Genomic DNA, 72,089 nt, shown 5'->3' with positions numbered 1-72,089 from the left:
CTTTCACCTATATCATGCTCTAAGCATAATTTTAGTGTGATAGACAATTTGAAAACTTGCTGGGATAGCTGATGAACTTGTGGAGTGGAATTACTGATTTTAACATGGAAAATTGACTATTGATATTCTATACTATTGGTATTTCTGCTCTATAATATTTATTACAACATAGTGGTAAAGTTACTGGACATGTTTGGTTACTGCAAATAACTTCTAGGGTAGGTGAGTGATAGGAGAATCAAGGTGGAGTTGCTGAGCATGTGAGAGAGAATGGATTGCAGGGAAGAGTGGAGAAATGCAATTAATAGGATTTCTCTGAGAGCTGGTATAGACAATGGACCAAATGGCCTCCTTCCAGTCATTAGGAAATATGAGATTATGAGAGCTTGAAACCCCACCATGGCAGCTGGGAAAATTAAATTAATGTAATTAAATTATGAATCTGCTTTAAAAGGTTACTGTTGGTAATGGCAACCATAAAACTACTGGATTGTTGAAAGAACACCTCTGATTCACTATTGTCATAGAAATAAGGAAATCTGCTCTCTTTATCTAGTCTAGACCCATTGCTGTGGGTGACTCTCATCTGCTCTCTGAAATAACCTGGAAGACAATAAGGAATGGAAAGTGGAAAGGAAGTCCTAATTCAAGAAGAAAGATGACTTGACTTTTCTAGGGAATCACAAGAGGTATGGTTCATTCAAAATGCAAAAAGGGAAGAAAATTTCAGGGTATGATCTTTTGAATGTGAAGGTTTTTGGAGTAGGCAAGGACAGGAGAAACCTTATCCTCGTTCTGGTTGGGAGGATTGAAGGTGAGAGCAGATTTAAGAAAAATTGAGGAGAAATTGTTGACTGTCTTATCAACTATGGTAGAGGGGAGGCCATGGTTGAGAAAAGAAAGACTTGTCAGAGGCACTGTTGTTGGCACTTCACTTCTTTCTTGAACAGAGGCCCAACCAGTCCCATTCAACACCACATCTATTAACTAGGTAAACAATTTCTTACAATAAAATACACTCACTTTTTCCAAATCAGATGTGTGTAATAATGGGAACTCCCATGGGTCCAAGCTATCCATCTTTGTGGGATACATGGAACTGTCCTTGTTTCACTTCCACTCTGGCAACTTCCTTCAACAATTTTTCTGGTACATGGATGACTGTATTGGTACTGCTTCCTGTTGTCAAACAGATGTTAAAAATGTCATTACTTCTGCTGCCAATTCTCACCCTGCTCTCAACTTCACATGGTAAATATCTGACTCTTTCTTGACCTCTTTATCTCCAACTCAGGAGATGGGTTAGTGACCAATATCCATTACAAGCCCACAGGTTTTGCTAGCTATTTTAACTACACCTCCTCCCACCATGCTTCCTGTAAGGACTCCATTCCATTCTTCCAGGTTTTCCATTTCCATCACATTCATTCCGATGACAAGACTTCCCATACTGAGGAGGTGTAGCATTAATAAACTATAAATGTATTCATATCTTAAGACAGATGCGAATTATGGCTGCTCGAAATATTGATTTAAAAAGTGTCCTTCAGGCCAGAACAGCCACACCACTGCTTACCTGGGCTGGGTGCTGTGTGGTAATTGCTGTGTCTGAAACTTAACTGGATTACCATTATGCTTGACTATGGAGATAATGGGAAATGGGAAGGCTGTCTCAAACAATGAAGGTGATACCTGCCTTTGTCTCACCCGATTGCAAAACGATTAGCTGAACCTGTGGTGTGAGGCTGCTCTTTGTCCATCTGCAGTAGCCCTTTGTCCGTTTCCTGCTCAACCAAGAACTCCGGCACCTGACTCAATAAAGTGTGCGTGACAATACCTGTATAAATCTCTGTCTACCCCTTTGTACTGAGAGAGCTCGGGAAGCGACTCTTAGTGAGTGCTGATGAGAATTCTCCTAGCGGTGCACTGTTAATAAAGGTATTTGTTCAAATCGACCTCGTGGCACTGTGTTACTTACAGCGGACAGAAGGGGAAAATTAATTTCAGGACGACAATTTGGCGAGCCAGCCAAGAGTCCAAGACGAGGTTTCGGAAGCAGCGTGAGCGACCGACTGGGATAACGGCCACCTGAGACGGAAAGACCCACAAGGTATGATTCACCTTGATCCCTCTCAGGGAGTCGGACACCAGATCGATCCCTTCGCTTACCGAAAATCCTCTGACGGACTCCTCGCGAACCTGTCCGAGTGCCACAGGTAAGGAGGGGTTCGAGTCCCCAGTTAAGTTAAGTTCTGTTCGGGGTTCGAGTCCCCAGTTTCGGGTTCGGGGTTTTAAGTTTGTGAATTTCAAGGTTTTGAGCTCTAAGTTCTGAGATCGGTTCTCTGGTACTACCACCCTGCCTTAGACTGGTTCTTAAGAGGGGAAATCCCCCACGGGAAGGTCAGGAACCTGAAGTGGGTGAAGGAAAGAGACGGATCTTATAGGTAATTGCAGCGATTCGTACCGTCCGATCAGGCAGAATACAAAATGGGACAAACTCTCGATAGGTCTGGGTCCAATACCCCACTATCTAAGTTATGTAAAGACGATCCGAAGAACGAGAGTAACTTCCGTAAATTATCAGCATGCCTCAATAAGAAATTGGGAAATGAAATATGGCCACTGGGGGGAACTTGGGACGTAGATAAATGCCTAAAGGCAGAAAAGGCAACTTGGGAGTGGAATACGGGGGAAAAATGGAAAATATTAATGTCCACTTGGAGAAAAATGGCTGAAGACCTAACAGATAAATCTAAGCAGGCTAGCTGGGAACATAATGCACGCAGAAGGGGAATTAGTGTGTGTGATGAACAGGGAAATCCTAAGAGTTGGGAAGTCCTGAAGTCTCAGTGCGGAGACCACGATGCTGAAAGGAGCAGAAGAGAGAGAGAAGAGGTAAATGAGGTGTGTAAGGAGAAACGCAGAAATAAAAATAAAAGTAGTAAGGATAAAGTGGAGGTACCTCCCGACATGTCTGGCGTGCCCCTGTTGTTCCAAAGTAATGATACAGACGAAGAGGAGGAGGATTGGATGGTCCAACCCACAGCCCCTACCTACCCCCGCCCCCGTTTCATTGCCGCCCCCCATATAATGCGGCTAGCCTGCCAGCCGTCCAGCCCTTACCACCAGCGACTGCTAGCCAAGTCCCGCACCCCGGGACAAGCCCATGGCCCTATTGCGTCCCGAACCAGGATGCAGCTTAGACGAAGGGAAAGCCCACAGACGGGTGGCTCTAAGGCCACAGACAAGCGACGAAACTTTTTGGCAGGGGGCAGTCCTTCAATAGATTCTCATACGGACACTGACTCTGATTCTACCACTGATTATGGTGACCCAGCAGATCCCAGCCCACCACCCATGTTGAACGGGGTTAAGGGAGCCAAGGTTAAGAAACAATTCCCCAACAGGAGTGTTCCCAATCCCGATCCAGCCCAAGCCAGCGCTAATCCTACAATCCAAATTTACACCCCTTGGAAGCCTCAGGAGATGTGCTTACTTAACGCGCTCCACTCTTGGGGATATGTAATACCTCCACAGAAAAGTAAAACGAACCCAGCGCCAGGTGAAATTTCTGGGCACCCTCTTAAGTGCTACCGAGAGGCGGCTCACTCCAGAACGTATTGCACCCATCATTGCCACCCCACCACCCGCTACCCGAAAGGGTATGCGCGCCTTCTTAGGTTTAGTAAATTTCTGCAGGCAGTGGCTACCTAACGTGGCACTCCTTACTAAGCACCTCACAAAGCTGGCCTCAAGCCAGTCTGTGGGACCCTTTGAACTTATGAAGGAACAAAGGGAGGCCTTTGATAGCCTCAAACAGGCCCTTTCCAGCGCCCCAGCCCTGGGAGGCCCTTTGTATGATCGCCCATTTCAGCTCTTCGTGAATGTCCTAGAGGACTGCACTACAGCCGTCCTTACTCAATCCCATGGGGATAGGAAAAGACCGGTGGCATACTACTCCACTCGGCTGGACCCAGTTGCAAGGGGACTTCCACCATGCTCACAAATGCTTCCAGCCAATTATTCCCTAGTAACAGCAGCCTCCAATATAACCCTGCAACAGGCAGTGGTGGTTTATTCCTCCCATACCGTAACGGCACTCTTAACCTCTCACCAGACGCAACACCTTACCCAGGCCCGCTTAAACAGATACGAGGTAGCACTCCTGAATAACCCACTCCTCACTTTTGCCTACTGTACGACCATTAATCCTGCCACCTTCCTAGAGGCCCCACCTGAGGATCTTGCGGACCCACCTCATGACTGTCTAATGCGTAACCACTTTTTAACTGCACCCCGTCCAGACCTTTCAGATAAGGCCATCCAGTCAGCCGACTTAAACCTGTATGTTGACGGTAGTTCCTACATTTCTGAACAGGGCACCCGCCTTAGTGGCTATGCCGTGGTAAACGACTCCCAGAATGTGGAATCTTCATCTCTGCAGCCCCCAGTCTCTGCCCAAAAAGCAGAACACTTTGCCCTGACCCAAGCTTGCATTTTAGCCAAGGACTAAATAGCTAACATCTTCACTGACTCCCGCTATGCTTTTGGAGTTGCCCATGATTTTGGCCAACTCTGATCACACAAGGGATTTCTGACCTCTACAGGTAGCCCCATACAGAATGCGGCTTATGTAGAGAACCTCCTCCAAGCCATCCTCCTCCCAAACAAATTGGCCATCATTAAATGCTCCGCTCACCTTTCAGATGCCTCCCAGGGCAATAACAGGGCATATACAGAAGCGAAATTGGCAGCACGCCAGGGGTCTAAAATCATTTCCACTGTGGAAAAACAAGCAGTTGTTTGCAAGCCAAAGATAGCAACGCTGGGCACCCCAGACATGGTCACTGTGCGGCACTTACAGGGGGATGCCCCTGACTCAGAAAAACAAATGTGGAAGGCGCACGGGTGTACGCACTCTGCGCCACATGGCCTCTGGGTTACTCCAGTCGGTCAAGTATGTATACCTGATTCTTTGTTACCGATGCTTATTGACTGTCTACATTCTGACACCCACCTTGGAAAGGAGGGAATGAGTAACATTTTATTACGTACCTGGTGGCACCCCAGATTGGAGGAAGCAGCACAGGGCAAAATACGATCGTGTTTGATATGCCAACAAACCAACACTGGGAAAGGGGTGAAGTGCACCCCAGGCAAAACCCCCTTGCCAGGTGGTCCTTTTGAACGTATACAACTCGACTTTATTGAATTACCATGTGCACATCGTTACAAGTACTGTCTCGTTATTGTTGATGTATTTAGTAGATGGATTGAAGCTTTTCCAACCACCAACAATAAGGCCTCAACGGTGGTAAAGTTATTGCTTACAGAGGTTATACCAAGGTTTGGGGTACCCCGACGGATAAGTTCTGACAATGGCCTCCACTTCACAGGGAAAATAAATAAGGAATTGTGCGAGGCACTGCATGTCGAACAGCAGTTCCACTGCACCTACCACCCTCAATCAGCAGGTGTAGTAGAGAGAGCTAACAGCACCCTTAAGAATAAACTAACCAAATTAGAGTCAGAGACAGGTCTAAACTGGTTCCCCCCTTAGCATTATACCATATGAGAATCACCCCCCACTCAGCCACTGGGGTATCGGCTGCCGAAATCATCTATGGGCGTCCGGGAAGAACCCCATGGGATGCCGACACCCAACCCCCCACACAGGTTGACCTTAATATCATGGGGGATGAACTACAAAGGTATTTCAGACAACTTACGTCCTCTTTAAAGTTTCTTCATTCACAGGTGGAGAGTGCCTTTAAATCACCTGAAGGGCAGAAGACGGAATTGCCTGACCTGGAAATCGGAGACTCGGTACTGATACAGGATTGGGAGCGCCCTAAACTGGGACCTTGGTGGAAAGGCCCCTCCAGATACTACTCCAAACACCGACAGCCGTGAAAGTAAAAGGCCAGGAACGCTGGATTCATCTGAGCGACTGTAAACGATGGCCACCGGAGGAAAGATAATACTTTTTAAATTCGGACTCCTCACCATCACCAGTACTCTTGTGTGGGCGTTAGAGGATAATTTGTTTTCCAAAATACATATGCAGCTACATGGGAATCGCACCGTTTGTTACCCCTTGGTAGAGTCAGTGGAAGGCCTTTTTGTAGCCACACCAAGCTGGAGCCCCAGGGCCCTCTTAAGTATGAATTTTCAAAAACAAAGTGTGTTGGACAGACGGGAACTTACAGGAGGGTGTGCTGCCGGGTAAATGCTTGCAAGGAACAGTAGCAGGATCCGAGTAGTACAGCCCACCACCAGTCCTTCTCCACTGTTTCACCGGCACAGGGTGGGGTTGTGGGCTAGCGATTGTACACCATACGATAGCATGTGCCTACCACTACCTGTACAGAGAGGAATTTGCGGGTTTAAAGGGGGATGGTTTAGCTGTGAGTGGCGCTGCCACTAGGTGTGTTACGTTACTTGCAGGAGAGCGATGGGTTTGTGGGGAAGGGAACGGGACCCACGTGAGATTGTCTGATGCCTCTTTAGAATGGCTAACCAGGGAGAATTACCTGAGGGAGCATGGGAGAAATGTTGCTGGGATCTCTTGGTATTCTCAAATGCCCAGTCCACGGTAATCGGGTAATGTAACCTGCTACTGGGCTAAGGAAGGGTATGTGTTCCTCTTTAATGGCACTTACACCACCGCCACCCCCACTCTGCCAGCCTGGCTTGCAATGGGAACGATTGGGCTGGTCACGGTCCCCTGCCCCCAGAAGGCTCATGTCCGATGAAGACTTGTGGTGTGGTCAGTTAGTGAGGAGTTCTGTGAGGATTGGAGGGATCCTATGTCATTGGGATCTCTGTTAGCATCGTTAGGCTATGGATTCCTGAGTACTCTCTCTCTGGGGGGTTCGGCAGGAACTATAGCCGCAAAAAACTGGAACTACCTTATTTGTGGACTGGCTGCACTGGGAAACAGCACTATGGAGGGCCTGAAGGCAGTGAACCGGGAACTGGGGGAGCTTCGACTTTATGCCCAGCAGACCCGGTATGCGGTGGACTACCAGTTGGCTCAGCAAGGAAGAGTATGTGCCATAGTTGGGGACAAATGTGTCACCAATGTGAGAGATGATTCCTACAACATCTCCCATGCCATTCAGGACATTCAGAAGCAAGTAGATAGCTTTAGGCAGGGATTTACAGGAGGGACAAGTTGGTTGGGGTGACTACTAGGAGGGTCATGGGCATCATACCTGCTGCATGGAGCCGTGGGACTAATCGTGATTATAATAGTATGCTGTGTGGTGCTGGCCTGTCTAAGTACTTGTTGCAAGGTCCTTATTAATAAACTCTTGGCCCCGTTCTCAGCGCCGTTCTAGTTTATCATGAAATGATAAAAAGGGGGGAATGAGGAGGTTAGGATTAATAAACTATAACTGTATTTCATATCTTAAGACGGATTGAGAATTATGGCTGCTCGAAATACTGATTTAAAAAGTGTCCTTCAGGCCAGAACAGCCACACCATTGCTTACCTGGGCTGGGTGCTGTGTGGTAATTGCTGTGTCTGAAACTTAACTGGATTACCATTATGCTTGACTATGGAGATGATGGGAAATGGGAAGGCTGTCTCAAACAATGAAGGTGATACCTGCCTTTGTCTCACCCGATTGCAAAACGATTAGCTGAACCTGTGGTGTGAGGCTGCTCTTGACCATCTGCAATAGCCCTTTGTCCGTTTCCTGCTCAACCAAGAACTCCGGCACCTGACTCATTAAAGTGTGCGTGACAATACCTGTATAAATCTCTGTCTACCCCTTTGTACTGAGAGAGCTCGGGAAGCGACTCTTAGTGAGTGCTGAAGTGAATTCTCCTAGCAGTGCACTGCTAATAAAGGTATTTGTTCAAATCGACCTCGTGGCACTGTGTTACTTACAGCGGACAGAAGGGGAAAATTAATTTCAGGACGACAATACCAGTGCCTCCAAACTGTCTTCCTTCTTCCTTAACTGTGTCTTCCACTCCACATAGTTGACAGGACTCTCAACCCATGCCACTTCTATTTCCTGCACATCTGCACTCACCCCTCTCATCCAGGCCAGAGCAAGGATAGAGTTTCACCTTGTCCTCACTCTCCTGCCTTTCCTATTTGGGGCAAAATTATCCAGTTCTGAGGTAAGGTCATTGATCTGTAATATTAATGCAATTTTCCCCTGCCCACAAATGCTCCCCAATCTGCTGGTGTCTCCAGTGTCAATTTTGTTTAAATTTCCAGAAACTGCCATGTTTCTGCATCTCACAGTTCCAGGGTGTTTCTTTTGATATCCCACCCTGGACATTTTGTCTTCTCCCCCTCCCATCGGGCAGAAGATACAAAAGCCTGAAAGCTCATACCACCAGGCTCAAGGACAGCTTCTATCCTGCTGTTATAAGACTATTGAACAGACCTCTTGTATGATAAGATGGACTCTTGACCTTACAATCTACATCGTCATGGCCTTGCACCTTATTGCCTGCCTGCAGTACACTTTCTCTGTGACTGTAACACTATATTCTGCATTCTGTTATTGCTTTTCCCTTGTACTACCTTGATGTACTGATGTGATGAAATGATCTATATGGATGGCATGCAAAACAATGTTTTTCACTGTACCTCAGTACATGTGACAATAATCAACCAATTACCAATTTCTCTCCAACTGCTATTATTTGTATATTAACTAGATGGCTCTGAAAGCATTGTGTCACCTTGACAACCTTGGTCTCCACCCTATCACAGACAAAATCTTTGTTCTCTCCATTCCTCTACCCTAGCTGGACATTTCCTATACCTCAGCATTCCACAGATTTTTCATGTTCCTTTCTTTGTCTTATCTCTCTCTCTGACATTCCTCATTAAGCTAACAACCTGATAGCCTTATGGACAGCTTCCTACCACAGTGACTTTAGCCTCATGCTTTGTACATCCATCCCTTCTCTACCCTCTCTGCAACTTGAAACTAACTTGTTTTCTCACTTTTCCAGTTTTGATGAAGGGTCTTCAACCTGAAATGTTAACTCTATTTCTCTTTCCAGCATTTAATGTTTACATTGTACTGATGATTGCTGCACAGGTCACTGGAGTGAATACTGATGCAAAATAATCATCAAAACCTCAACATCCTGGGAATTTGCCAGTTTGCCTTACAGAGTCTCCTTGTTTATATTCTGAGTCCAAATACATTTAGAAAGATTGTGTTACTGCTATCAAAGTTATTCACTATGTATTTCTCGATAAAAACTTTGACTAATCCAATGACTGTTTTTTGGCACATTTTTGGGGAAGCCCAGTCACCCTGTCTGTTCTCCTGAGTTATTTTCTTTTAATTTATGAAAATAGAGGGTTTTTTAAGGTCTTATCAGACATTGTCATGATCGGTTAGCTGTCTGTTTTATTTTGTGCTATTCTTTTGGTCCAGGTTTTTTTTTGCTTAAGTGGTATTAAAGAGTTTCCATTTTTCATATGTGTCTTCGAGGATTGCAAGTCGACTTCTTTCAAACTCTCTGTCTTTTTAAAAGTTTGCCTTGTTAAAATCCAGAAAAAGCATAAAATTGACAGTAAGTGTTCTTTTGATTGATCTTAAGTAATCTGGTGTGATCCAGATGTTCCCATTCTGAATATGGGTGCTTGCAAAAAAATCAAAATCAGGTAATCATCTGTCACTGATTTCCTTTCTACCATGTACGCATTTTTCTTGAGATACATGTTATCAAGCAAACCAGGGACAGTCTCAACTAATCTATTGGCTGAGTTGTGCTCTGCACTGGTGGTTTAGGAGTCTAGACCAGGGAGATGGAGAATGTATGAGCAGGCAGACAATGAGTCAAGACTAAAGCAGATGGAACTAGCTAAACCAAACTAACGATAAAGGTCAAAAGACAGTCTATACAAGTCAATGATTATTGAAGACCAGGGCAGAGACTTGGCAATATTTAGATAAAACTGTGGTATTATCTGTGATTCACATAGTCCTTTCCATTTATAATCCCACCGGAAAAATGTGATCTGAAACTTGTGTTTAAGGTCAAGCAAGTGTCTCTATTTTCTATATTGGTAAGATTAATGTATATAAAATGAAATATTGCTCATAACTCTAAATATTTGCCCTGAATTTGTGGTTGTATTCTTTAAAACCAATAGCAACATTATACAACACAGAAATCCAGAAGATAATCCCAGTTACATCCAACATTGTTGCAGTCTTAGTCAAGGGAGTCAACACATAATCAATGTACTAAATGTCACTGAAAATGCTGAGCCTTGTTGAATGAGATTTAAAGAGCATCAATCATACTACCATTAGAATAGCTACAGAAAATATTATGGATCTCTATAAGTTTTGATAGTCCTATGGAGAAGGACCAACTTCAATGGGGTGAAAACAAATCTGGCCCAAATATCTGAATCAAAGATTAGCAAACAACAACAGGCAGCCATTAGCGAAGAGAAGGTTCAGATACAGTATAGATGCATTTCCACAAGAGCTCCTTGGATGACCAAACAAGTAGAAAGTAAAATAATGCAGAAAACAAGGATTTACAATAGATGTCCAGTTGATAGTGCAACTGAGAACCAGGCTAATTATAGAAATTTCAGAAGGGAAGTGAAAAAAGGAAATAAGAGGGGCAAAGGAAAGTCTTAACAGAAGACCGATAGCAAACAAAAGAATCCAAGAATTTTCTATAAGTATGTAAACAGTAGATGGAAAATAATAGAAGAGGTGGGGCTAATCAAAAAGAAAGCTACTCATGAGGGGTATTGTCAAGATACCAGACAAGTGTCTTACATCACTTATCAAGTCAGGGCATTGAGTATAGGAGTTGGGACATTATGTTGCAGTTGTATAAGTTGTTGGTGAGGCTGCAATTGGAGTACTGCATACAGTTTGGGTCACCCTGCTATAGGAAAGACGTGGTTAAACTGGAAAGAGTGCAGAAAAGACTTACGAGGATGTTGCCAGGACTAGAGGGCCTGAGAGGTTGCCGGGCTAGGTCTTTATTCCTTGGAAGGTAGGAGAATGAGGGGTGATCTTATAGAGGTTTAGCGGGCATGGATAAGGTGGATGGTAACAGTCTTTTGCCAGGGTAGGGGAGCCCAAAGCTAGGGGGCATAGATTTAGGGTGAGAGGGGCAACTTTTTCATGCAGAGGATGGTAAGTATATGGAACAAGCTGCCAGAGGAAGTGGTTGAGGCAGGTACAATAGTATCATTTAAGAAGCACTTGGATAGGTTCATGAAGGGGCGGGACTTAGAGGGATGTGGGCTGATCGCAGGAAATAGGGACTAGATGGGGGGGAACCATGGGCGGCATGGACTCATTGGGTTGAAGGGCCTGTATCTGTGCTGTACTGCTCTATGACTCTATGACTAAGGAGTCTCAGCAGCAAAGGAATTAGTAAATAATACAGAAACAGGCTGTGAGCTTCTGCATGTACTTAAAAAGCAAGACAGTAGCTAGGGCAAATGTTGGTCTCTTCAATGATGAGAGTGGGGAATTAATAATGGGAAATAGAGAAGTGGCAGAGATTCTAAATATTTTGTGTCAGTCTTCACAGTAGAAGGCACTAATGACAATAGGTAATCAAAGGACTTTAAGCAGCGAGGAACTTAAAAAGAACAATCTCTATCACCAGAAAAAAGGTATTAGTCAAAGTACTGGGGCTAAAGGTTGACAAATCCCCTGGATCTGATGACCTGTATCCTCTTGCTTAAAGGAAATGGCTACAGAAATAGCAGGTGCATTGTTGAAATCTACCAAAGTTCCCTGGATTATGGAACGGTCCCAGAGGAATCAAACAAGGCAAATGTAACACTACTACCAAAAAAGGAGATGAACAGAAAGCAGCAAGCTATAGACCAATGGGGGCAGGTTGGTTGAGAACCTTTATCTTGCAGATCCTCTTATATGCTTGTGAAGCAATCAGCGATGGCATCATTAACTCATTCACAGAAGCATCAGCCCACTAGAGGGGCTTGAACAATAGGATCACAATATCATTGTCTTTTAAAGTCATTCTCGGGATAATACAGTTATATTTCAGTAATAAGAACAAGAAGCTGTAATCTAAACTAGAGGGCACAATTCTAAAAGGGGCACAGGAACAAAGAGATCTAGGGATATGTGTGTAAATGGCAGAGCAAGTGGAGAAAACAGTTAAACACCATACAGGATTCTGGGCTAATAAATGGAGGAATAGAATACAAGAGTTAGGATATGATTATAAAACTTTATGAGGGGCAGGTTTGGTCACAATTGGAGTATTGTGTCCAATTCTGGGTGCCATACTTTGGGAAAGATGAAAAAGTCTTAAAGAGGGTGCAGAAGAGACTTACTAGAATAAATCTAGGGATGAGAGACTTTAGTGATGGGGACAGACTGGAGAAGCTGGGGTTGGTCTCCTTGCAACAGTGGAGAATAAGAGGGGATCTGATATAGGAAGTTAAAATCGTGAAGGGTAATAGATAATTTAGAGAGAAGCTGTTTCCAAGGGCAGAAGGATCAAAAACGTACAATCAAGGTGATTGGTAAAAGAACGAAAAGTGACGATGAAAAAAATGTCTTATACAGTGATGAGTTAAAATCTGGAATGGACTTCTTGGGGGGCACAGTGGAGATGGTTTCAACCATTGCATTCAAAAGAGAACTGATTAAGTACTCTTTTGATTGTAGGTCTGTGGGAGAGGATGGAAGTGTGATGAGATGGACTGTTGTTGCATAAAGGCAGCATGGACACGATGAGCTAAATGGCTTCCTTCTGTGCTGTAAATTTCTATGATTTTGTCATACTAAATTATAGCTGCTACTGTTTAACTTCTCTGGGTCTGAAAGATCTTCAGGATTGAAATTTCTAACTAAAAACAAAATCGAACGTTTGGGTTATCTTAATCCCATGCGTAGGATCCAATTCATATTTCATTTTCTCTGAATGAAGATAAAGTTATAAAATTAGCAGCTTTCCTGGTATTCTAAGATATTAAGATATTAATTTATTAGTCACATGTACATTGAAACACACATTGCTACGTTGCTAAGAATGTGCTGGGGGCAGCCCGCAAGTGTCACCACTCTTCCAGTGTCAACATAGCATGCCCACAACTCCTAACCCGTACGTCTTTGGAACATGGGAGGAAACCGGACCACCCGGTCTGTCTGTGAGCATTCGTCAAGCTGATTAGCTGCTAGCCAGCTTGATAACGTCACTGTTGCTAAGATACCAGAGAGACCCCTAGATCCCACCAGTATACGTGTCACATCAGAAAAGGGGAAATTTACACCAAGGAGCTAGTTTACTCCTTTTGGACACATTCTTTGAAGGATAGCAGTGACATTATTCCTCCAGTACTGAACCTATACCCAGGGCCAATAATGTTAGCAGACTTTATATTATTACTATTCTATGAACCTTAACTGCTCAGAATTTTTTCCATTTAATTCAATAAACTACAAACAATTTTTTATTTTGTAAACTTCAAATTGATATCTGTAATGTTTAATGAAAATGTTACACTTCTATAATGTGGCAAGCAAGCTTTTTTGTTGAAAAATATTCTAAAAATTTTTAGACTTGAAATGATATACCAAATAATTGTTTAGAAAAATATTTATTGTCCTGTGGAAAAAGGCAGGAATCCATTTTAACCAACATGACATTAAACCTTGTAGGAACATACTGCAGACAAAATTCCATTTGCAAACGTAATTGGTCTTGTATTTATGTTAGTCTGAATGATAAGTTATTGCAAGGGCAAACTTTAGCCTTTTTATCTGGGTTAGTGGAATTTGTATGAGACTCAAGGTAACGTTGTTGCAGCTGAGATGAAATTACCACTTGTCTCTTTTCTTTTTTGGTTCCTTTCCTTGACTGTTTCTGTTTTGATTCCACTCTTTTCCCTTTTACTTTCCAGGAGGCAGGAATAGGCTATTATGCTGAGGAATGTTAAATACAGAATACATTTACCAGAGCCTGTTGCAAGCAAACACAGTCCTCTACATTTCCCTTTCCTTCCATTCCTATCACTTATCTTCATATTGCTGCGCCTTTTCCTCACTTTTTGCTATTGTAATATATTTCTTCCCTCCCTGAAACAATTTATTTGAATAAAATGACAGTCATGACCCAACAATAGCTCTGATCTCTGAATTGCCAGAAGGTTGTGGGTTCAAGTCCCATTCCACAGAATGGACACAACTGACATTTTATCATGTACCAAGGAAGTGCTTTGCTGTCAAAAGAGTTGCTAAACTAGGGTTTCGTTTGTATCATCAGTTGGTTGCTAAGAATCTCAAATCACTTTTTAAAGGGCTTTGGGTCATCTCCTGGGTAATGTTAAGATTCTCAACCAATATTTTTAAAACAGATTTTCTGGTCAGTTATTATATTGCTGTTTGTAGGGCTTTGTTGAATGCATTTTGCTGCTGAGTTGCCCTTCACTTTCCTATACAGTATCAGTGAACAGACTTCAAAAACACTTTTGAGTGCAAAGGACTCAAGGACCACTTTGGTAAATCAGACCACCAGGCTGTGCTCCTTCTCCCTGCATACAAACAGAAACTGAAACGGGAGGATCCAGTACAGAAAGTCATACAGTGCTGGTCTGAAGAAATCAATTAGCTTCCACACAACTGCTTTGAGTCCACGTTCAAAGACTCAGCTGCCAGCCTAGATGAGTATGTCACCACCATCACGGACTTTATTAGCAAGTGTGTTGAGGACTGTGTACCAAAGAGGACAATCCAGGTGTTCCCAAACTGGAAACCATGGATGAACTGGGAGATCCACTCTCTACTGAAGTCTAGTACTGCAGCATTCAGATCAGGTGACCCTGACCTATACAAGAAATCAATATACAACTTCCGTAAAGCTACCAAACTGTAAAGCTATGTCTTTCAAACTCTTGCATAAGGCTGCACTGTTGGATATGATGGAGACTAAATTAACAATCCAAAATCCTGTCTTGAGCAGATATAAAGAATCCCTCAGTGCTGCTTCAAAAAATAACATGCGAGTTCCTTCTGGTGTCACGCCCAATATTTATCTCTCAATCAACATCTCTGAAACACATTCTGATGATTATCACATTGCTGTTTACGGGACCATGTTGGGCAAGAATTGAATGACACACTTCTTACGTTACAGCCACTGATGAAATCTTAAAAGCATGTAATTGGTTGTAAAACACTTGAGGATATCCTGAGTATTTTTAAAGAACTGTGTCAATAAGTACGAGTCTTTCTTTCATTTAGCACTCTCTTTCCATCATGGAAAGCTGAGATCATTAGCACCTCTTCATGGGACTCACCACCACCTTCTCCATGGTGACCCCACAAAATAATATTGAGTCAAGTTAATTGGAGCGAAATCCCTTGGGGTTCAGAGCCTCTCAATCATTTGTCATGATTGCCAAGAAATGGGTGGGAAAGGAAAGCCTAATGGATGTCTCAGTGTTGTACAGAGGTCAATTCCAGTCAGCTGTGTGTCGGTAAATTGCCCCACTTGTATTTCATGCAATTCTCTACAAAAGGTGCGGAGGAGTATCCAGACTATTCCTATCTCCCTGAATGCCTCTTTGCTCTTGCCCTCCATCTTGTGAACACATCAATTAGAAATGATACATTTTCTGACTATCAACAAATCACAGATGAAAGAACAAATGAATTGTCTTGCTCTTAAGTTAAAATTTTGTTTAAAAGGATTTAACTTAAGTTAGGACGAGGGAAGATAACAAATCTCATTGTTTATGAAATCACACACTCATCTTATAATGGATGTATGACTAGTACATTATCTTTCCTTTTTCTTATACAAACACACTTACAGAATCCAACAGGTAATTTTAATCTAACTCACCCAGCAAGGACATGGTGGGTTCTTGTTCTTACACTAGGGAAATGTATTGATGTCAACGAAGCACGATATTAGACATTGTATAACCCAGGCGACTTAACCAAACCCACTCTTACCCTCTGGAAGCAATATGATGAAACAAAATTGAGTGTTGACATTACAGAAAACAACAGAGCTGGAGCTATTAATACTGAAGAAAACTATGAGATTATTTCAGTTGTTGTCCTGATTTTAAGTTCCCACTCCTGTCTGCTGCAAAGTAACACAGTGCCACGACTAATTCTGTTAAAACGCGTTTATTAGCAGTATACTGCGGGAGAATTCTCCTCAAACTCTCATGCAGCGTCTTTGTCGGAGGTCTCCACAGTCCAAAGGAGCAGACAGAAATTTATACAGATATTGTCACGTACACTTAATGAATTCGGCTCCACGAGTTTCGGTCAGGCCTCAGAGATCCAGAGACGGACATCACACCTATTGTCCAGCATAATTGAGTTATAATCAAGAGATTCAAAGACAGGTATCACCCTCATTATTTTGGACAAGCTTCCCACTTGTTGTTTATTGCACCCACCACCCCTATTGTCTAGCATAACTGGTCTGCAACCAAGGTTCCGGACACAGTAATTATCACTTATCCATGAATCAGCAGCTTGCATGCTCTTGCTTGCGAGGTATCTTTCCATCAGCTATAGGTATAGTTACAGTCAGTCACAGTTTCTTAACCCTTTACTTCCTCACAGTGGGCTGAGTTTTATTGATACATCCTCAGCCATTGAATACACAAGACAAGGACAGATTGCAAAAGCTAGATACAAAGATCAATACAACTAGTGAGAAATTGGAGTGGTATTTTGTACATGTACTTGGCATTAGTGTACATTCGAGGGACAAATCACACCACAAATCCATTGATAATCTTTTGAAGAAGATCTTGGGAGTTATCCTTCTCGCCATGGCTAGTTTTTATTCCATAATCAATAAAGATCATGAATCCGGCACTCTCAGGACTTTGGTGGTGCTGACTGGCAGATTTTCCCGACTATTGGATATTATTCCTATTAATAGCTCAACACACTTTTAATTCACTTTTTTAGTTAAATGGTAGTATCCTGAATTTTCCAATGAACCTAGTAAGTTTCAAGAGTGCATGCGTTAGAGGGCTATAGTGAGTTTCAAGGGAGTACAGGAAATGGTGCCTCAGTGAGTTACAAGGGTGTGAAAGAAACTTGGCTGAGCAACAATAAGCAGGTTATGGGTGAGCAAGTGCTATTTGATATCGCTTCTATCAACACCTTCCATTATTTTGTTGATGATTAACATTAGTCTAGTGGAGTAGCAACAGGCAGATTGAAATTGTCCTGCTTTTGTGGAAAGGACAAACATGAGCAATTTTACACCTTGCAAAAATTGATGCCGGTTTGTAAATCTACTGGAATACTTGGCTAGAGGACCAACTATTTCTGATAGTTTGGGCATTACAGCCAAAATGTCAGAGCCAACAGACTTTGCTGCTTCCAGTGCCAAAGTCTATTGGCTCTGACATTTTGACTGTAATGCCAAAACCACCAGAAATAGTTGATCCTCTAGCCAAATATTCCAGTAGATTTACAAACTGGCATCAATTTTTGATATCATGTGGAGTGAATGAAATTCGCTAAATTCTGCTTTCTCTGACGTTAGGAAACTCAGTAATCTACCATCCCGCTTGATACTTCTCAGCGAATAGAATTGCAAATGATACGGCAATGCCAGATCAAAGATTACGGGAGGCTGTAAGGTAGAGGAGAGCACACAGTGCTCATGATGTGGTCTCCTCTCCCTTGGAGAAACCAAATGCAGAATGGGTGGTCTCTTTGCAGAGCACCTTCATTCGGTCCTTGGGGCAACCCCAGAAATCCAGTTGCTTATCACTTTAACCTTCCATCCCCCTCTCACTTCCTCTGCAACCAATTGTCTGGAGCCTGCTGCATTATTCTAATATTGCCCAATGTAAGCTTGAGGAATAGCATCTCTTCTACTGTTTGTGTATGGTGCAGCATTCTGGACTCAATAACAAATTCATCAATTTCAGGTAACTTGTTTTCTCTTTTGTATCAGTACAGGCTAATTCTGCCATAGGTTATCCATCTGTAATATTAATTCAGTTTTTTTTTCCTCTCCCCTGACACTGTGTGATTTGTTGGATATTTCCTAAAGTTCTGTCTTTTGTTCTCTCTACTTGATATCATTAATCAATCAACCAGACGGCTTTCTCAAACTAATCAAAATAATATATCAAAGATATCAAAGTAATCTTTTATGCAAACTTCAGCAACCCTATCAAAGATATTATATTTGTCCTATCCATCCCTTCACCACCCTCTCTGCAAATCAAACCTAATTTCCTTTCTCTCTTTCCCAGTTCTAATGATAGAACTTTGACCTGAAATATTAACTCTGTTTCTCTTTCCACAGATGCTACTTAACCTCCTGAGCTTCCACATTCTCTGCTTCTTTATTACAGAAGACTTTATTGTGTAAATCCTTTTTACACAAATTCTACTTTAACTAGTTTAAATATAAGGAGCCGTTTGACGATACAAACAGATGAAACTGTATGAAGCCATGGGTAGTGGTTGAATTTCCTGACTCAACTCTAAATTTCTTGAAATTGTCAGTTCTCTGGTTGAAAATTAACTTTAATACAAAGTAATCTTTTGTTCTTCCAGTGGTATCGCAACAACAACTTTGCATGCAATGTCAGAAAGACCAATGAAATGATTGTGGACTTCAGGAAGGGGAAGTTGGGAGAACCCGCACCAGTCTTCATTGAGGGGTCAGCGGTGGAAAGGTTGAGCAGCTTCAAGTTCCTGGGTGTCAACATCTCAGAGGATCTACCTTGGATCCAACACATTGATGCAAGAAGGCACACCAGCGACTCTTCTTCATTAGGAGTTTGAGGAGATTTGGTATGTCACCAAAGACTCTTGCAAATTTCTGTAGATGTACGGTGGAGAGCATTCTGACTAGTTGCATCACAGAGTGGTATGGAGCCTCCAATGTGCAGGATCGCAAGAGGCTGCAGATGGTTGTAGACTCAGCCAGCTCCATCACAGGCACAACCCTCCTCGCCATCGAGGATATCTTCAAGAGGTGGTGCCTCAAGAAGGCGGCATCCATCATTAAGGGCCCTTGCCACCTGGGACATGCCCTCTTCATGTTACTACCATCAGGCAGGCCTGAAGACCCACACTCAACGTTTCAGGAACAGCTTCTTCTCCCCCACCATCAGATTTCTGAATGGTCCATGAACCCAGGAACACTACCTCGTTATTCATCTTTTGCACTATTTATTTATTTTTGTAACTTGTAGTAATTTTTATGTCTTTATGTCTTCCACGGTACTGCTGCCACAATACAATAAATTTCACAGCATATGTCAGTGATGGTAAACCTGATTCTGATCACACATTTTAGCTCAAATTTATCATGTCAAAAACAACTGTGTGCCTAAAAACAATGACACCTTAAATGTGTACGATATCTTGGTGATACTCAGACAACCGTCCATTTTGCTACAAAAATGATATCAAAGATACATGTCAGGAAAGGCCAGTCAAACTGGAACCATCTTCTCTCTGGGGGAAAAAAAAATCAGCCTGAAGTTTGACTTGATCAGCTTCTAAGGCTCAAAAGCAAAATACTGTAGCTGTTATAAATCTGAAACAAAAAATGCTGGAATTAATCATCAGGTCAGACAGCAACCCTGGAAAGAGAAAAAGAGTTAATGCTTCCAGACTTTGCATTAGAAGTTCTGTAATGAGGATTTCCAACATTTCTGTTTTTATTTGTTCCAATGGCTGGCAAGAAAACGGAGACAATCATCTGTTCACAAAGAGGATACAGTTAAACAGGGTGAGGTAAAAAAAAATAGACAGGACCTCCAAATGAAGTGTATCTAGAAGTAGGATTGGCATACAGGGCATTCCTTTAAGCGGGAAAAAGACAACAGAAAAAGTGGTCCTACCAGGGATTGCCGGAGACATTTAAGACAGCATTAACTTAAAGAAAAGGCTTTTAAAATTCTCAGAAAAAGCACTAAGTCTGAGGATTTGGGAGTGATTTACAATTCAGTAAAGGATAACCAAGAAATTGATAAGAAGGATTAAATAAAATTTGAAAGAAAACTAACTAGAAACATAAAAACAGACTGCAAGTGTTTGGATGGGCATGCAAAAATTAAAAGACTGGTGAAGGGAAGTGAGAGTCCCTCGGAGATAGAGCTGGGAGAATTTATAATGGGAAATGGCACAAGAATTAAACAAATATTTTGTGTTTACCTTCACAGAGTAAAGAATAAATTCCCTGAATACTGAAGAACAAAGAGACCATTGCAAATAAAGAAGTTAAAAGATATTAGTATGAGTTTAAGAAAATACTACTGGGGAAGTTAATGAGTTGGAAAGCCAATAAATTCCACAGACCTAATGATCTGCATCTCTGATATTTGAGATGTGGTAGCAATGAAGATAGTGGATGCTCTGGTTACCATCTTCTAAAATTATATAGATTCCAGAACAATTACTGCAGAGTGGAGGGCAGCAAATATGAAGCAAAAAATAAGCTGCTGGAAGAATCTGTGGGTCAAGCAGCATAAGCGGAGGCAAAGGGAAGATCTTGTGGCAGCAAATATGACCTCAGTATTTAAGGAGGGAGAAAGAAAACAGGGAACAATCAGTGGGAAGAGAGATAACAGACCTGTTAGCCTGACATCAGTAATGGGAAAATATCAGAATCTATAATAAAGGACATAATACCAGAATATCTGGTAAAGAGTAATAGGCTTGAGCAGAATCAGCATGGATTTAGGAAAGGGAAATCCCGCTTAACTAAACTATTGAAGTTCTTTGAGCGTGCAACTTTTACTTCAAGAAGAAAAAGAGCAGCAAGTGCACAGAAACACCATCACTTGGAGATTCCCTCCATTCATTGGTCCTTCATTGTTATTGGGTCTAAATCTTGGAACAACCAAGTGAGGTGGGAAAAGGACAGTGGAACATCTTCACCAGAAGGACTGCTGTGGTTCAAGACAGATGCTCACCACCATCTTCTCAAGGGCAGTTAGGGATGGACAATAAATGCCAGCCTTGCCCAGGTCCTGAAGATAAATTAAAAGTCTAGTGGAGTAGATGAGGGGGAACAAGTGGGCATGGTGCATTCAAATTTTCAGAAGGCTTTCAACAAGGTCCCACACAGGAGATTGATGAACAAGGTTAGAGCACATGAAGTGCTAGTCCTGATGAAGGGTCTCGACCCGAAAAGTTGACTGTCCATTTCCCTCCATAGATGCTGCCTGACCTGCTGAGTTCCTCCAGCTCCTTCGTGTGTTGCTCCAACATCTTGTTTGTTGCTTTAGGGCAAATGGAATTTGGTATATAAAATATTGAGAGGAATAGATAGAGTAGACAGCCAGCACCTCCTTTCCAGGGCACCAATGCTCAAGACGAGAGGGCATGGCTTTAAGTTTATGGGTGGGAGGTTCAGGGGAGATGTCAGGGGGAGGTTTTTCACCCAGAGAGTGGTTGGTGCATGGAATGCACTGCCTGGGGTGGTGATGGAGGCAGATACATTGGACAGGTTCAAGAGTTTGTTGGATAGGCATATGGAGGAATGTGGGATAGAGGGATATGGGGGAGGAAAGGGTTAGATAGTGTGACGGTGGTTTGATGGACGGCACAACATGGTGGGCCGAAGGGCCTGTTTTGTGCTGTATGGTTCTATGGTATTGGTATTGGTTTTTTATTGTCACTTCTTTTTTATTGTCACAGTGAAAAACTTGTCTTGCATAACATTCATACAGATCAATTCATTACACAGTGCATTGAGGTAGTACACAGTAAAAACAATAACAGAATACAGAGTAAAGTGTCACAGCTACAGAGGAAGTGCAGTGCAGGTAGACAATAAGGTGCAAGGTCTTAACAAGGTAGATTGTGAGGTCAAGGGTCCATCTCATTGTATAACGGAACTGTTCAACAGTCTCATAACAGCAGGATAGAAGCTGTCCTTGAGCCTGGTGATATGTGCCCTCAGGCTCCTGTATCTTCTGCCTGATCGGAGAGGAGAAAAGAGAGAATGACTTGGGTGTGTGGGGTCTTCGATTATGTTGGCTGCTTCACCAAGGCAGCTAGAGGTAATAGTTCAATAGTCTTATAACAGTGGGATAGAAGCTGTCCTTGAGCCTGGTGGTCTGTGTCCTCCTGTATTTGGAGTAATATACCAACATAAAATGACCAAGAAACAAGAGGCTGGAGTTGCTCTAGATTCCAGCTTCTGTAGTCCCCCGAGTCAACATAAAATGAGAGGTTGGTTAGAAGACTTACTCCTGCTGCTTTACATGTTGATGGCAGGACGGCGCAGCGACCGCGGTGCGAGTGAACGCTGCAGTTCCGAGCGCGGCCGAGGGGAGGCCGACGGCGCTGTTTCCGGAAGTGCTGCAGCGACCCTTCAAACGGCCGCTGGAGCGCAGAGACGCGGTGAAATGGCCGACGGTGTGGATCACATCGACATCTACGCAGATGTCGGCGAGGAGTTTAATCAGGTAACGGTCGAAGGCCGGACCGCTGCCGCTCGGGTTCCGGAGCAGCAGGAGATGGAGCGTCCTTGTCGTCCTCCACCCTCCGACTGTCCCCAGCTGGCCGGGGGTGGGGGATTGGGGGTAAAATCGGCTCTGAGGTTGAGGGGCCGCTGAGGTGGGCCTGGGCTGTCGGTGCAGAACCGCCCGTCGTTGTGCATGCATGCAGCGGCCGCGCCGCCGGCTCATCCCGCCCTTCCATTAACGAATCGTAGCCCCGACCTGGCCGACGTGACTCCTCCTCGGGGGAGGAAAGCCTAGGCCGTTGGCTTCCCGCCCAGCAATGTGGAAGGCTCGGAATTTCGGGGGAGCTAATTCTTTTTTTCCTTCGCCAGGCGGTTGCCTTGGGGGGTTTTAATGACCGCGGGTTTTATTTTCTTGCCCGGACTCGCTGGGTGTCCGGATCCCGCGCTCCCGACGCGCATCTTTGGGAGAACAAAACATGAGAACATGGCGGCGGAGAGCGGGAGGCGGGCTGGTAAACAGCAGCCAGTGATTGCGTATCTTCACCCAAAACATGTTACTCGGCTAACACCTCGGCCCCTTCCTTGAGGAGGGAAACAGGGTGGAAACCTCACACTTTTTATATTGAAGTGGAATTGCAACATCAATTTATAACATTTCTGCTCTTTCCTCTATATTATGCGCTTTGATGTTTAGGTTAATTTGATGTAGCAAATCAATTTAATTCAGCGTTACATTTCTCAGCTTGGCAAACTAATTGATTTAGGGTGGGGGGGGGCTTCAATGTTTTTTTTCCACAAATATAACAATTTTGTGTAACTCCATGATTGCCCTTGCAAATTGGTCCCTCCCTCCACTCCGCTGCATGCTTTGGTAACGTGACCAGTAGGTGTTCGCTGGTCTCGTTTGTTTTGTGTGTCCGCTTGAAAAAGTGGCTCTCATTTTGTGAAGGCTATTTATCGCCTTAGTATTTTCGGGTGACCCGAGGTTGTACTTCTTTTTAGTTAATTGTCGCAGCAATGATTAATATTAATATTTCAGTTTTAATTTTGATATAGAAATGTATATTTGGCATAGTCAATATGAAAAAATGAAACAAACTTGCAGAATTAACTGAACCCTTCACTTATGATTTTTGTTTGGGATTTAATGAAACTTAACAGTTTGAAATTTAATTTGTTTCAAATATTAAAAATTGGCAATAGGGAGCTGAATTTTTTGTTTGGAGTCCTCCAAATGATGAATATTTGAATATACCAAAATTGGATATTACTAACAAACACCAGAATAATGAAGATATGGGTTAAAAGACAGATACACAGATATACTGCAGTTTTTTAACGTTCTGATGCTTTTCCAGAGAGAAGAAAGAAAACATTTGAAGCCTTACTATGTGCTATTTGGATTTTTAAAAACTTTTTGTTCAAATGTGAATAATTAATGCTCATGATTATATTTCTCATTGGACATTAATGTGCACTTCTCTTTATTGCCATATTTTCAGTTTTTGTGCTGTTAATGGCAAACTTCAGAAAAATAATTGCACAAGTGTCTGGCTGAATTACCTGTTTAAACTTTGCCCCGTAATATTATCTTCTGACCCTTGTGATTTTGTTTCTTTCGATTTTGGCTAAACCCTCCTTAAAGAGCCAAATTTACAACTAATTATAAAATCCTTTTTATTGCTTGGGAAATCAGCTTGTGGTTTCAAATGAGAAGATATCTAAGGCTTCTCATATAAGTGTAATCACCTTTTGTCATTTATCAAGAATAAGGTTTAACAAGGTGCACAGAGGTAAGATAAGACAAAAGGGAAGCTTGTGTTAGATACTGAGAGCTTAATACTGTAGAAACTCTCTTAAGAATATACAAAATGGAGGGGGAGGGAAGAGGCATGAATAAAATTCTGGCAAGGAAAATTAATGAAAATTTAAGGACGTGGCAAACAAAAAAACTAAGGAAAGAATAAAGCTTGAGAAACAAAGGATTGCAGATGCTGGAATCTAGATGAAAAACACGATGATGCTGGAGGAACTCAGCAGGCCAGGAAGGGTCCTGACCCGAAACGTTGACTGCCTGCTTTTCTCCATTGATGTTGCCTGGCCTGCAAAGAATAAGGCCTATTAGATACCAGAATGGTAATATTGGTGGAGGTGGAACATCTATATATGGATCTTAATGTATATATTACAGCAATCTAAAAGAGGGGCATAATGTTGATATTAAAGTTGAGGAAGAAGAGTGAAATACTGGATGGTTTAAAAATAGAAAGTATAAAAGGTTTTGCACCTTTGAAAGTGGAGAAATAACTTGGTTCGGGGGAATGAATCTTGTGCTGGAAAATGGGATTAAGCTCATATATCCAGCTGGTGTGGACACAATGAACTGTATGGCCTTCTGTCTTGTAAATTATCTTTGATTCAATGTTGCTTCTGGTATTCCAAGTGAATATCATTTTGACATTAAATTTGTTACATGATGTATAGTTACAGAGATAGCATAGAAACAGTTCCTTCAGCTCACAGAGTCTACACTGACCATCAACCACCCATTTACACAAATTCTACATATATCCTATTTCTTAACTCCCCACATCAACTCTCCTGAGGTTCTACATCCATTTACACACTAGGGGCAACTTAAGGCAGCCAATTAACCTATCAGCCCACATATTTTTGGAATATGGGTGGAATCTGGAGCACCCGGGAGAAACCCACGCCATCATAGCACCCAGGGTCAGGATTGAATCCTGGTCACAAGTGCTGTGAGGCAGTGTCTCTACTAGCTCTGCCACTGTGCTGCCCTGAATTTAATAATACCATTACTTTAAATGTCTTGGCTCTGATGTAAGGTACAAATTCTATTTATCAGGAGTAAAGTTCCTTGCTGCTTTTGGTATAACTGCATGTATAATGGAAAGACCTGGGATGGTTTGTGCACAAATTGAAGTGGCAGTCAGCAAATAGTTGGTAAAGCATAAAGATCGGGCACTACAAAAAGAAGCATGATGTGCAAAAGCAAAGTTATGTTAAATCAATGAAAAAAAGTACATGTTTGATTCTAGTTCAAATATTGCAGAAGGTATGAAAGAAGGAAACTAGAATGGTTTCAGAAAAAGGAATTGCAATTATGTGAAAAGGCTGGATGAGTTGAGGTCCTTGTCTTTGGAGTTAACGTTAGGAAGAGATTTGATAGGGTTTATGTAGCTCTCAGATGGTGTAAGCTTTTTCCATTGGAGGGGTTGATAACTAAATGGGGACAAATTGAAAGTTATTGACAAAATCCAGGGGTGAAATGGGGAAAGGAATTGGTGCTGTGCAATTGGTCAGCCAGTGGATACAAATTGAGTAAAATAGTCATGTTAGAGGTGAGGCTTATGGAATGAAGTGCAGTCTGATATTAGTTATGCAGAAATTTGTTTGCTGAATGTAGCTTATACAGTCTGGTCCGTTCTGATGAGTTTTGTCTTGGTTTTCACAACTATTTATCATTATGCTGTAGAGCATGATCTTTGTTTTTGACGTGGTGTTTTCTTCCTGGTGTGCTGTCTTCTCAAATGCTACAGGTAAGATGTTTTGTTCCAGCAGAACAGGTTATTTTTATATGTATGTGGATCTTTTAATCATGACTATTTGTGTCAAAATAGATGTGAACGTTTATTGAAAATTCTCATTGTGTTCTTAGGAGACTGAGTACAGTGGACATGATCAGATAGATTTATACGACGATGTCATATCGCCATCTGCCAATAATGGAGATGCACCAGAGGATCGTGATTACATGGATAGCATACCACAGTCTGTTTCAGAGGATGGTGGCAAAACGCCTAACTCATTGGGTCCAAATATTGTTTATACTTACACAGGCAAGAGAATAGCTTTGTATATTGGAAACCTGACTTGGGTAAGTATTGAGACTTGTTTCTTTTTTTCCTGCTAATTTTATTTGTACAATGGGATCTGAGTTTGCCAACATCTTTCTTTGGGAAGCTGCATATTATTTCAGTGCAGTAACAGATGGGTAAACTAGTCTGGTAAAGAATGTATTGTTAGTTCTATTGCAAAGAATCATGCCAGTAAAATAAAAGTAGTTTTATAGAAGTTAATTCTATCTGCTAGTGGAAGTTATTCCCACTTTTTTTTTCTTTGATGCAGATTCTGTGGGGGTTGACCAATAATACCTCCACCTTTATTTAATATCAGTGTATTTCAGCCCCCACCCCTCCAATTTAATAATTGATGATTAAGAATTAGGATCCAGATCATTCAGAAGATTAATCTTGGATCTACACACTCCTGCCTAATGGCACAGAAGTACATTGTGTGGATCCAGCAGCAGTTTCTATGCATTTAGTGCCTTTAACACAGCAGAAACATAGAAGGGGCTTCGCAGAAGTGTTGGGGGAAAAAAAAGACACCAAACCAATAATGATGAAAACATTTTTTTCATCCAGCGAGTGGTAGGGGTCTGGGCAGCTGACCAAGTACTTGGTTAATCAGTTGGTTTTAATGAGAATGCCAAGGAAAGAGTCAGTCAGAGGTTTCAAGCTTGACCTGAGAGGGTGAAGGCACAGCCACCAGATAGAGAAGTTATATTCAAAGGATGAGGAAGAGGGCAGATATCTCTGAAGGCAGGAGAGGATGAAATGGTATGGACGGGGTAGGGGATTTGAAAGCGGAGTGGGACTGTTAATTGTGAAGCTTAATTAGAAGGTAATGCAAGTTGGCCATCAAAAGAATGAATGGGAATTGGTGTAGGGGGATGTGCTACAGAGTTTTGGATGGCTCCAAGTTGATGTATTTAATAAGAGGCCAGCCAGGAGAGCATTGGAATAGCCAGGTTTGCAGTTGACACGGCCACAGTTGATTTGCTTCAACAAAGGAAAATTGACTGAGGTGCAAGAAGATGGGTTTAATCATTGCATGGATATGAGGACTAAAATTCTGGATCAAAATTATAAGGTTGCAAATGCCTTGGTTTTGTGCAGTTTTCAGGGCAAAAGGTAGAGCTGGAGGTTAAGGAATGGAGTTTTTGATGCTGACCCATGATTTGTTTGAGTGCAATTTCTGCTCTTCCAATACTAGAAGATAGCCAAAACCTGACAATTTTTGGGGATTGGTCTGATGGTGTTCAATTCCTGAGGATTAGAAATAAATGAAGGTTTATTTAGAAGATTGTTTAAAGACAAAATTAAATGAACTTATTTGCAAAATTCCAGTTTTATATGAAGATTTTTAATATACATCCATCTTCACAATTGATAATGTTGATGTGTTTTCATTCTTCTATGTTTCGTTGCCAAGCATCTCCTTCTGAAATAACATGCTCAGTAAACTTTTAAAATGTCATGGTTGGGATGTGTGTGTTTTGAAGCACATTGTTTATTTGGAAGTGTCCTCTAAAATTTTTTTTCCCCTGCACATTGCCATACAGTGGACCACAGATGAGGATTTGACTGAAGCTCTGCATTCGATGGGCATTACTGATGTCTTGGAGATAAAGTTTTTTGAGAACCGAGCTAATGGACAGTCTAAAGGGTGAGAGCATATAATGAATTTACACTGGTTAAGTATTGGCAGTGAAATTTCTGAGTTTTAGAATGGTATTTTATTAGAGTTCAAAAAATTGGCAGTAACTGATTAAAATATAAGTAACTTGGACTTAATACAGTAGATGTTCATCAGAAATCTGTGGTAGTGGCAAATGGAATATCTTGTAAGTGTTTATGAACAGGAAAATTCAATTAATCTCTTACATTGGTTAACTCAATATATTTGTCAAATATTTTATGTCAGGATTGTGACCAAATGTTTGTAAATCACTAATAACCTGATTAATCAACAAACCTGTGATGAGCATGGTTTTTGTGTTTTCTTGTGTTCAACCAGGTTTGCACTTATTTGTGTGGGATCTGAAAGTTCATCCAAAAAACTGATGGATATGCTTCCTAAACGAGATATGCACGGACAGAATCCCATTGTCACACCCTGCAATAAGCAGTCACTGAGTCAATTTGAAATGCAGTCTCGGAAATGTAAGAATATATAAATATGTACAGAGAAATGTAATGATTATTTGTCACATATATATTTGATTATACAATATATTTTAAATGCAATATTTTCTACTTGGATTGTCTGTTAACATTTGTGTCAAATTGCTCAATTTTGAATTCAAAATTTGAGCACTTCTGTGCAATTACCCAGGAATCTCTGTTGTTATTATAAGTGGAGCTTCTCGGGTGTTAAATTGAGATCCTCCTTTGCTGTGTTTAAAATCAAGGAGTTTGCCTGGTATATGGCAATATTTTTATTTTGACCAGTTATAACTGGGGTCATTTTTTTTTTGTTTCTGATTTTGTGCAAATGGGTTTAGAAGGTAACAATGATGTCCAACAGAATAATTGCTGTTACATAAACAGGTTATCTTCAAACTTAAATCACATTAAACTTCTTATTTATGGGAAAACAGTACTATGCATTTATATGCATTCATGTGTAAATTTTTGCTGCCATCTGCCTACGAGATGCTTCCAGATTCTCTAACTTTACAGAAGGTCATATGTAGGGTTGGCAGCAGTTACAAGGTTATTTGAGCTTGATATTAATACATGTTGGGGAAAATAACTACTTCTGACACTTGTTTTTATGAATTATGTTCAAGTGTAAGTCATTGGTGTTCGTTCTTGCAGCTACTCAGTCTGGTCAAATGTCTGGTGAAGGCAAGGCTGGGCCTCCAGGAGCCAACAGTCGCTTAGCATTTTCCCAAGGTGGAAGGGGACGTGGTCGCTTCCCACCATCTGGCCCCGGTGGGGACAGATTCCCAGGACCTTCTGGACCAGGAGGGCCGCCTCCTTTTCCCGGTGAATATCAAAGTAATTATCAATTTTTATGACTTTATGGGGTGGGGAGGGGAATAAAGTAACTGCTGATGTAACAAATTTGAAAGAAAAGCAGAAAATGCTGGAAATGTTCAGCAGGTCAGGCATAATCTGTGGAAAGAGAAACAGTTAAGAGTTTAGGTCCGGGACCCTTCATCTGATGTCTGAATGTTCCTGGTGTTTTAATTTCAGCATGGTTTATTTTGTTTTGATCACCTCTTCGTCTTCATTTTATATACAATACAGAGAGAATGTAAATATTGGGAGTCTGATAATCCAATGGGTAGAGATTAAATCACTAGATTACTATCTGGAGGTCTGGATTGTTGATTTGAAGGTGTGGTTTGAATTCCATGCTGGAGAATTTAATTTCAAGTTATTAAATGCATATGGAGATAGGAAGCTACTTTCGGCATGAGTGGCAATAAATCTACAGCTTTGTTGCTTTTTAAAAAAAACACACTGTGCACTAATGTTCATAGAATCATAGAACAGTACAGCACAATACAGGCCCTTCGGCCTACAATGTTGTGCCGACCTTTAAACCTCACCTAAGACTATCTAACCCTTTCCTCCCACATATCCCTCTCTTTTAAATTCCTCCATATGTTCAAGGAAGGAAATCTGTCAATCTTGCTTTCTGACCCATATGTGACCCAAGATCCACCAGTATAATTTTAAGTGTTTTCTGGTTTGCCAGGCTATTTCAATCAATTCCTTATGGATGAAGGGGTTGCAGTTGGGGATGAGCACCGTCAGCCTCACCTAAAGAAAAACAATTTAAAATAGTTTCCACGTGGAAATTAAATCAACATTATTGCTTCTGGAACAAATTTGGAGGAAAATGTTCTTTTCCAGGGAGTTAACAAATTTGATGAATATGCTGTTTTTTCATTCTGAGATTAAATGTCATGGAAAAAATATTTTTTGAAAAATGAATATTACAATTTTAACTTTTGAATTTGTTTTCTAAATTTAAAAACTGCCGTCTTATTTTAATATAGATTTACTATCTTCCTTTGAAAGTAATGCCGTCGTTTCTCTTTTCAGGGCAAGGTCCACCACGGCCACCTCCGGGTCCTCCTGGTCCGCCGGGCCCCCCAGGTCCACCTCCACCTGGGCAAGGTCTTCCTCCTCCAATGGGTGGGCCACCAAATCGTGGTGACCGTCCTCCTCCTCCAGTTCTGTTTCCAGGGCAACCATTTGGGCAACCACCAATGGGACCACTGCCTCCTGGTCCTCCCCCACCTGTTCCAGGCTATGGTCCTCCTCCTGGCCCCCCTCCTCCTCAACAAGGACCCCCACCCCCACCTGGTCCTTTCCCCCCACGTCCTCCAGGTCCGCTTGGCCCTCCTATTAATATTGCTCCACCTCCACACCTTCCTGGGCCCCCTCCAGGTGCACCACCTCCAGCCCCTCATGTAAATCCTGCTTTCTTCCCACCACCAGCAAATAATGTAATTCCTTCATCTGACAGTCGTGGACCTCCTCCATCAGATCCATATGGACGCCCCCCACCATATGACCGGGGTGACTACGGACCTGCTGGCAGGTAAATTTTGTGTATGCTTTCATTTTGATACCTTGAGAGTTATTTGCAAAACCGCACATTAAATGTATCAAAGTTTAACTGAGATTAGCAAGGGGAAAGGCAATTAGACTCTTAAGTAGAATTTTAGGTGTCAAGCCCATCAGTTCAAATCAAGTATTTGTGGGTCACTGTTGAAATGAATTTATGGTTTCAACTCTATTTTTAAGAAAAGTACATGATTAATTTGTGACTATATCAGAAATTATCATCATTTGCATTTCAGCAGATGCAGTTTAGGTCTTGGCCCAGCATGACCCTTTCTGTATTCTTTGGCTCCTACCTATGGCAATCTTGCAATGTCTAGAAATTAAAATATTTTAAGTAGAAACAGGAGAAATGCTGTTCTTTTACCACGTAACTGAAGTTATTTTGTTTTAAGAGAAAGTGCCTGGCTGGTAAAACTAACAGACCTATTTTGGTAGTGTATTGAATTATAATCTACATGCTGTTGCAGGAAGTGGCAAGTGGCTTACTCCTTCAGAAAGTGTTACTGCATTTCACTCTGGAGTCGAATCTTATCTCCTGGAATCCTCTTCAAGGAAATGGCTCCTAGAGGTGGTTTTGCACTGGACTCAGTGTAATGACAGCTCAGCAGCAAGGATAATTTATGCAGGAAGTGGTGTTGTTGCACAAATGAAGTTGATCTTTAATAATTAAATGGATGAACAGCACAAGTTTGAAACTTTGCCATCTTCTGACTTTTGCAATGTCATTTAATCATTCTCGAGCAAGAGAGCAAGTTATCATCAGAATTTGCTCAGATGAATACATAGTCCACCTGGAAATGTTCTTAAAGTGGGAGAAATATTTCATAGGATATTAAGAGTTTTTTTTAGCTGTTCTTAAAGAGTAATCTATATCAAGTTTGCATCAATTTTTTTCAAAACAGAGACATGGATTCTTCAAGGACTCCACTCAGTGAAGCAGAATTTGAGGAAATCATGAATCGAAACAGAGCAATTTCCAGCAGTGCAATATCAAGGGCTGTGTCGGATGCTAGTGCTGGTAAACTGAAACAGCTTGATTTTTCTCTCCCTCACCCCATTATTCTCAATAAAAAAAAAAATCAGCATTGAAATCAATATATGGTGTACTAATTTAGGTGAACATCTACCATCCTGGTTGTATGATCTTGTGAAATTACATTGTGTATTGGTGTTCTGTTTGTTTGAATATATTCACTACATATTCTGAAATATGGCATGTTACAAATAGAAACTTGCCCTTCATTGGGCTTTGGAATGATTTAAAATGTGTTCAGGTGTGTTTGATCAGGCAGACCCTTTAGATGGCATGTGACAATGGAAACTAAAGTTTACCACCCTCAATCTCCAATCTAATGATGTCTTTTGTTACATCTCAACTTGATGATTAGTGAGAACAGTTAATGAAGCTTAATAGTGAAATGAATATTCTTTTAATTAGTGACTTGGTGCATTTAGGCCCACTTTTACTATTTGGGCCATTAACAGACCAGAAATTACAGGATTGGGTGGAAAAGAATGGGCTGAGATAGTAAAATGTTTCGGTTGTGTGAGGATTAGTCAGCTAAATGCATTCATTGATCACATTTTCCACTCAGGTGAAGGGATAGAAATTGCTATTCATCTTGTAGAAATGTGGCCACAAAGCTTTACTGAGTTTTGAGATGTGGCTTTATCTTTCATGACTTCAGTTACTCTCCATATTGCATATAACATCTGTTGCATCTAGTAGTGGTGATGTTATCAAATGGAGCAATCAATCAGATTAAAGATTTCTAATTACATGTCAGGAAGGGGAAAAACTAGTTTTTAAAAATGTCATGAAAGATTACAGCACATTTAAGCTAAAGCTTGCATATCACATGCTGGACTCCACGCAGAATTAATCTTTTGGGGTTAGATAAGTTCTTAGCAATAGTGTTGGCATGATCTGTTTTTAAAAAATTGCTTTTTCATATATTTTCACAAGAATATTGAGTAAAATGTTGAATTTCACATTCACTTTTTACATTGTTTGCTTTGGCAAAGACTGCAGCAGAGTCCCTGTCTAGACTTCCTCATTTAACTGTGTTTGTTCTTCAGAAGACAGTTGTATTTTGCTGCCCATTTTTAACAATGCATCAAAGTCTCACTTTCTCATTGCAAGTTCTGGCTCTTTTAAGTACAGAAATCTGTACAATTCCAATGGATTAATTTTTTTTTGTTTCAATTGTAGGTGACTATGGAAGTGCTATTGAAACTCTGGTTACTGCTATTTCTTTGATTAAACAGTCTAAAGTATCTGCTGATGACCGATGCAAAGTTCTCATAAGTTCACTACAAGATTGTCTTCATGGGATAGAGTCAAAATCCTATGGCTCTGGGTCAAGGTAGGTTATAATTTCGATTTTTATCAAAGTTCAGAGTGGATTCAACTGACCCAACGGCGTAGAAAATAAGATTATTGTGACGTCAGTTTTGGGTTAATGAAGTATAAACACTTTGTCACATAAGTGAAAAATGATATATAAATTGTCAAAGTTGTCACCGTGTTGACTAAAGCTTGCCTAATACTGGATGGAATTGTTTGCCATGGAGAAGTTTTGCTTGCAAAAAATTATTTACAACAAGAATGCCTTGGTCTCTAGGCCTCTGTTTACCTGTGTTTGTAATGTCTCAATGCAACTTTTTAAAGTTTTTTTTTTGTATCAGCAATAACTTCAGTGGGACCAGTTGGCTCTGTTCTCATATACTTTATCTGTATCTATTGGGTCAGCAAATATTTTCCAGCAAGAGAGATTAGTTTCAGTCAAGAATATTTTTGGTCCTTGTGAGGAATTCATCTCAAGACCATTGGAAACCTGTTGCAACATATTGTCAATCTGCCTAAGTCAGGGTTAACATTGGTTAATTTCAGATAGCTTTTGTCATGATGTGACTGTTCTATATGGTATAGGGACTACTAGGACTTTCAGAAATAGGAATGGAATTTGTTTATCCTGTATTGTACTGATTTGTAATCTCATCCCCTGGCATTACTAATAATACTGATTTGCTGTGTTTATCTGCTGGCAAGAATCTAATAGAAGGTTCTAGGGCAAATTAAGACTTTGTCCACTGAAGGGTAATCTGTTACCTGTGACTAAAATGAAAAAGGCATTAAATTTCCCTCTTGTACTCCTGTGTGAAGTCCTGACAGGAACAAAATTAATTTGAAATTGGTGTGAAGATAAGTTTATACTGATGGGTTGGTTGAACCTACTCTAAAACTGAGAGGCTGTTTTCTTTAGCTGGAGAGTGCAAAACTAGGTGATTAGTCACAGGATAAGGAGAAAGCCATTTAACACAAAGCAAGTATAAATTTCTTCAGAATGTTGAGCAGAGTTCTCTGCCTTAGGCGGATATGGATGCTCATTTGTTAATATGCAAGGCAGAAAGGTTTTTTTTTATGGACCTGAGGCATTGGGGAGGTCTGTTGGGAAAGTAGACAACTTCAGTGATCAGCCTTAATGTTACTTTTTGACACAGCAGATTTGCTATATTGCCTACTGCTATTGTGCCGTTAGGTTTTTATGTCTATGTAATAAGTTTCATTTAACAATGGGAATTGATGGTTGCTCTTTGCTTAAAAATTAGAAAAGCTATTAAACATTCTTAAAGTCCTGGAGAATTTGATGCTCAGTGTCAACAGTAAGTACTTGCATTGGTACCATGGATTTCACAAAGCAAATGGAATTTGGCAAGGTCAAGATTTGAGGAAAGGGAAATATCCATTTGCTCTGTTAAGGGGGCCAGTAAGGGAATTTGGGTGGTCAGCTGTTTAATGGGAGTAGGGTCAATGGAGTTGGTCTTCTGATCCAGATGAGTTCAGAAAATGAGTGATAGGAAGGAAACTAGAACAAGATGCTAGTTTACTCAGGCAGATCTTTAAAGTTTGGTCTTGTGGCTAGCAGAAGGAAGGGAAGCAGCAGAGACAGCTGGTCAGATGATTTTAATCTGTGACAGAGCAGCCTGGTGGTGAGAATGCTGGTGAGTGACTGAAGATGCTGCAGAAGAAACTGAGAGGTTTTCATTGCATTGTTATTATTAGGATAATCTATTTAGTAAGATAAGCAGAGCCCAGTGGAGCTTTGTGGTTTATCCAGATGTAGCAATGTCTATCAGATTCATTCAAGTCAGCATTTCTTAAATTCTATGTGGCCAGGATGAGAGGGAGAGATCAATGGTTTTAATGGGAATGAGGTCATCAAAGACAGGCGTGAATTTATAAGAGATTTTGTCAAGGTCAACCATTGAATGTTTAGGAATGGGAAATGATTAGAACAGCAAGGATTAAATTGGAGATGGTACCATGACTGAGGCAATGGGTGTATGGCACAGTAAATGTGAAGTATATATGAAGGGACAGATTAAGGATAAGAATTTGGTGTAAAGGCTGAAGGAGGAAAGCTCTGAAGAAATTGAGGCTGAGTATTTTTATGGAATATGAAATGTTGGTTAGAAGCCATATTTTGAACTCTTAGTACTTCAGGGATGTGGGAGTCCTATAAAGTTCTCTGCAGTGTCCATGATCCAGTACTTGTCAACCTTCTTAAGTTCATTGCTGCTAACAAAACAATCTGATCATACGAAACAGTGAAGTAAATGGGCCTAAATATGTATTTTGTCAGAGCTTTCATAGAGAGCCATTGTTTTCTTTGTTCTCCTGGTTCAGCTCATTAGCTTCCATTATTGCAAATTGAAACACAGAAATCAGACTAGCTGGAGGTCAGATGCCAATGCATCAGGCCTCCCAGTCTGCCAGGTTCACCACCTCTGCTTCACTCCAGAAATGGTTAACATATTACGATTAATTGAAAAATTCATTTATGTCCTGTTAAAATGCTTAAAACACATCTTAGAATACGTTAAAGAATTGCTCAGAAATGTCTTTGATTATCTAACATTTAAAATGGAGGGATATATGAGAGGAAGGGGTTAGTCTTAGGCAAGGTTTAAAGGTCGGCACAACATTGTGGGCTGAAGGGCCTGTATTGTGCTGTACTGTTCTATGATTCTATGAACATTTAAATGCAGTTCAAAGGGCTTTGGCAGCAGTCTGTTGTCAAAAGGCTATTTGGTTTGGGCCTTCAGGATCCACTGACAGGAGCCTGGGCATTGCTCCACTTTGCAGGTTAGCCACAGCAGCCTTCAGTGCCTCAAAATACAAGTTCGGCTGTGAACAAAGTACTGGGGTGAGCATAGGTAGTGGGGTTCAATTAAAGACAATTTTCAGAGTTTGATTAAAAATCAGTTGAAACCCTTTCTAGTAAAAGAGTAATTGTCTTTTAGAAAACGTGAACGTTCACGAGAGAGGGACCACAGCAGATCAAGAGAGAAAAGCAGGCGCCACAAAGAACGCTCACGAAGTCGTGATCGGCATGATGACTATTATCGTGAACGAAGTAGGGAGCGAGAAAGGCATCGTGACCGTGAACGAGATAGAGACAGAGAGCGGGACAGAGAACGGGAGTATCGTCATCGTTAAAAAAAAAGGTGGGTTGGTTTGTTCATTTGTATTTGTGCAAAGTAACTTATTTTTCTACCTTTTCTGAAAACAGATTTGAGAATTCACTTTTATACTGGTATTCAAATAGAACCCTGTGTAGAATCATGCAAAAAGCTGTTGAGCACTGAATTTTGGTAAGTATTTCTGAAGCTATTGGGTTGTCTTTAATTTCTGATTGCTAATTAAATTTGTACTTTAATAGGCCAGAGCATTTTTTGTTTTAAAGTAAAATGTCTTATCTGTTGATTCTACTTTAAATTCCTGCTGTAACTTAATTTTGTCTTTGCAGTTTGGTGTTGTATAATGTAACCAGTTTTATTTTCAGAATATACAGAAAATTACACAGCAGATTGTAATATGGGTAACTTGTGCATTGATTCAAATAATATTTTTTTTATTGTCTTTGGATTTTTTTGTGCCTATCGATTTTGTCTCCAGTGCCATTTCCAACAAATAAAGAGGTGGTTTCTGCACAAGCTGCTACAAATAGGGCCTGTACTACCTCCATCCATGCAGTGCAGCTAACTTTCACTGGCCCCACTCCTAGTGGGCAACAATTGCAATCAGAAAATAAAGTTCTGTTGGGGTTTCTAAGGGGTGTGCTAGATTGTTTCTCTGCCAACTTAAAAACTGGGGCTTTAGCTAATTGCTATGGTCCTACCTTAATTGTGATATAGCTGATTCTGCAATATTGGGTCTCTTCTGCTGTGGGTCAGATCATGTGACCCACTCCTGTTTCTGGGAATCTGGCCTCCCTATCAACTACAGAAGGGTCTCTGACATCCCTGTTGGCTACTGCCCACCTACTATCCAGGCCCTAAACACTCCTGTTTCTGAAGCAAATCAATTAAATTCCTGGAGGGATGTGTATATATTTTTAAAACAAAACAAAATGATTATTGAGGTAAAATATTCCAGTTGCATGATTTAAATGTATGTAAAATATTTCAGTTCAAACTTTTTTCTGCAGAAACACATGCCTTCTGATTTCCTGCAATTAATTAAAAGTAAATGATTTTTGTCTGGTTTGTCAACAACTCAGTTGCAGCTTTTTGGAAGTTCTTCAATTTTTGTGAGGCCTTCCTTGATGCAGGAATGCATCAGAGAATTAATTCTGAGATAATACATGTATGAATACATTTGGCAGAAGTATAGTTTTGTGGTGTAAAGTCTGTTCAGTTAACCTGTGAATTTTAATGTTATTTGAATGGTGCATTGAATTTTAATTTTCTCTAATTGTAATCTTCGTGTTTTGGAATTGGAGCTCTGTCCCTGAATAAAAACTTAAGGTTTTGGGGTACAGACTTTTACATAAGTTCATCTTAAGAGTATGTATAAACTAGTAAAGCTTTTTAAACTAGATCTGCGGACAGCATGTATAATCCTCCAGTGATATAATCTAGGTCAACCTTCTGAAGCACAAGATTTGATATTACCCGGGGGGGGGGGGGGGGATAGGGGGGAGGGAGGAGGGAAGGGGAAGGGAGAGAGAGGAAAATGAGGACAAGTTACCCTGAGTGAAGTATCCTAGTAACCTGTTAATAGCATTTCCAGGGGCTTTGTAGCAAATTCCCTGTGTTCATCCTTGTGGCACTAGGTAATGCACGAGAAAGGAGAAAACTTTCTAATGGATTTTGGAGTTCTGTTACTCATTTTTGAATCAAATTGTCTTGCACTAAGAGTATTGGCCAGCAAGAATGCATTTTTTAGTTTTAAAGTGTTTTGTAGTCTTTCTACAACTTTTCAAGTTTACTATTTAGTTAGTAGCATTCCAATTCAATCTTGTTCTCAAGTATCACAAACAGAAAAAGGCTGCAGAATGGTATAGAGTTTTATTCTACAGGTAAATGGATTGATGCATTTGTGGAATACACTTTTTGGGGGTGGGGAGCTGTATTGGAAACCTAGCTTAAAGATTTAAAATAAAATGTAATTGTGTGCTACTTAACATTGTTGCTGCTAGTCCTGTTGGTAGAAATTGAGCACAGTAACTGTTTTTGAGATGTTTTGCGAATCCAACCAGAAGTATTTCTTGATTTTTTTTTAAAACCCTGTTGGAACTTCTAAAGAGATTTCGTAATAAAACATTATTGATAATGGAGGGTTCACTAAAGAAGTATTCATCTTGCACTTTTGACACTCAGCACTACATATAAAGGTGGTGTAATTTTATGAATTGCCTACAAGTTAATGGTGTAGAGTTGATCAAAGCTTTTCCCCTGTTTAAATTGGTGAGTGTAGTATTACTGATCATTCCGTTGTCACATTATACCCTGTTTTGATTTTTTTTTCTGGCATAATCTTTAAGGCGGCACATCGGTGATAGCTGCTCCTTATGAGCATTGTTCATGTGTAAATTATCGTTTACCCCTCACTTCAAGTACTTGCATTAATTGTTTCTGAAATTTCATTGTACTATATTTTCAAAGGTGTAAATATCCTCTGTACTCTGTAGAGTGCAATTAATACTGTGAAACCAAAAAATTGATTATTTTCCTTAGAGTTGCATTGATAATCATTCAAGTATGCAGGTAATTGATTTCTCATTTTTTAAAAAAGTATTTCAGTTTACAAAATTATAGTAACTCATTATTCAAATGCTCTGTGGAATATTAGCGCACATTGTCAGTAGTAATATTTAATTTGATGTAAAGCACTATTTAAAATAGTTTTGTTGCAGGGCTTTTCAGGAGTTCGGGTTCTGGATTTGATCGCTTCAGCTTACTTGGCTTGGTTGCATGATATTTAAAGGTTCATTTTATGTCCACAGTGAAGGATAAGTATAGGCTATTGATTCAAAGAAAGTGAGAGCAATGAAATCTACTGTGTCTTTTTGTATTGCCAAATTTGGCTGTTAGCTTGCTGCCCATTATTCCTCAAGTCTGCTGGCCAGTTATTCACCCTCTTCAATCCTAACCCCGCAGAAGACATGTTTCCCTTACAGGATACATATCAGTTTACAGATAATTTTCAGGTTTTCTGTAATATGCTAACAATTGTTTCAATCAAATTGTGCACACTTGAAGCCTGGTTGACTGCTTGTTAAGGAACTATTTTCATGTGCGACAATGCTACTCCTTCAAAGTTGCCACTCTAAGAATGCCTGTAATGATGAAAATGGAATATGAATTATGCACCAATGATGTTTTGCTGCCTTAAAGCTAGAATACCAGAAAACAAGCTTTTTTTTTTACATATGCAAGCTACCATATCAGGTTTTTGTTCATTTTTTTATTATTAAAATTCATGTTGTAGTCTAAACTGATCACTATTTCTTGCATACTTTCACTGTGGCATGTATCCTGCAACACAAGTCATGTAATTGAATTGTAGGTCATTTAAAAATGGGATCAAAAAGTTGCTGTATTGCATTTTTTTTGAGACAAGGAATTGTGAAAGCAGCATGAAGTGTAAAATCAGTAAGAATGGAAGCTGTATTCGTAAAAGTGTGGTTACCTGAATTCATCAATGGGGTTATTATGAGTATGACACATGGGAAATTTGACATTTTTTTTAGTACAAACATTGCTGGTATTAAATACTCTTTCAATCTGACAAAAGTTGCACCTTGCCATGCAGTAAGAAACTTAGAATTATGGAGGACGGGGTAGATGTTGAAATTAGATGGTGTGTCATGTTATTTTAGAAATATGAATGTTTTGAAGATTTAATTCAACATTAATAAAACTTCAATATTCAGGGTCTTTTAACTTTCACTAAGACAAAGTAGGTTTACTGGATACATTCAAATTGTTATGAATTTATTGAACTTATTTATCTCCAGAGAAGATCTAATTTTTCATGGTGCTTAAATTGAAGTACCTGTAGTTATGTATAACTTTTGTTTGCCTTGAACAAAGGTTGAATCTGTTGCTCTGTGCATTTACCCATGCAACCTTCATAATCTGATGTAAAATGTATAAATATGGTTCCACCCAAATTTTCAATTATGTTATTAGCTTCTAAGTTGGATCTTGACAGAAGTTATTTTGTTGATCTTACATTGCCTGTCCTTTCTTTGCTTCCCTTTTTTGGCCTCTGACTCACAGTTGCTGTTATTCTACAATTGCTGACACCTGTAGCTTGCAAAACTTATAAATTTCATCCTCACTGATCTAATTTTCAAAATAAAATCAGATTCCTTTGCTGTAGAAAATTTGGTGCTTCAATTCATTTCAGCTATCCAAGGATTTAAATGTTTAAAACTATTCTCTGAGGAGACAAACCAATTTAAATCTATTTTGTTTGCACCTTTCACGATATGCTTGTACCAAGTTTTTTTTTAAACAAAAATTAGAAAACTTGTCTAGTTTGCTGGGAATTTTTACATATCAGTTTTGTAGTGTGCCATTTTCACAAAGTTGCAGAAAATTTCTATTTCATCTTTAGGAACTATTTAGGAATGTCATGCCTTAAAAGGGTAAATAGAATATTAATGGTTGTTTTGAATACAAAAATTTTAAGCCACACAATTTGCATCAGGACCTATCCACGCTGATTTGAAAACCAGAGATTGTGCAAAATATTCCTATTGTTAAAAAAAAATGTGCATTCTGTAAACATTGTAAGATGCTGCTTTACTGTTACCTGTATAGTATCAGTTAAAAATGACCTGTCAAATGGGTGTGAAAAAAAAATTGCTTTGTAATATTTTGAATGTGGTCACAACAAGTTAAAATCATTAATTGTCCCTCCTTGTAACTTTAAAGTCTTAAATCAAATCTTTATGTTCTTGGCCTTTGGTTCCTAATTATATCTGTGGATTACAAATGTTTTGATAATCCTTAAAGCTTAATTTGGTTGGGTTGGATACCATATTTTGGTGGAATAGAAATTAATTGCATTGTTTTGTGATCTTAGTTGGATTTTTGCTTCAAACTTTTATTTTAATGGCTTAATCAATTGAATTCTGTACTTGTCCCAACCTCGTTTCACTGGAAACATTGCTTAGAAAGAGGACAGTTGTTTGCCTATTGGCTGTATTTTCTTCAGCAACAAATATATACTTGTTCCTTTATAATTATCATCAAAGCTTCAAATGTCTTACAAAAGCTTCAAAAATACTACTAGCATAGAACAGTCATAGTTGAAAGTGATTGAATCAATGTATATATCTATTTGAAGAATTTTATAATCCTGGTGTGTCTTTAAAGGTCTGCACATGGCAGAGATTGCATTGTAAAAGCTGGACAGCTGATTATTTCCATTGTTGGTATCAAGAGTTTCTTTTTGAGGTTTTTTTTTATTTTGATTAGCACTTATACAATCATCATGAGACCTTATTTCCCATCTTAAGATTCCAGGTCATGGATTTGCCATATTTCCATATTCTGCATTTAATAAAATTGTTGGAAGTGGTTTGACATGTTGGCTTATTCATTTAATGGAAGTTTGCTTTCAACACATTGCACCACAGCCATCTCCCAATGGTTGATTGTACCAGCATGGATTAAAATAAGCAATGTGTGGTGGAAATAAAAAAGTGTACTGTGAGTTTGTGACATTTAATGTTTGCCTTATCACACACTTAGCCCTTCTATCATTGCATGGAATTCCTTTAAGTCTGTTGGCTATCATTAGCCACTTGTCAAGATATTGGGCATTGGCTGTTTGATTTATTTTAAAATTAGGATAAATGGACAAAAAACCGTACAAAATATCTATGGATTGATTCATTTGTCTTTACCCATATCTTTTCAGGGTTGCAGTTAGATCCACATATGCCCATTTGACTTATTAATGGTTATTAAAGTCACTGGAGATGGGTTACACAGTTACCAGATTATGTGTATGCCTAAAACAGAGGAACGAGATTTTTAGTTGAGTAAGAAGAAACTTCAATATTAGAAGGGCAGTTTGGAAAATCTAGATCTTGAGCACCATCTCAAACATCAACACTTTGCAGCACTTGGTGTCAATGGTGATGTTCTTTATCAGGTAATAGTAGCTGGAAAGGTCAATTGAAACAGCAGTGGAGGCAAGGTTTAATACTTGGATTTTTGTTGGGAGGTGCAAAGAAAAATAAGATTTTCTAGCTATGAGAAGAAACTAGTTTTTTTACCATACCACTGGTATTCTGTACAAAATATCTCCAGGAAACTGAGTTTCAAATCTTTTGTGTTTTATTAATTGGTGATAGGGGGGAATTTTATAAACAAGTATTCCATTTCTGCACAGGCAGACCAGTGGTTCTAGCATTCGCCACATCTTTACGAAAAGTAAAATCTTGCACAAAATAAGTTTTCAAACTAATTGTAGAAATCATATCAAAGTCTGTTAGTTTTTAGGGACATTTTTGTCTTTCATCAAAATATAATTTAACATCTGTGTCACATTATCTTCAACTTCTTCAACTTCTCCCTGTAAAGATAACTCAAAGGATATACAAATGTGCTGCGAGGTGGGCAGATTATTATTTAAATACACTTTTGTCTTTGAAACATTGAGCATTCACAATTTGTATAAATTATACTCTTTGCCCATTTTAATTGTAATGGTCATTTCAAGTTGTAGTACACATTGGGTGAGCTAATTCTAGAAAGTGTTTGACTTGATTAAACAAGTTTTGGAGATGTTCTTTAGGATGTGCAATCACATCCTGTCTCATAGCTGCAGGATTAATAGTTGCTGATAGCTCCACTTTTTCTCACAACATTTCATTAATGGTCTAATTTGAGGGAATTTCTAAACTTCCTCACTGAGAGCACTACTTGAAACGAGTGTTGTCTTGGCCGTGGGGCATCAGATCTTGAACCCTTGCCTCTGGACTACCCTTTTGACCTTAAACATCTTATTGTTGTCAAAGGCCTCTGAGCTGCTTTTAGATGTCTGATCAGAGACATTTAAAAACAGTCATGGATTTAAATTGCTTTTTAACAAAAAAACTCAAGTGGTGGAAATTAAAAAAACATCAAACAAAGTAGGGGGTGGGGGCAGGGAAACAAAAGCATTTTGATCAAGGCTGGTAACCTCATTCAAATAATTGTAGCACAAATCCATGTCTAGGCTAAAGGCAGAGCAGGAAGCCAGATGCACTGGCATCTAACCTGCCCACTGCAGTCTTATATTGCAATGTCCAAGCACAGAATTTGGGAACAAGCTAACTTCTGTACTGTAATGAGACAGTAGTTCTCTATTGAACCACAGACTGGAGACAAAAGAGACTGCAGATACTGGAATCTGGAACAAAAAAAACAAAGCTGGAATCATTCAGAGGCTTGAGCAGTATCTGTGGGGGCAAAAGGTGTAAGATGTTTTGGGTCGAGACTCTGTATTAGGACCGTCTTGCAGCAGGTTCTTGACCTGAAATAGTGACTTGCACCTTTTGCCTCCACAAATGCCGTTAAGTTCTTCTAGTATTCTGGTTTTTTTTGGTCACTGACTGGAGATTCTAGCCCATTGTCTTGCTAGAATTTATTTACAAATCATATGTGGCTGCATGTTTAGTATGACCTGGTAGGTCAACTAAATGAGTAAACCAATCATATCAAAGTTACTTTCACACGTTTCTGCTGAACATGACCTGAATAACTAACTGCTGATTTCCCTGGCATATTTCTATCAGAGCATACTCTTTTATTAAGTTGTGCAATTTACATTCCTTTTGAACTGAATTTATTGTTGTGAACCATATCTGTAAAATGTTTGCTCATATATGAACATACTGAGGATACTGTAGATTAAGACCATTAAAAAGGAGCAGGAGTGGGTCATTCAAACTTCCTAGAACCTACTGTCCCAGTCAGCTTTCCTATTCTTTCTCATCCTCTCCCTATGACCCTTGATTCTCATACTGATTTAAAAAAAAATCTATCTCAGCTTTGAATATAATCAAGGAATATTCCTGGGGCAAAGAACTACAAAGATTCACAATCCTTTGAGAAGAAATTATTCGCCATTTCAGTTTTAATTGGGTGTCTGCTCATTCTGAAACTTTGTCTTCTGGTCCAAGACTCTCCCATTGAGAGAGGACAGTTACCCTGTTTAATCAATACAAATCTTGTATGTTTTAATAAAATCACCTTATTTTTTATAAGCTCCAATATGTACAGAACCAACATGTTCACCCTTTCCTAAGGTATTCCCATTCTACACAAGAATATCCCTATATTGTCTTGGCTTAACATTATATAATTGTGTCCAAGATTTGTATTTTGTACCACCTTTTTAATTTGACCATTTATTGGCAATCTTTCATTAATGGCCAATTTGTGTACACACTTGTCCATGCTGCATCAGCTGAACATTCTTAATTTTTACATGCATCAAGAAATATTGGAGATCAGATTAAATTTTATATTTTGCAATAAATAACTGATTCTATATTGGGTAAAGTTTATTGGGTTGATGATATTGATTCTGGTCAAGTTACTTTTTTTTGTCATTGAGGTCAGCAAAGTCCTTGAGAGCAAGTTTATTTTTCATATAGGTAAGGAAATTTGAACCCAAAAAAATGAAGAAACAAGTTGATCAGAAAGACTAAAGCATACAAGATATTAAGTGTATATATAAGGTACTCAAAAGTAATTTAACTTATTTTGAAATAACTTTATACATAAGAAACTTCTGGCAAATAAACTAACAATTTTCTGTTTGGGTGGGCTTCACTTCAAGTGGACACAGGAAACATTTGAGAGAGTGCTTTAAATCTCTTTTCAATCTGCAGAGTACCAGCAATTTCACATTTTAGTTTAGGATTCGTCATTAATTTGTATCTGACTTAATATTGAAATTAGTATTAGTTTTAAATCTATTTGTCTTAGTGTTATCAAACCACCTAGTTAAATATTGCAAGAATTTTTTTCTTGCATTCTACAGCTGTTCTACTTAGGATATCTATCCAGTTACTGAATATTTGCCCTTCATTGATGTCACGATTCACAGTTCATACCTATTAACATCCACTACATTTTGTGGTAATTGTGATTTCATCAAAGCAAAATATTGTCAAATTCAAAGTAGAGCATTAGTTACTGGATGTGTCTTAAGCAGTGTTTTAATTTGAATTGAGCACAGTCTTAAGTTCTGCAGTGTAACAATGAAATGCCTTTCAAAGTTAATCCATGTTGGTGCAATTTAAACAAATTTTAGGGGGAGGGATGAGGTTGAGTGCAGTGTGTGGGTGAAGGGTTGTCATGCAGCCTAGGGGAAATACTGTCTCATGGAGATTACCTAATGCATTCAATTTCAAGTGTTAAATTTTTATAGTGTGCTTCAGGTGAATACTGAAAGCCTAGTGTTGTAGCATTGTGGATGTGGCATTGCAGCATTTCTTGATTCTTGCAAAAGTCTGTTGGTGATCCTGGGGGGAAAAATCTTTGTATGGCCTTGAATGTTTAATATTCTGTATCAATTTGATGTTTTAATGCTTATTTGAACTAAAACAGCTTGGGATATGGCATAAAAGCTGTTGCTTAAGGCCGGCTAAGCTTTTTTTAAATTAAAAGACCACCTCTGACATATTTGATGTAAAGTTTCTGAGCAACTTAAGGCAAAACATGATATGTGATAAACTATTTTTGCACAATGGATCCATTGAGCAGTTGGGTTCCAAGAGTGATACAACTGTATTTTTATATTTCCTGCTATTGAATGGAATTTATAGTAGACAATTGGTTAATTTAGCAAAGGGTGCTGACAGTGGTTGTAAATAGCTTTGGGAAAACAATGAATTGCAGTCCATGGAGGAATGTGGCTGTTGCAAAATGTTAAACCATTTTATAGTTGTCTTTTCAGCTGAATAATTTAAATGAAACTTAATTTAAATAATGTTAAGTTTTAGCTCGGAGTAATCAATGTCTGTGTGTCTGGCTATTATACACAAACTCTATCCTTTTTGTAAGTTCAGCTATATTGACTATTTGGCATACTGACATTTATCAGTTTGTCTTGAAATTTTCCTGCTAGAAAGGTAGTATTTTGAAGTAAATGAGCCCACCTGTGACCTTTGACCTAAGGCAGAATTACCCTATGAAGTTTTCTCCTTTCGGCTGCAGTTGGATATCTTCTGATTTCCTTGCCCACTAACTATCTCTTATTCCTGAAAGCAAACTGTGGGTGCATACCTTTTTACAGCAAGGGTTATATAACCAGCAGACTACATTAATGCATTACTTTAGTCAAGTATGTATCTTGCACATAATAAAATGTGGCTGTTACCTCACTAACAATATTGAAATAATGCACTTAAAACTTAGCCAAATGCATCTCGGTCCTAGTTGACAAGCAGATATTTTAGTTAGTGGGTGAAAAGTCACATTCGGGCTCTGTTTTCTTGTTTGAAATGTTTTTGAATGGGTTGATAATTTAAAACAGTTTCTCATGTCATTTCTAATTGTGATTGAAAACTACCTCTGTTAAATTTACTGATGTGTAATATAATATTGGTCTTGAAAATGATAGTGTCAGCTTTTTGGGAATGTGTGGGCAGAATCTAAAGAAGTTTCCAACAATGCTGAAAGAATTTCTTTGGTCTGCAGCATTTAAAATCTAATGAAATTTGGTGTTCAAGTTACCAATATTAATACACGTGCATGATTTACTGAGGTACATATTGTATGGTGTAAAATATGTACAATCATTGTCAGGGAAGAACAAAATCTACATCATGAATTTTGACACATTACAGCTGTCTGAAGAGAAACGTCTCCAGATAAAAGAAACAACAAAGCTCTTCACAGAAAAGACTGCCCTTTATCCATCTGTTGGAATTTCATGGTTGAACAGGAATTCTCAGGCTACGTGGTTAAATGGAGCAACAGTAACGAATAAAGCAAATCCACTGTAATGGTAACTGATTGCTCTATATTTTTTTTATGTTGCTTGATTAACCATTTTATTTGGACACAACCTGTGTGACTTAAAAGTTACTAAAAAGCTTTGGCAACTCTTCGTATTCTAAGCGTTAGACGTACATGACGTGTAAACAATTAAAAGTCGTTAGCTTTACTGTTTTTATAGTTCTTTCATCTTGTTTCCAAAATTGTTACAAAAATGTTAATGTTCAAATAATGACTGTAAGCAGCTCAGTTTCAGTTTATCAAAATAGATGTACTATTAGTGTTGTAATAAACTGTTAAATGGAGCCTATGGTTGTGTAAATTATGCAAGTTCTCATTCTGTTTCTTGATGTTGAATCATTTTGGCTGTATGTTGTGATATATTAACTTGATAAATTCCAACATGTATAATTTTCCCATACATTTGGACCTTTTAGTTAATCTCCCATTATAGATTTAATATAGAAGCATCTTAATGTTTTTTTTAAAATCCAGATGTGGTTGATTTAGGATATTTTTAACATGCGTTCACTTCACGTTGGACATAAAAATCTCAGCAATATAATCTGTGACAACACTACTTTTTGTAGAAGAACTTTTCTGTTTTGTATGCCAAAACATGGTATTTTGGACTTGAAATTTTAATTTTAGTGGAAGGACTTGTCCTGTTTTATGTTTTTATATGCCTCTGTTACCTCATTTGAGGAGAGGAATGGTTGTATTTTAATGCAGACTATTTATTTGGGACTGCCAAATACTTAGATTTTTAACTAATTGAACACAGTACAAGACAATCTGAATACAGTTAGCATATAGAAGCCCAGGTTCTCATTTTTTTTCTTGTAATTGAAACTGAAAACTCTGTACTTGTTTTCATTTTGTCTTGAGTTTGAATTTGAAAACCACCAAAATTTCTACACACTGCATTTTACATTTTGTGAATGGATTTCTCACTTTCAATAGAAGATGCAGTAAATGTTCAGTATTTTTCTATAGACCTAGTTTCTGAAAATGAGCTGAAAAGGTGTCCAAATGCATTTACTTGGTCATAAGGGCAGTATGTGTAGATTAACTTTTGATGGTTTTAATGTTCTTGTACATATTCAGAACAAAGCGAGGATAACAGCTTTGACTGTCTGTATATTAGCACTATTTTTGCACTGAAAATTCATAAATGTCAAATGTGTGAAAGGCAACTATTTGGCCAAATACAAAAATGTTTAAGCTGTTTGAAGGAAGATTTGGGGCTGAGGTGTGATCAGTTAAAGTACCTGTCAGTTGAAAGATGGTATGTCATGAGTTTCTACAGTGATGCAATAAAAACACAATTCAATGGGTGACTGGTTACAACAGTTAGTGACTGTTTGACTTTCCATTTGAGGCCCTCTTTTGAATTTTAATTTTCACTGAGGTTTGGGACATGACTCATTCCTTTTAAGAATTTCTTCAGTTCTCCCTAGTGAACAAAATATGTGCTTTATAATTTGAGTTTTAAAAGAAATATAAACTGGATATGCTCTCCTGTCCCACAGACTATGCCGCCTTTGGGCCAATATGTAGCAGTGTTGATGACTCCTGTAGAGGAGTTTGTTCTCCTTGTCTCCAACAGACAGATTTACACTACAGAAGTAGGTCATTTAAATTTGCTCCCTCACTGTTTAACAGTGAACTGTGTTTGGAGGGTATGTGGTAGAAAGACCTATTCTCAATTTAACCATCACTTTTCAGAATTCAAGCTTTTTTAAAAATTCCTCTCTGTAGTAAATAGTTTTGAATGTGTTTTCAAGTACAGTCCTACAAGGAAGGTTTCCTCCCCAGTACCAGTGCTCTAGATGTGTTCTTTTTCAGGATAAGGTGACTTTTTTTGGGTAGGAGTGGGTGGTGAAGGGTGATTTGGCAGTGCTGTAAGAGATGTGATGAAATGGAAGTAGGAATTGACATTCATATATTTTAACAAATGGTTCATTGTCTTGTGTAATTATAATGTGCAAAATTTTAATATTATAGAAGTCAGTGTCTAGCATATTTTGTATTCAAAAAAGATGGTAACTCTTTGTTTAGTTGCTGAAATGCATTTGATCTGAACTAGAATTCAACAAAAGTATGTTAATAGTTGCAAAAGTAGATCATGTGCATTATGAAAATAGCTTTATTAAGAAGCAGTAAAATGTCTTTGTTTTGGTGGGATGTTGTAAAAAGGTTCTTGAGAAAACAATAAGGTAGCTGTATGAATGTTAACCTTTCTAACACTTGCAAGCTGTTACCAAGAAGCCAGACTGCACAAATAAGATTTTCAACTCTACAGGTATGAAATTTACAATTAAACAATGTTTGAGATTTACCAAAAATTATCCTTAAAGCACGTGTCAAAAAATAAGGCTCAGGTAAGTAAAATAATTTTCTAAAATTAAATGTGGATATTTTACTTATCTGCTTCTAATCATTGGCAAAGCACTTCTGTTAAATTTTTAAAATGCAGTTTTTTAAATAAAGGGCTTTTATATAAAATTGTGTTTTTATTTAAATGGTATTTGGTTGAATAACTTACAGATGTGTTCAAATGTTGACATCTAATTTTAAATGAATATCGAATATTTCATTGCATTGGACTAGACCATGTAAGTGCAATAAATTTTTGTTTTAAGTTACCAAAAGTATATTTCTAGAGCTTAATCTAAATCTGAAATATTTTTCTGAATACATAATTGGGCTTTCACCAAGATATTATATTCATTGAGAGTTTCATTTTTTTGGTGTCAAATCAGCTTGATCTACGTGCATTTGCACTCATTAAACTGAGAACTGAGTGCATGAATAGCTAATCTTTCCTGAAATATAGGCAAAGCCTAAGCAGTTTGGTAGTGAAATTTTCCAAAGTTTGTTCTTTTAATGATGGGACTACAATAGTACAATTTCTGATGAGTAGGAAGTACTTTGTGTAATGTAAAACATATCACTAATTCCATGGATTAACCCGCAATGTACACATTGCAGTTGCTGTTAGAACTATACTGATTGGACATCTGTCTATGAATTTTTGGAGCTTTGGGTTGATGATATGACCTTGAAGAATAGGGAACAAAGGTTCTGCTCCAGATTTCAGTTCATCATGGGGATATACTATACCAGGTTGTTGAGTTGGATGTGTTAGTGGGGCTTTTTTGTTTTTGCACCTTATTGGAATAACTCAATTTGAGCAGGAAAAAAGTAATGTCTTAAAAAAAATCACCCAGGTAATAATTCATTCTCTTCAGTCAGGTGAGTTTCAAAATACACCTTTTTAATCATAATGAATCACTAGGTTTAATATGACCGCTGTCCATGACAGAAGTAGCTAGATGGATCTGCTGCTATCTTTGGGGTGAAGATGTATGGTGACAAATTGAAGAATTTTGCCCACTCTTACTCCAGAGAGGAGAGATCCACTATAATTTGTCATTTTGACATGTTTCAGGATCTGGCATTTTCAGTTTTAGTGATGCTGTTTCAGCGGGAAAGTAACTTTTATATAAAATTCTTGGAATAAATGCAGTTTGTCTTTTTTTTTATAAGTTGCTTCCCATCATCATGTATATCTAAGCAGCTTTCATATGATGCAGTTTGTTAACTTACCTCCAATGTTTATCATGCTGAGTTTGGCTTCATGCACCATTTAAATAGGATAGCTATAAAGTTCCATTAGGTGTTTTTTTAATCTGTTTATTCATTTGAAAATAAATCAATTTCTATAGAAAATTGGATAGGAATGTTGATAGTTATTTGCTTTTGGAGCAAAAATTGCTGGTTATTATTCCAGATGCACCTGAACTAGTTATGAACACTTCAAAATTTACTGTATTTGTAATTTTAATACATCACAAGTACAGCGGCAAATCTGAAGCACCACAACCAATAATTATGCCCAAATCTAGAAAATGATGCAGAGCGTGTAACATTTGGTTGAAATGGGACTGAAAATTGCAAAATTCTCAGGATATTTGTTGAAGTGAGGCATGACTTGTAACTTTTCCAAAACATCACAACATTTTCATGACTACTAAGTAGTCAGTGTATGGATGACATCAAATCTACTTCACCTATGAGACGCCAGAAGTATGATGGTGTACTTGCCTCTGCTTGGAATGAATACTTCTGGGCATCCCAGTCCACTTGATAAGTACTCATTTCAATTGGTTAAACATGTACCATCCAGTGCAGAAACTTTAAAATTTATGGCTCAGTGGGGGAGAACATTCAGCCCATGCATGTACCAAGACCACAGCAAGTATTATGTGAAGAATATACTATAGAAAGTCATTGAGTCTTAAGAAGTAATTCTGAGCAAATAACGTCAACCATCTCTGAGTATGGGTGCATCACTGTATCATAAAGTTGCATACAAATCTGATTTTCCCATACTATTGGCTTTCCTACATACTTAGTAAAATGCTGTCTACATTAGAATTGTGCAAAATTTTAAATTATTGCATTTGAGTAATTTTTTGGGAGCTGCTGCAGATGCATTATTAGCTGAAAATTGTTTTTTCTAACTTGTGAAAATAGTGATTTTAGTAAAATTCATTTGCACTTATGAAATGCTGATGGTTTGCAGGATTTCACAACTATTTTAATCTTGTTTTGTAACTCAATTTATAGAATTCAACTACGGGTTCAATTAACCACAACTGAAGAGAGTCAGTTTTTATACTAATTTTTGTGCAGTTGCAGTTAACTGCTACCATGCAGCTGGGTATGGAGAGTTGGTGCACCATCTTCAGAGTTGTTGCTTCTGTAAGTATTGAAGATTAGGTTTGTGGTTCTAATGTGAGTTCCAAGAACTAAGATGATTAAAATGCAGAAGAAAAAGTAAATATAAAGAACGTGGAAAAATACTTCATTTTTGGTTTTTGTTCATTTAAGTTGAAGTGTCTTATAATGGCAGAAAGTGATATCTTGAGTATCATTTTTGTCTAATCTCAATCAAAATATAAAGCTTTATTACATAGTGTCAAAGGTTTTTTTTTAAGTTAGTTTAAATCAATAATTCTATGTACACATGAGTGTATGTGGACTTGCCCATCCCGATGAGATTGGAAGTTAGACGATGAGATTGGAAGTTAGATGACAAGCATGTAAACCAAAATTCTTGCAGATGCCCCAGTCAGTTATGCCAGCAAAGTTCCTTAAGGCACCAAACTATTTAAATATCAATTTACTTGGTGTGTTCCTTGTCCTTTGTGCCTAAGATTGTTCATTTTTGTCCAAGTAAGTCTGCAGTTGAGGTCTAAGCTCTAATTTGGAATTGAATCTGGGCTGACTTGGTCTGTTTGGCTCAAAGGCTACTAATAAAGACCAAAGATAAAAGCAAAACTAAACTCTAACAATTGAGCCAGTTGCATCCTGAATGCCTCTGCTCCATTTTCACTGTTATAGTGCAAGTATTTAGCATGGACTAACTATGCATCAAGCAGCTGAAGTAAACTCTAGAAAATATGGGTTTTGTAGTTACATGATCTAAAGAGGCAGATAAACTGAAGGTAGTATAAATGTATGCAATGTTCAGAAACACTTTCAACCTACTTTGCCAAATATGTTTTTTTTCTGCCAACAAACTTGTAGCAAATCTTTTGGTATTGTTTGCTATTTTCTTGAACAGGACAGGGCTAGTTCACTCTTCAAAATGTGCTTTTCAGATTAATCCTTGAAATGCCTTTGCAACAATGTTGTACAGTTTAAATGAAGTTTCTTTGTATCCAAAAGAAAAACATGTTGCTGAAAATCTGAAATGTTGGATTATTCCTCAAATCAGTGCCACTTCTCAACTCAGGTATTCCTCACCTTGAAGTTTGATTATTCAGGATTTAATTTCTCTTTTACCTTGCTATTTTCATTGATTTTGTTTCCCCTGCCTTAGGTATTCACTAATCTTTGTAACCCTTCGCTGTGCACTGTTACTTCTCTTGTTTGATCACTTCTTCGGTCTTCAGCTTTAATTAAATAAAATCCTTCTGCCTTTCTCTATGGTTTGAAACCTCATAACCTTGTTTTATCCATTTCTAATGAAACCATAAAACTGAAAGAATACTGTTTCTGTCAACAGTTGTTGCCTAACTTGAATGCTTAAATTTGCATTTCTATCTAGTCCTATTTGTAACAATACTTTAGCATGCTTTTTCTGTATAATATATTAGCTCCATGTCTTTTAACAATGTGGTTGTCATAAATGCAGCAGTCTGCATGATTTTCTGTCTTTTTTTGGGGGGGGGGGATGCTGAGGGTAACAATCATCCCTTGTTTAAGTGCTTATAACATGCCATAGATGCATGGAATTTTGTTCAGCCTATTTAGCAAGAAAAATGAGAATAACCATTTTCATAGTACTTATTCATCAAAAAACATATTTTGCTTTGGGGGACTATTACTCTATGATCATGTTGCTGATTTTATTTCATCATAAGTCGTATGCTGGATTAAAATTACTAGCTGACTGGATTTGACTTGTGTGAGGACAGTATACTACATCAAGAATGTTTAGTATTTGATGTATTTGCCTTTTTAAAATGTTCAGCAATTTTTTTTAAGTTCTGCACTTTAAGGCAGTATCATGGGCTCCTAAATGCAACTGGCAAAGTAATTATCAAGACTGAAACCCACTTAAACTTCACTCATTTGACTGAGGATTTTTCTCCCCCCCCCACCAGCCCCCAGCACTTAACTCTTGATTTTTTTTTATCATTCTGTTATTTCTATGTCAGATGTGCTAGTGCTTTGGGAGAAGGGAGTAATTTTTTTGTAGTATATCGTGACTTCTTTCTATGTGGGACAACTTTGAGTTTTGTTGACTTTGCATCTGTATATTCTATCTGCATTTTCTTTTTCAGGTGCATTTATAGGAGTTGTAGCTTTTTTAAAAAAATAATTAAACAAAATAAACTCTTCATTGTTGATGTTCATTTTTTAAAAAAAATCTATGAAGCTTCTCAGCCTTAAATATTCAATATCACTTCTACAACAGGCCATTTGGTGCATCTTTAGTCAGATATACATTGTTAACAAGGCAATGATAAGTGGAGCTAAAGATTATACATTTTCTTTTTAAACTATTTTTTATTGATTCCACATAAAGGATACAGAGTACATGAATCATAAAGTTAAAATAATACTAAATACATTGTCTTGAATCATATTTAAAATCACACTACCCCATAATGGTAATCAAAAATGATAATTAATAGCAATTAAATTGGAATAATTTTATTATTTAAAAAAAAGTAAACCCACTAGCAAGACGGAAGCTGTTTGGTTTTAAAAAAAAGACACAGAAAAACCCTTATCACATAATGATACTAGCCAATATCTGTACTTTAACCACCAAATCAAAGGTTTTGAAGATAATTCAAAATCCCCACAATGTTTGAAAAAATCTAGGTTAGATTCAGAAATTGAACAACTGATCTTCTCTAAATTTAGGTATGACATAACATCACCTACTCATGTTCAATGGTCATGCAATGTTATTGTCATACCTAACTTCCTTCCATTTAAGCAACAGCCCTCCTGGCTATAAGAGAAGTAAAGGCCAATATATGTAGATCAGAAGTCTACAAAGTTATGCCTTTTTCTCCAACAATCCCAAATAATGCAGTCAAAGGATTAGGCTTAAAATTTATTTTAAAAAACGATACATTTTCACAAATTAAAAATTGAAGGGCTTTTTCTTTACATTTAACATAATTCCCTACAACTGTAGTGATTTTTGTAAAAAAAAAACATTGTCTTTTACCTGAATTAAAAAATATTGTAGCCTAGCTTCATTTCCTTCCACCTTCCCTTCCCATCCCCACTGACAAAGAACAAACTGTTTCTATGTCTGTAACTATGCAGGATTCACTAGCTGTACATGGCTCAATTTCTTGGCAAACATGCATCATATTAAGTTCACCTTGAAAGGAATTATTAAGGGATGTTGAAACAAATTATGAAGGGATGTTTTACGTAGGTATATCTGGAGGGCAAAATTATAAAGCTCTTTACAGGCATGTGCAAGGGATGGTGGGGGACAATGAGAGTATTCCTTCAACCCCCCACCACCACCAAAAATAAAGTTAATCAGGTTCATCTGTATTTTTTATTTAAGAACACGTGTGCATGTATGCCCCTCCAAAAGCTGGCAAATTTAAAGCTCTGGTTATTTAGAAAATATTTGGATTCTTGGCCTCAAAGGCTCACACAAGGAAGTTGTACTAAACTTAATTCATCACTTAGACATGAGGTAGACATGCATTTTCACAGTTCCAAAATTTTGTGATATCAAGGCTTTCAAACAATTGCAGAAGAAATTTTGGCAGAATGGTGCCAGGAATGAATGACTTGTTAAATGAAAAGACTGGAGAAGCTAAGCTTGTCTACCTTGAACAGGGAGTGTTGAGATTTGAGACCCCTGAACTGAAAGGAACAGCTTCCCACTAACCACTCTCTCCTGTCCAGACCATATTTTAAACTATCAAATCTCTGCTTAGCCTTTTTTTAAAAAAAAACTCAACCTCTACAACTTGTAACTGTAGTTTCTTCTCCCAGGAAGTATTCTAGTAAATTATTTCTGGAGCTCCTCAGAGTCCTTCACATTATCCTATAATGTGGCAACGAGATTGAACACAAGTTCAAGCAAGACCAGTCTTTTATAAAAGTTCAGCAAGATTTCCTTACTTGAATAATCTTAGACCTCTATTGATGAAGTCCAAAATTGTGTGTGCATTATTAACTGGTTTCCTCACTTAACATGTCCTGTCCCTCTGTTCTCACCTCATTCAGAAACTATTTAAAAATAATGCTTCTTATTCTCAAAATAGATAAAGCATTTCTCCACATTAAATAACTGGAGTATTGATTTTGATTCTGGTGGTCACATTCTAGGAAATTTTGCAAATGCCCATTTGACCAGCCTATTCGCATCTTTTTGCAATATATCACCATCCTTATCATAGTTCACAGTATTGCCAAATTATGTAAACTTCAAAATTGTGCCCTGCATTCCTTAATTAGGTAATTAGTATAAATCAAAAAAGCGGTGGCCCTCAACAATCCTGGGGTGATGCCATGATTTACCTTCCAGTATGTAATCATTTACCTTGTCTGGTCCTTAGCAACTTTGTGTTCATGCTTTTGCTGCCCCTGTTTTTCCAAGTGCTTCACCTCTGGCAAGCCTGTTATGTGGCACCTCAGCAAGAGCCTGCAAGTCCCACATCAACCATGTCAGCCTTCTCAATCTCCATTACCTCATCAAGAAACGCCATTTGTCCTTGACAAAATTTGTGCTGGCTTTCCGAGGTCACCTGGAGGAAATAAATGTTCCTTGAAAATGTCTAAAAGCTTTCCCTTTGAACAAAAGAGCAACATTTACTACTCTGCAGTCCTCTGGCACCATATCTACATTAAAGGAGCTTTGAAAGATTATTGTCAGTGTCTCTGTGATTTCAAACTCAAACTTTATTTATACAGCATGGTAATAGGCCCTTCTGGCCTAATGAGCCCTTGCTGCCTAATTACACCCATGTTAACCTACTAACCCGTATGTCTTTGGAATGTGAGAGGAAACCAGAGCACCCGGAGGAAACCCACACAGTTACAGGGAGAACATACGAACTCCTTACAGACAGCAGTGGGAATTGAACCCGGATCACTGGTGCTATAATAGTGTTACGCTAACCACTACACTACCATGCTGCTCTCCTCTCCTCAATCCTATCCAGCCCTGGTGTTTTACCTAGATGGGTTCAGCCAACTTTTCTACTCCCTGTGTACTATCAATTTTTAATATATCTAATGTCTCAACAATCTTGTACTTCCTTAATATTTTGGAAGCAATCTCTTCCTTTGGAAGATGGACATAAAGTACCTCAACAATGTCCTCAGTATTTGTGTGCACCAATTCCCATTTTGTCAACAACCCCACTACCTTTTTACTATTTTATGTGCCCAAAGAACACTTTTGGATTCCTGTTTATATTAGAAGCTAATCTTGTAATTTTCCCTTCTCTGATTTTGTAATCGGCCTTGTTCCCACTCGTATCTGAAATATAAACATACTGGAAATACATAGTATGTCAGGTAGCATCCATGGAAAGACTTTTCAGGTCTGCATTCCTCATCAGGTGGGTTTTGATGAAGGCTCCTGGACCTGAAATGTTAATTATCCTTCCACAGATGTTGCCTGATCTGCTGAATGGTTCCAACAGCTGCAGTTTTTGTTTTTTCTCATTGGTATTTGTCATAAACGGCCTTTTTGGCAGCAATGATCTGCTGGAGGAACTCGGGGTCGAGCAGCATCTGTGGGGTGGGAAGACATTGATGAAGCCTGATTCAAGGTTTCATCCTGAAACATTAACAATTCCATACCCTCCACAGATGCTGCTTGACCCACTAAGTTTCTCTGGCATCTTGTTTGTTGCTCCAGATTCCAGCATCTGCTGTCTCTTGTGTCTCCAGTGACATTAATTCATTTGGTGTCGACCTGTCAGAGATGTACCTTTTGTATTGCCCATTCACCCTCCACCTTCTCTGCTACTTGTTTTCTTTTTCCAAGTTCTGACGGAGGACCTTGGACCTGAAATTTTAACCGGTGTTTCTTTCAATAAATGCTTCCCGCCCAGATGTTTTTATTTCATGACTTCATAAGACTGTTGAGGAAGAGAGAACTGTTGAGTGGGGTGAATAAGGAGGGGAGGGTGGTTAGGAAGTAGGATCTGTCATGTTGTTGGTGGAAAAAAGGCGCTGGCCAGATCCAACATGTTGAAAAGGGGAAGGAGTTCGGGCAAATGGATCCGCCATGTTGATGAGGGAGTGATGTGCAAGGAGGCAGGAGTAGGCTGCGCCATGTTGGTAAGGAAAATCCGCCATGTTGATGAGGGAGTGATGAGCAAGGAGGCAGGAGTAGGCTGCGCCATGTTGGTAAGGAAAATCCGCCATGTTGATGAGGGAGTGATGAGCAAGGAAGCGGGAGTAGGCTGCGCCATGTTGATGAGGAACATCCGTCATGTTGGTGAGGTGCCACCATTTTGGTGAGGGAGTGAAGCTCCAGCAGCGGACAAGCAGCGAGCGGACGCTTTATTCCTTCGCTCTTTGTACCTACAGGGCTTGGATGGAAGAGTGAGATCGAGTGGGTCACTGCGCCCCGAAGCCAGCAGGGGGAAGAGAAGAGCCGCTACGGGCGGTCGGGTGGTGAGCGAGTCGAGTGCTGCGGCCTAGTGGCGCCGGCACTCGTCCATCCAGTCGGTGCTGGCGAGAAGCGGCGGGCTCGGATCCGACTGCGGCAGCCGCGTCGCTCTCTTGCAATATGTTCAAGAGAATGGCGGAATTCGGGCCTGACTCCGGAGGGAGAGTGAAGGTAAAACCCATCTTCAGAGCCCCAGCTGGCAGCCCGGGCGCTTAATTCAACCACAATCCAGTAAAATAGAAGCACAGGGTTTGTAAAGGATGAGGCTGGAACTCTGGTTATTCAGCATTTGCATCACAGGTAGTGTTGCAAACAGCTGCAAAGCGACTCCTTTTGTTAGAAATGATATAATCCTGCCATATTTTGTATAGGTTGTATGTGTTGCATGGAATTAATTGTATCCCTCTGCATTGCCCTTTACTGATCTTTTAATGTACCGAGTAATATAAGGTAGATTCCAGTTACGGAACAAGATCACTTGGAAAGAAGGGGAAGACATCGTTCTCAAATGAAAAACTGTCCATTAGAGGGCTGTTGGAACGAAAGGAGTGAGAACGGCATAAATTGGATTGAAATCGCTTAGAAATATCAATGGGAGAGAGAGAGTTTCATTTCAGGTTGCTGACCACTAATCAGAACTGCAAATAGTCAAGAGATGGCATAGATTTTAAGTGAGAAGCAGGAAAAAAAAGTTGGGAGGAGAGGGAAAGGTCGGTGAGTGAGTAATGCAGGAAAGATTAAACAGCAGAAGGGAATGTAATGAGGCAAGTAAACAACAAATGATGGAATTTAGAGTAGTTTATAAAGAAAATGGAAAATTATTTTAATTTAATGTGACGATGTACGTCATCTGGTTGAAAGATTCCTCAAGCTTTTGTTGAGCTTTATTAGAGGAAGCCAAGGTTTGAAAAGTTTTGAGTTCTGATTAGGGAAGGGTCTTCAACTTGAACTGTCGACTGTTTCTCTTTCCACATTTGTTGCCTGACCTGCTGAGTGCTTCCAATATGTTCTGTTTTGATTTCAGGTCTCCAGCATCTGCAGTTTTTATTTTGCTTTTCACAAAAGTTTGGAGTGGGAGTGAAATACAGAAGGCAGCAAGAAGCTTATGGTCAAACTTGAAAAATGAATTGCAAAAGCAGACATTGTCATTGTCAGGCCCAACTCCTCCTGTTTTATAACACTAAATCATTGCCAAATTTGGTTTGATGATTATAAAATCAGTTATATAGGATTTAGGCCATAAGACATGGGAGCAAAATTAGGCCATTTGGTCCATCAAGTCTGCTCCAGCATTCAATCATGGCTGATTTATTTTTCCCTCTCAACCCCATTCTCCTGCCTTCACCCCGTAACCTTTGACACCCTTACTAATCAAGAACCTAACAACTATGCTCTATCTTAAAGGGACATTCACCAATAGTAACCTAGTCTGTAACACTTGCACTATTCCCTGTAAAATGGACAGTCAACATGCTTGCCGATAGTTGCCCAGGTTTTTCAATGGGGAATAAGGGATTTTGTTTTTCTTTGTACAGCCTTTTGATAGTAAACTTGCAAAGATAAAAAGCTACTGGTGTGGAAAATCTGATACACATTTCAGATTTATTTCTGAACATTTCTGAATAATTATTTATTCAGAAATAAGCTGGTTAGGCAGAATCTCTGGAGATAGAAACAGCTGCTTCTTTGATCTGTTGAGTAGTTGCAATATTTTCAATTTTAATTTTCCATTTTACTTTTATGAAACTTGCCACATGCTGAGTGAGGACTTGTTGTCCTGCACAATGAAGATTGACAGCATGCAATTGCCAACATGGAGTCGTACAATTGTTACAGCATGGGGATGCCATTCCATTCCATCAAGTCTAGGGGAAAAATCAGTCTTTCTGTTGGGAATGTCCAATGTGACCTAAATGCATTGACTTTTGCTGGGGCCAAGTTCCATAAGTGCCTTCCATGTGATTATGTATGTCACTGCAACATAATGCTAACAGCATGAAATTAGGACATTATTAGAGTCTTAGAGCAATACAGCACAAAAACAGGCCCTTCAGCCCAACTCGTCTATACTGACTAAAATGTCTATCTGAGCTAGTCCCATTTGGATTTGCTTTTGGCCCATATCCTTCTTAACCTTTTCTATCCGTGTGCTGCTCTAAAGGTTTTTAAATGTTGTAATTGTACCTGTCTCTACAGCTTCCTCTGGCAGCTAGTTCTATATACCCACCACCCTCTGTGTGAAAAAGTTTGCCCTCAGGTCCCTTTTAAAACTTTTCCCTCACCTTAAATCTATGTCCTCTAGTTTTAGACTCTCCTACCCTGGGAAAAAGACTGTAGCCATCAACTTTATCAATACCCCTCATGATTTTATATACCTCTATAAGGTCATGCCTCAGCCTCTTATGCTCCAGAGAAAAAAAGTCCCAGCCTCTCCTCATCACTCAAGCCCTCCAGTCCCAGGAACATTCTCGTGAATCTTTTCTGCACCTTTTCTAGCTTAATGACATCCTTTCTATAGCTGGGTGACCAGAACTGTGCCCAGCCCTCCAAGTGTGGTCTCGCCAATGTCTTGTACAGTTGCAACATGATGTCCCAGCTCCTATTACTCAATGCCCTGACTGATGAAGGCAAGCGTGCCAAATACCTTCTTCACCACCCTGTCTACCTGTGTTGCCACTTTCAGGGAACTATCTACCTGTACTCTTGGTGGTCTATGTTGTAGAACACTCTTCAGGGCCCTATCATTTTCTGTGCAAGCCCTGCCCAGGTTTAACTGACCAAAATGCTACACCTCACTTGTACTGACCAAAATGCTACACCTTGCACTTGAACGATACACTTCCTCCTGAGATATTAAGAGAATATTTTAATTGACATGGAGGTGACCTCTATGGATTGCTGAACTTGTCTCTTCCAGTTTGGTTACACTTTACTTTCACCACCATTTTGTAATTAGTTCTTCACTGGGCATTATTCAATGTCTATTGCTTATAACGTTAATACTCAACAGCAAAAGCTGCTTTGATTAAGTGTTCCTTTCTTTAGATTTATTTCTTTTTTTATTGTCTGCTGTAACCTGATACTGAAATATCTTGCCTTTTCCTGCATTCTTTTCAAAAGATTTTCCTGAAGTTCATGAAGCATTTAGAGACGTAAAAAACATTTTCTTAATACTTTTCTTCTACAGGGTGTCACAATAGTTAAACCAATTGTCTTTGGAAATGTTGCTCGTTATTTTGGAAAGAAGCGAGAGGAGGATGGACACACTCATCAGTGGACAGTGTATGTCAAACCTTACAGAAATGAAGTGAGTGCAGCTTCAATTTAGTCTTTGTGCACATTAGAAAGGCAATAACTACTACTGTGTTTGGACAATAAATCATGATGTTGTGCTTTCTCTCAGTCTATTAGGAGAGGGAAAGTGGAGTACATCAGCATTTGCAGACTCTAACACAAATTTAGTAGAATGATCTTTCCGTGAAATGAAATGTTTTGATTTCATTGATTTTTGGTGTTGCTTCAAGTTCAGTATATTGTGAATAAAGCCCGGTGTGATACTCAAAATTAAATAATTAATATTCCTTGCTTGCAAAATATACTTTCCTAAATTGAAGCATTAATTTTAATTCATAATCTAAGACACGAAATGTTAAGAATTCATAGTGCACTATTTCAAAGAGTAATGCATTAATTGTACATTTCATTCTTTTAGCCAGTTGGTTGTGGCTGAGCTACCTATGCAAGCTATAAAAATTTTCACTAAATCCATTTTTATTCTTCCACAAAATATTAAAATAACAGCAACATGAAACTGTAAGCTTCAGTGAGTGCCTGTGCTGAAAATTAGTGTCTTGGTTTAATGAAAATAGTCAAAGGTGGGACTTTCAAAGTTGTTCCTGGCTAACATGGCCATTTATGTGGATCAGTAAAGTCACAGACTTGGGAGCTAGTCTTAGCCTTGGCTTGGTGGTCTCACTCTCATATCTGAGCTGCTGTCTGTAAGGAGTTTGTATGTTCTCCCTGTGTCTGCATGGGTTTCCTCCGGGTGCTCCGGTTTCCTCCCACATTCCAAAGACGTACAGGTGAGGAAGTTGTGGGCATGCTATGTTGGCGCTGGAAGTGTGGCGACACTTGCGGGCTGCCCCCAGTACACTCTGCAAAAGATGCATTTCATTGTGTGTTTCAATGTACATGTGACTAATAAAGATATCTTATCTAGGTTATGAATTCAACAATTCCATAATTCAATTCTCTAATATCCATGCTCACACTATTTTAATTTTTTCTGCTATATAACAAAAATATTGATTTGATGAACGGTACATATTTGTTTTTGTGAAGGATATGTCTGCATATGTAAAGAAGATACAATTCAAGCTTCATGAAAGTTATGGTAACCCTCTGAGAGGTAAGTTTGAAAAAGAAAATATTTAAGAAAGTATTATTAAAAATATATTTACCAGAATTGCATACACAAGAACAAAATGTTGGAATTGCATGGGGTTCATTGAAATTGAAAGTAGATTCTTTGAGTGGACATTGGAAGATAATTAAGCACTTTAATAATTTTTCTTTGTCAATCAGAATTAAACTTGCTCTGACATGAGGTGTTCAGGGTGCCTAAGTTGTGCTGCTAGCGGCAGTATCAACAGATCACTTTCTCTGGTGAATGATAACTTGGACATAAAAAGAATGCTGTCCAGTTGTTTCTAAAAAAAACACTCAAAAATAAGGCAGGTCTCAAACGAAAGAGAGAGATCCGTATCATCAAAAGTTATTCTATACTGAATGTTAAGCAGCTTTGTAGTTGTAGTTGGTTTTTAATAAACAAAAATACAGCCAAATCACAAACTTGGCTCTCATTCAAAGATAAGATTTGATTGATCCCTTACAATGTTAATGTAAAAGGGAGAATGAGGAAGGTTGTTTCTGACATGTTCAATGCTTTGAACATACAATGGTTGTGAGATTAAACGTCAGATCCAGAGCTAGTGAGTGCTAGTTGCACTGTAGAAAGGAAATTGAATTTAGATTGGTCATTTGTAGGCCAGTGTCAGATAAAAATTCATGTGGTTTACTACTGTTCTCCAGGGAGAAGATCTAGCCAATATATGACTCCAATCCTGTTCTGTGGTTGCCCTTGTGCAATCCAAGATGAGAATTAAATACTACCTTGCTGTTACTGGCCACATATGGGAACAAATGTTGGAAGAAGTGCCATTGTAAGATTTTAATGGAACTGTAGAAATGAAGATCTGTTCTATTGAAGCAGCAGTACAGCCTTGCTATATGTGTTGAATATTTCAGTTATCTATATTTTAAAAAGTTTTTTTTTCTCTCACCAGTTGTTACCAAGCCTCCATATGAAATCACCGAAACTGGATGGGGTGAATTTGAAATTATAATCAAAATTTTCTTCATAGATCCAAATGAAAGACCGGTAAGAAACTAACAAATTCCTTATTTAGATTTACTTGAAAAACCCTTGGTAACAAATATATTTATAAATTAGTTTTTGGAAATGAAATCTTTTTTCTCAACTTCTCGTGCAGTTCTCCTATCTGGTATGCTGATTAATAGTGGCTTAGCTACATACGACTTTTGATTCTGTTTCCTCATCAGTAGGAACAGGGAGAGTGTGGGGTAGACATCTTCTTACAAGGTTATTGCTTGTAAGACTGCAGTTTCAAAGTAATGGGTGGGTGAAAGTTCAATCTATTTCTCTCAAATTGCATTGCATCTGGTTTCATAAGCAGTGACGTATTTTATCAATGTCATATGCAACTTTAGCCAAAGGTCTACAGGTTAATCATGGTCTCAGCGGGAATGCTGGATAAGAGCAATTGACGTTTTATTCTTAATTATTCAATATTTTTTAAACATGCCTATTTAACTGCGTGGTTTCATAGAACTGATACAGCACAGAAGGCAGCCATTAAGTCTGTGCAAGCTCCTGATAGAATGATCTTGTCATTGTTGCTCCCCTGCTTTTTCCTTAAATCCTTACAAATGCAAGCACAGTAGTGTAGCAGTTAGCGTAACACTTTACAGCACCGGCGACTCGGGTTCAATTCTGGCTGCTGTCTGTAAGGAGTTTGTATGTTCTGCCCGTGTCTGCGTGGGTCTCCTCTGGGTGCTCCAGTCTCCTCCCACATTCCAAAAGACGTGTGGGTTAGGAAGTTGTGGGAATGCTATGTTGGCGCCAGGAGCGTGGCGACACTTGCAGGCTGCCCCCAGAGCACTCTACGCAAAAGATGTGTTTCACTGTGTGTTTCGATGTACGTGTGACTAATAAAGATATCTTATAAAATCTTAAATCTTAAAATTATTCTTTAAAGTTTTTGCCTAACTTCCCTTTGAAAGCCCTGATAAATTCTGTTTCCTTTGCAGACAGTGAGTTGTAGATCATAACTGCACACTGTGTTGTAAAGAAAAATATTTATCCTTGCGTCCCTTTGTATCTTGCGCTCAAGGCTTTAAATCGGTGCCCCGAATCCTTGTATCATTTGGTTTAAATGGCTTTAAGTTCCTGCAACGAAAGATGGTTCAGACTATCTTTCCTGTTTCCTTCTTTATTTTGTGCATTAGCTCTTCAGTAATGTAACATAATATTAAAACAAATCATAGTTCGAGTGTTCTGTACTTATATAAGTTATTATTCTCTTTTTGTTGAATAGGTAACTCTCTATCACTTGCTGAAGCTGTTTCAGTCTGATAGTAATGTAATGCTGGGCAAAAAGACAGTGGTCTCTGAGTTTTATGATGAAATGGTAAGCACAAGAAGGAACTTCTATTGTGACCACAATTTTATTGAAATTGTGAAGAAACTTTATAATGCATTCAAATTGAAGGACTATAGTGGTGGTGTACATTCTGTTATTGTGAAGGTGAGAGAGCTGAAAAACTGCACATTGGCATCCTTATCAGCATGCAGAAATTGGATGACTCCAGTGTCCTCGGGTTTGCTAGTGCTGTAGGAGAGGGTTTAGGCTAAATTGGCAGGGGGGTGGGTACCAGCGTATAGAAGTAGAAAAGAGGAATAAGGTTCATAAATGAGAGTGTTGGCTAGTACTAAAAAAAAGTAGCAGATATAAAAAGGCTAGATACGTAGACAGATTTAGTATGTGTGTAGGTAAACATGAAGTGTGGTGAATAGGGTTGGTGAGCGACAAGCACCAACGTGGGAATAAAATGTAATGGCAGTAGCAGAAACACGGCTTAAAAAGTGTGAGAACTGGTTAATTAGTACTCATGGATATCAAATGTTCAGAAAAGGTAGGATAGGAGAAAAGAGAGGTAGGATGACAGGACTGCGTAGGAAGATGTTATGATGTTGAAAAGAAATATCTGTGAGGTGTTAAAGACAGAATCCATTTGGTTAGTGTTGAGAAGCAAAAAGCGTTTGACTGTGCTACTGGGGCTATTCCATATGCTCCCAAATAGTGAGAGAGAGGTCAAGGAGCAAATCCAAAGGGAAATTAAAGAAATGCGTAAGAACTATAGGGTGCTGATATTGGAGGACTTTACCCAAATATTGATTGGAATAATGTTAGAGGAGGGAAAAATAACTTGCTTGGTTCAACAATGGAAGGAGCATGATTGGATCTGGTACAAGGGAATTAAGTGACCAAGCATCAGTGGGAGAACACTGGGTTCAGAGTGGTCAACCTATCATAAGGTTTAGATTAGTAATGGGAAGAATAAAGAATAGTATGAACTAAGTTGGAACAGTGCTAACTTCAATGCATTGAAATGGGATTTAGCTTGAGTAAGATGATACTGAAGATTGTCAGGGAAAAAATAATAGAGTTGTTCACAAAGCATAAGTGATCTTTTGTTTTTTAAGTAGAGGTATTGAGTAAAAATCAGGAATGTAATTCTGAATTGTTAAAGCTCTGGTTAGGTCATCATGAAAGTATTGCACCCAGTTTTGGTAACTGCACTTCAAGGGAGCATGTGAAGGTTCTGGAGAGGGTATAGAGGAGATTTACCAGACTGGTTCCAGGGATGATGGATCTTAGCCACAAGGTTAGGTTAGATTAGAGAAGCTGCGGTTCTTCTCCTTGGAACAAAGAACATTGATGGGAGAATTAATAGAGGTAAACAGTATTGTGGAAGGAGAAGAAAACTTAAGCAGAAGAAAACCAAAACACTTGAGGGAAATAAACTTGGGGCTACAGGGATTGAATGGGACTGACTGGATTGCCCTACTTAGCCACATGGGATTGATGGGCCAAAAGGCCTCCTGTGCTATACTGATTATATGACCCTGGGAGTACTATTCTGGAAATGTTTGTGGTGGTGTAGAACAGAACTATTTGTTTGTTTGTGTTTACACATACACATGTATTTTATTAATTGAAGTGTATTTGTCCTAGATCTTCCAAGATCCCACAGCAATGATGCAACAACTGTTGACAACATCTCGACAGCTAACACTTGGAGCCTACAAACATGAAACTGAGTGTAAGATCCTATTAGTCATTTGTTGCAGATAATTGCATGAAAATATCAATTATGCCATTTTATCCTGAAGTATGAGATCAAACCACTACCTGTGCCTATGTTTACATCCAGTAAAGTACTTTGTTGAAATGAAACAGCTATAGCGTCCTCCCCTATCAAGTGTTGCCATTTCAATGTTTTCTTCACTGCAAAAATAAACACTGTTAGATTTTTGAAGGAAATTGCCACATTTTATTTGTGACCTGAATGAACAGATGGGTGTATAGGAAGCAAACTTGTACCATAAACATTTTAAAGCAGAAAATGGTCACTTCTTGCTCTTCACCTATGCATGTAAGGTCTGACAATGCAGAGGAACCCACAATATGAATTCAGTATTGGGTATTGTATTCACATCCACATTTTGTTTATCCCAATTGCATACATGCTTGCATACTCAATGCTGAGGTTTGTTCAGCTGGATATATTTCACAGCATTCCCTTTCCAGATCTTGACCACATTTATCTTGGCTGATACTTTAACACAATTTGAGAAGTAATGCATGCATTTTTGATCATGTCACCTTTTGGCTTGAAGTCCTTGATCTTTGTTCAGGTGGATGTAAACATTAACTGGAGTGGCTGATGTGACTAATAACAGGAGTAGGTTATTTAGCCTCATGAGTCATTTCAGGAAGATCACAGCTGATCTGTGACCTAACTCCATAAACGTACCATTCCCCCCCCCCCCCCCATACATTTTTGATAATTAAAATTATTCAAATGTGTCAGTCTCAGATTTAAAGTTAACAAAAGGTAATTTGAAAATGCTGATTGTGGAATAAAACTTCAAACTTTTCCACCCTTCTCACCTGAAAAACCTGTGTGTCATTTCTGGACAAAGCATCCTTAGTTCTACACTCCCCATCCAACAGAACCAGTCTCTCCCTTTTAGTTCAACAGCATTTTGAAAATTTCAATCAAAGTACTCTAATTTTCTAGAGAATATAATCATAACTTGTATTTCCTCTCCTTGTAATTTAACCTGGAATCCAGGTAAATCTACATGGTGCTTCCTCCTAGACATATATATGATTGGGTAGAAATGATGCCCAGGATAGCACACTGTGGTCTAACCAGAACTTCTATTCCATTATATTCCAATGTTCAGATATAAAGGCCAGCATTCTATTTGCCTTTTTGATTAGTTTCTTTACTTATCCATAATAATTTACTTGAACCCCCAAATCCTTTTCACCATTTATAAAATAATTTGTTCTATTCTCTTTGGGTCTAAAGTGGATGATTTGACTTACCTACATTGAAATGTCTTACACAGTTTTGCCCGTTCACTGAATCTGTTCATCTCTAATTTATTGCTTACACTCCAGGTATCTTTATAACATCAACAATCTTGTATTTGTCTTTTTCTTCAATTATCTAAATTTTACCTTGTGACTCTACTAGCCTCATCCTTCCAATTTTAATATTTCCCATTAGCCCTATTGTCTTCCACTGCTCTGCCAATTTCCTAGTTCAATAAATTGGTTTCAGTTCCATGAATTTCAACCTTAATTAACGGTTTCTGATAACGAACCTTATCAGGAGCCTTGGGATAGTCCACATAAATAGTATGTGTAGACAGTCAGACATTCTTCATTTTAGTCATACAGGTCTTCCCCAGGTTATGGCAGGGTTCCATCCCTCTGAGCTGTTCGTAACCCAGACAGTTTGCAAGTTGGAAATGCAGCTGCAAACCGTCTCCCCACATGGTAAAAGATGCCTGCAGCCCCGCCACAGCCGGCAAATCTATCATGCTGGTCTCCCAAATGATCATTCTTATGCATGGACTGTACATCAGTCAGGCATTCGTAAGCTGGGGAGGAACTGTATCATCAAAGATTCAAGCAGGTTGAAGTATATTGATGACATTATCATTCTCTCTCTTGCTTATTCTGTTTTTATCCTACTCCTTTTTTTGTGTTTTTTTAATTCTTCAGGGTAAGAATAGTCAAGGCTCATCAATGGAACACCATTTTGCTTTACCTGTGTCAATGTCATGCAGTAACTGGTTGGATGTAATGTTGGCCAGTTAGAGTTCCTCTGCCAGCTGAGTCAACCAAGTCCAGGGATTGCTACTGCTGACAGATATTTAACTTGAAAATCATTGAAAGCTGACAATATATCAGCATTTTCAAATGTTAGCACTTCTTGATTTGAAGCCAAATGATTTTTAAAAGAATATTTGTTAAAGAGCCCACGTTCAAAGACCATTTAATTTTAATGATAGTCAATCCAAAAATTCTGTGTTGTTGATCTTTAAAGTGTACGGAAATAACAACCCTGGCACTTTTGTGACTAAGTATTAATCAAATCTTCTCAATATTTAAAATGAGACTAACTTTACTGTAACTTTTTTTCTAGTTGCAGAACTTGAAGTGAAGACCAGGGAAAAGCTAGAAGCTGCCAAAAAGAAGACCAGCTTTGAAATTGCAGAGTTTAAAGAAAGATTGAAAGCAAGCCGAGAAGCGATCAACTATTTAAAGAGTGAAATCAAAAAGATTGAAGATGATGATCAGGGAAAGGAAAGCTGAGTAATATTCACCAAATTACCTGGAAGTCTTTAATAAGAACTTAACTAATTTGCTGAGAGCAGTATATAAAAACAAAACTTTGCATTGCCTTCTCTGTGACTGAATGTTGGATCACTCAACTTTAAATTATACCTTGGGGAAGCCACAGCAAATGATTTTTTTAACTTTGAAATGAACATATTTAAATCCAACTTGAGAACACTGAACAATCTTTCTAGTTTTCTAAACAGAATTGTACAAAATATAACAATGAAAAAGTGTGAAAGAAATGGTGTGCATCTGTTTTATATGTGAGTTTACTCTGTGCAGTTTTCTGTTTTGTATTTAAGGTATTTGTTACAGCTGCTTTTAAAGCTTGTATATCAATAAATACTTTTTTTTGTTAAGCCTGCTGTGGTCTAAGAATGGGCTGGGGTGGACAAATTGGGACTGATGTTTTTTTTTGTGTATCATGCCACTTTTTTAATGCTGTGCATTCCATAGATGCCATAGATGGGCAATTGCAATGCTACAGAGCAGTTCAGCCTTTTTTGGGCTTAAGAAATTGATGGGGGAGAAAATTGGTGTTTTCAATATTTCATCTGTATTTTTTGTGTTTGTACATGCCTTAAAATAGAAAAATCCCTCCCCCTGCTTGATGGCTGATACATTTCCAAAGACTTTGCCCAAGCTCTTCAAAAAGAAGAATGTTCTTAATGTGCATTTGATTAGTGGAGAAAATTTTCCTTTTATTCACTTTTTGGGGATCTGGTCATTGCCCAACCTCTAATTGTTGTTGAGAGGGTGGTTTTGAGCAACTTTCCTGAACTGGTAACACTGAATCTATATCATTGGTGCTGTTGACTGTTCATATAGTTGACAATTTTATCCTTTTCAGCACTGAAGTAGGCAAATGGAATGGCTAAAGCTGTAACAGTTTAAAAAGGTCTCAAGGAAGCAAATACATCCATTACTCTCCATATTCTTTTGTCCAGATTTAAAATCATGGGTTCATTGTAGTGATGCAAAGGCATGACAGTCCTCATTTATTACACTTTTCTGAGACTTTTCTGAGACTGTTGAGAGTCAATCTGCAGTACTTTTCAAGAATCTTTTCAGTAGCATGTTCTCTACAGAAATACTGGCTGTGAATTTTTCATGTATTTGGTGGTAACAGAAAAACATGCAATTAATTTTTGTCATCATAATATTGTGAAACTACAGCTTCTGGAGAACATGTAGTTAAATTCTGAAGTGGCTGCCGGCGATGGCCCCTCTTTTTCCCACAGTGCTATATTTTGCAATCGCCATCAGTAAGTCTTCAGAAATGAGTGAATACAAAAAAAATTGCTCTTTACAAATTATTCCCACAGTAAAGTGCTTGAAAAAGTTATGGTTCATTGATATGGTGTAAATGAGTTTTAAAGGGTGTGTAAAGCCAAAATACTTACAAATTCTTTGACCCTGAGAAAAATCTAGAATGTAATTTCAAATTACATTTTTTTATATTTCAGTTTCCAACTTAAGCTGAAGTGTATATGTAATCTTTTTGTGTTCAAAATATTGGGTAAAGGTTATGCTTTTGCTTCTTTGTTTGCCTTGTGAGTGAATTTTTTCAACTGCCTAAACTGCCATTGATGTTACTGTTGATTGATGCCAGAGATCTACTTGGCTGATATCAGACATCAGTTCAATGTCAGAGAATAGGAAGGGCACACCACAGAGATTACTACTTCTTAGGCAGTCCCTTGGGATTGACAATGACTTGGATAACTACAGTTTAGTTTGAGAGGTGCTGTGCTCCTTCCATTGTTTACACTTGACTTCTGTTTGCTCCTGACAAATGGACTTAAAACTCTCAAAACCATCCTCAATTCTGAGCAGTCAGGAGCCAGAGATTCCCACAAGTCAGTGTCACTGTTATGCTCTAAAGAAGTCTGCAGGAGGATGGGAGGAGCTTAGGGGATGAGGACATACTGAAGTATAGGTTTCCAGTTGGGGAGGATTGAAGGTGGGAGAGCGGTCAAAGGGAAGGTGGGTGGATGGTAGTGGTGTGACGCAAAGAGGAAGAGATAGTGGAGAAAGGCATCTGCCTGAGCCCATCTATGCATGTCTTCATGTGTTGACAGGTGCTTTCATCTGGGTCAATACAGCAATGCTTGGTCTCTATTTGTCTCGGTTTCCCTTTGCCACTGGGGCAAGACTTCACTCTGTCAAGTCTGTGTGGTAACTGGTGTGCAACTCTTGTGCCAAGCTTAAAGAATTCTCAGGCAGTTTCCCCTCAATATGAATTTCAGGACCTGGCAAGTCCAGACCTTCATGAAGAGTCCCCAGCAGTGACAGACCTGAACATTGTTCCACTAATGTATTCTGAGAATTTGGACACTTTGCCATTGACGTCGCTGCCCTGAATGAGAAATGACGGGCAGGAATTGACCAACTTTAAAGGAAAGGGGTTATTAGATCATTATGGACAGTTTTCAGGTGGTAGGTATCCTGCAACATCACTTGCCACAAAATGCATTGTAATTGATGAGAAACTAAGGAACTCATCAACTTGGATGAATGGACCAAATGAAGATTGCTTCTTCTATTACGTAATCTGATAGCATTGTGAAAATCTGTGTCTTGGCTGCAAGCCTGTGGAAGGTGATCCTGCAATGCCAGTAACAAATTGGAAAATTTGCATTAA

At 38.9% G+C, this 72,089-nt stretch overlaps 2 protein-coding genes across 2 annotated transcripts; both read left to right on the top strand.

Moving 5' to 3' along the window:
* The first annotated feature begins 22,297 nt into the window (after positions 1–22,297).
* cpsf6 (cleavage and polyadenylation specific factor 6) lies at positions 22,298–48,007 on the top strand. Its single transcript, XM_052029939.1, has 10 exons — positions 22,298–22,431; positions 26,113–26,331; positions 27,862–27,965; positions 28,317–28,462; positions 29,120–29,302; positions 30,359–30,860; positions 31,789–31,904; positions 33,099–33,252; positions 36,194–36,397; positions 47,038–48,007. Exons 1-9 carry the CDS (start codon positions 22,372–22,374, stop codon positions 36,387–36,389), a joined length of 1,680 nt encoding a protein of 559 aa, XP_051885899.1. The 5' UTR covers positions 22,298–22,371; the 3' UTR covers positions 36,390–36,397; positions 47,038–48,007.
* Positions 48,008–58,211: 10,204 nt separating this feature from the next.
* Positions 58,212–70,989, top strand: yeats4 (YEATS domain containing 4). The gene is made up of 7 exons (XM_052030367.1): positions 58,212–58,550; positions 61,567–61,686; positions 62,721–62,787; positions 63,725–63,819; positions 65,057–65,149; positions 66,758–66,845; positions 69,249–70,989. The coding sequence occupies exons 1-7, from the start codon at positions 58,500–58,502 to the stop codon at positions 69,416–69,418; spliced, it is 684 nt and encodes a 227-aa protein (XP_051886327.1). The 5' UTR covers positions 58,212–58,499; the 3' UTR covers positions 69,419–70,989.
* The last annotated feature ends 1,100 nt before the right edge of the window (positions 70,990–72,089 follow it).

This window comes from Pristis pectinata, chromosome 15 (genome assembly GCF_009764475.1).
Source record: "Pristis pectinata isolate sPriPec2 chromosome 15, sPriPec2.1.pri, whole genome shotgun sequence".
Taxonomy (NCBI): Eukaryota; Metazoa; Chordata; class Chondrichthyes; order Rhinopristiformes; family Pristidae; genus Pristis; species Pristis pectinata.
The sequence above is the reverse complement of the archived record's forward strand: the minus strand, read 5'-3'. Positions and strand labels throughout refer to the sequence as shown.

What these genes read in the sequence shown, in the direction of transcription:
- cpsf6 (XM_052029939.1), top strand. Translation starts at nt 22,372, where the DNA reads ATGGCCGACGGTGTGGATCACATCGACATCTACGCAGATGTCGGCGAG. An exon ending in ATATTGGAAACCTGACTTGG is followed by an intron (nt 26,332 to 27,861) that starts GTAAGTATTGAG and finishes ATTGCCATACAG; the next exon opens with TGGACCACAGATGAGGATTT. An exon ending in TCCTATGGCTCTGGGTCAAG is followed by an intron (nt 33,253 to 36,193) that starts GTAGGTTATAAT and finishes ATTGTCTTTTAG; the next exon opens with AAAACGTGAACGTTCACGAG.
- yeats4 (XM_052030367.1), top strand. Translation starts at nt 58,500, where the DNA reads ATGTTCAAGAGAATGGCGGAATTCGGGCCTGACTCCGGAGGGAGAGTG. An exon ending in TCAAACCTTACAGAAATGAA is followed by an intron (nt 61,687 to 62,720) that starts GTGAGTGCAGCT and finishes GTTTTTGTGAAG; the next exon opens with GATATGTCTGCATATGTAAA. An exon ending in CTGAGTTTTATGATGAAATG is followed by an intron (nt 65,150 to 66,757) that starts GTAAGCACAAGA and finishes TATTTGTCCTAG; the next exon opens with ATCTTCCAAGATCCCACAGC.